General features: G+C 39.8%; 1 protein-coding gene and 1 long non-coding RNA gene across 4 annotated transcripts; one reads left to right on the top strand and one right to left on the bottom strand.

The window, feature by feature from the left end:
• Positions 1-15,833: 15,833 nt before the first annotated feature.
• Positions 15,834-57,492, top strand: LOC311608111 (resistin-like beta). Of its 3 annotated transcripts, none has more exons than XM_084800373.1 (4): positions 15,834-15,859; positions 49,863-50,013; positions 56,604-56,666; positions 57,220-57,492. In XM_084800373.1, the coding sequence occupies exons 1-4, from the start codon at positions 15,836-15,838 to the stop codon at positions 57,345-57,347; spliced, it is 366 nt and encodes a 121-aa protein (XP_084656499.1). In that variant the 5' UTR covers positions 15,834-15,835; the 3' UTR covers positions 57,348-57,492. The 3 variants fall into 3 exon arrangements, with proteins under 3 accessions (XP_084656499.1, XP_084656501.1, XP_084656500.1); XM_084800375.1 differs by lacking the exons at positions 15,834-15,859; positions 49,863-50,013 and adding exons at positions 55,059-55,108; positions 55,282-55,427; XM_084800374.1 differs by lacking the exons at positions 15,834-15,859; positions 49,863-50,013 and adding exons at positions 55,059-55,108; positions 55,282-55,433.
• On the bottom strand, positions 50,823-55,357 carry LOC311608115. Its single transcript, XR_014782838.1, has 4 exons — positions 55,259-55,357; positions 54,863-54,934; positions 52,483-52,559; positions 50,823-51,126 (listed from the first exon to the last, which is right to left on the bottom strand). It is a non-coding gene; the product is annotated as an uncharacterized lncRNA (long non-coding RNA).
• Positions 57,493-72,089: the final 14,597 nt, after the last annotated feature.

The following is a 72,089-nucleotide window of genomic DNA, read 5'->3' as shown; positions in this document are numbered from 1 at the left end:
TCCATGTGTTCCCATGTGTTCCGTCAATCTCTCTGATTCCCACCTCCCTTAACATCTCTCCCTCATAATTCCCTCTCCAGTATCACAACGTTTACACACCGTCCTCATGAGGGTTGCTGTGGCTGTGAGGAAACACCACGACCAAAGCAACTCAGGTCGGGGGAGGGTTTATTTGGCTTGCACTTCCATATCACTGTTCACTATTGAACGAAATCGAGACAGGAAGTCAAACAAGGCAGGAACCGGGAGGCAGGAGCTGTTGCAAAGAACACGGAGGGATGCTGCTTACGGGCTTGCTCACCATGTCTTGCTCAGCCTGCTTTCCTATAGAATCCAGGACCGCCAGCCCAAGGGTGGCACCACCCACAGTGTGTTGGGCCTTCCCTCATTAATCACTAATTCAGAAAATGCCTTACAGCCAGATCTTATAAAACCATTTTCTCAATTGAGGTTTCTTCCTTTCAGATAACTCTAACTTATGTCAAATCGATATAAAACTATCCAACACACACAAACACACACATTTATAAATGCACACATGTGCATGTGCATGCAGATGTGTGCGAGCACACACACCTATAAGCTTAAATATAGGTTTCATGTATAAGATATGGTCTTTCTCCATCTGTTTAAATTACTTGACATAATGATTTTCAGTTATATCCATTTTCCTGAATATGTCATAAGCTGATGGCCCCACAAATTTAAATTGCATGCATGTACCATGGTTTCTTTATTCACCCATTGATAGACATCTAGGCTGGTTGCATTTTCTGCTGTTGGGAATAACTGAAGCAGTATTTCTTTTGGTAATAGCCACTCAGACTGAGCTTAGCTAGAACAAGGTAGTTTATATGTGTGTTTTCCTGCTCTCTAAGGATGCTGAACGTTTTCCCAATTTTTCTTCTGTTGAGATTTGTCTACTTAGTTCATGAGCCCATTTTGGGTTTTATTTTTTTAATCCTTTATCCACCTTTGATGTTAGCCCTTTGATATGGAATTTACAATGATTTTTCCATCTGTCCCTTCACTCAGCTGGCGATTAGCTCTACTGTGCAAGTTTTAACTTCACGTCAGCTCATTTCTCAATTTTGCTGACTTATTTTCTGTGCTCTCGGTTTCCTTCTCAGAAAGTCCTTGCCTATTCTTATGTCAAGTATTCTTACTACTTTTCTCCAGCACTTTCAAAGCTTCAAGTCTTGACCCATGTTTAATTGGTTTCTGTGTAAGATTCAAGAAGTGAATCTAGTTTTATGCTGTTACATAGTGAAATCCAGTTTTAGAAGTAATACGCATTGAAGAAACTGTCCTAGTCCTTCAATGTATGGGTTGTTTTTTTTGTTGTTGTTGTTGTTGTTTTTTTGAAAATTTGTCAAAAATTAAGTAGTTGTAGCTTTGTGGATTTACCTCTAATTTCTGTATTTTATGACAATGGTCTATATTTCTATTTTTGTGCCAGTAGCACACTGGTTTTGTTAGTATTGCTTTTTTTTTAATATAATTTGAGATCAAGTATTTTGAATGTTTCAGCATTGCTCTTTCTGCTTAGTATTTCTGTCACCACTGGGGGATTACTTTTTTTCTAGTTCTGTGAAAAATACCATGATTTTTTAATGAAATTTTATTGAGATAAAAGAAAAAAATAGTACTGTTCAAATATTGATAAACTATAACTTCAGTGACTATAACCATTTTCATGGCATTAATTCTGCTCTTCTACGAGCATGAGATATGATTCCATCTTCCAGTGCCTTCTTCTCCAGTTTCTTTCCTCAGTGTCTTACAGTTATCATTGTAAATATTTTCTCTTCCTTGTTAAGTTTAGGTCTAGATATTTCATTTATTATTTTATTTTATTTTACTGTGCTTTCTTTGGCAGCTATTGTGAATATGATTTTAACACCCCTCTCTAGCCCCCAGTTTCTGTCTTAACAACTTTACTGGTACTTTTGCTAGTAAGGTATGTTTCTTAGAGACAAAAAAAAAGTTGCCTCTGGTTTGGTTTGGTTTGGTTTGGTTTCCCTTAAATCCAGTCAGCCAGTCTGCATCTCTTTATTGGTGAGTTGAGGTCATTTACACTAAAAGTTAATATTGATGGATATTTCTAATTCCTATAACTTTGTTGATTTTCTTGATAGTTGTTTAGTTGTGTGCTTTTTACCCCCCACTCCCCATAGTGTCAGGTATTCTCTGCTTTACTGTGATTCCTTCCTCACTTCTTTGTTCAGCCACAATTATAAAATCCACTCTTTGATGTGCTTTCAGGTGGAGCCATCACCCTTCCTCCTCTGTGTGTTCCTTTAAGTGTTTTCTGTGGTGCTAGATTGTTAATAATGAAATGTCTAGTTTGTGCTTCTGAAGAATGTCTTATGAGGTTAAAATTTATTTAGAGTAAGTGAGAAATAGTAAATAAATGAGATAAAGAAGGACATAGGTAAAGGGAGAAATAAGAATAAATGAAAAGAAAACAGCAGCAGAAATTTTTTCCAACAAAATCATAAGGAGCATCCTACTAAAGAAGAAAAACCTCTAAAACATAATTAGATAAATGTAATAGGGAATAAAAGAAAACATAGCAATATTTTTAAAATTAAGATAAAGTCAAATACCAGGAAATTAAGAGAGAAGGGGAAGAAATATAGAGAGCAAAAGGAAAAAAGAAACTAAAACCAATACAAATAGACATTGTCTCAAACTAAAAAAAAAAGCATAACAAATTTAAATGAATTTATAAAAAATAACAAATAAAGACATGTCTTAAAAAGTATACTCCAGAAAATGTCTTCCTGAATGTCTACAAGAAAGGGGCAATCACAAAATTAATTTTCTACAGAGCTTTTTTTCTGAGTCCACGAAGCCTGAAATGTGCTGATTATGTGCGCGGATGGCAGGAGGGTCAGTTGAACTTATGGACTCTTGTCTTTCTTGTAGTTTTTGCTGCTGCTGCATCTCTTGGGAACAGTGTCTCATGATATCTGCTAGTGCTGTCTTCACAGTACCAATTTTCCCTTTTGTTGTTGTTTTTGGCGGTCTCTGGTCTCTACTGGCCACACATAGTATTCTGTAAGCCATCCATAGTTTCTCAACCCCTAAAGCAGTGGTTCTCAATCTGTGGGTCTTGACCCCTGTGTGAGTTGTCTGTAAGATATTTAAATTATGATTCATGACAGTAGCAAAATACTGCTATGAAGTAGCAACAAAATAATGCTATGGTTGAGGTTTATTGTTGGGGACTATAGGCCATATGGCCAATGTTCAGCCATCTTGTCAGAGCACCTTTAAGTCTCTGTCTTTTCCAGAGCTTGCCTTTCACCAGAAACTAGCAGTTAGACTAAAGACAGATAGAGATGGAGCAACCCTGTTATGGTTTAGCAGCTAGACTAGACAAAGATGGAGCCAGATACCCTTTGTGGCAGAACATTATGACCCTGCCTGGAATTCCTTATGCTTTGAGAAAAGCCTGCAGCTGGGTTGCTATAGCAATATGCTTCCTTGCCTTCTGAATTATAAAAGCAGCTGTCTGACTAATAAAGTTTGAGAGTTTGATCAATCAGACTTGCTCTCCTTCTTTGTGTCTTGCATTCTCAACAGATGACCTCCCTCCCAAGTTTTAGTCTAACCCCGCAGGTCGGGGCAGGTTATCACATCAGGAGAAACTGTATTAAAGGGTTGCAGCATTAGGAAGGTTGAGAACCATTGCACTAAAGACTCCTCAGATTTTGCCCTCTGGGATGGTTCATATGGTAGCACAAGGATGCCTCCCAAGTCTGTTAGGAAAATGGGAAGAAGCTACCACACGGATCAATCCAGGGAGCCCTGTTTTCATACTTTCAGGATAACTGAGTCCTAATCATCCCACTACAGGGATGCCTCCGTGGGCATCATATACATACCATGCCCAGCTAGAAATTGTTTTTAAAAAGAATGCAAAACCCCAAACAAATTTTAGAACTAAAATCAAAGAGGACCGCATTTCATTTCCTAGTCTATTTTGGTAGCCAATGGGTTCTCCACAGAGAAGACCCAGACATGCTCGTGAACAAACGATTGATAAAGACGGAGAGCTCAGCATCGATGGAAGGCAAAAAAAGGACGAGTTGGGAGGCATGAGAAGCCCAACTACAGTGCCGTGTCAACAGAAGCCCCAGCTGCCCACCAGGACCGTTCAGGCGCGGCCCCTCAAAGGGCTGCCATTTTGCGTGCCAATGAGGAACGTTGAAAAAAAAAAGAGAAAGGTGAGAATGGGAATGCCAGAGAAGAGACGGAGTTATAAGGCCTTTACAGTCCTTGCTGACTTAGCTGGCCCTGGGGAGCCATCCACAAGGTAATTCTCTCTAGCAGACTGTTCTCTGCAGGGAGCTGAAGAGTCAAAGCCTGACTTCATTTAACCTCTTCAACCACTGGGTCATGAGCCCTTTATTCTCTGCAGGGTTTATGGGAAGTACATTACAGTTTCCATTACAATTGTAGGATAACGAGCGAGCCGCTCAAACCTTGTCTTTACCGAAGCTTATAGCTCACTCTCTTAGCTGCAGAGTCAAGATTGACCTTCTCTGATGGTCTGGCTTGCTGAGGCAAACAAGTGCTCAGCTGATGGATGTGAAAAAAAAATGCCAGCATCTAAGTGCTTATGGGAATATTATTTTCAGATCCCCCAAAGCCTCCCTCTGTCTTCCTCTGCTGCGCAGTAGTTGAATGCGGCCCATGTTGCCTGGTTCTAGATAATGTGGCCCAAGACAGTATTTGCCATAAGGATTCTGGAAAAGGTTTTGTTTTTCTTATTGAAGCAACAAATGAAGATGACAATCTCCTTATCCCTCCTGATTTAGCTATTCCTTTCTTGTACACAGATACGGTACTTACCAATTCAGCACCCTTTTAGCAACTAAGAGGTAAAAGGCAACCGAATTCTGATTTTTTTTTCTGATATTGTTGAGCAATTGAGTAAAGCCATAAACCTACCTGTATGTTTCTTGATTTATACGTGAAATAAGCCCTAATTGCTCAAGTGGCTAACCGTGAACGTTCCGCTGCTTACAGCAAAACATATCTAAATGGATCTTACAGTTATCCAGTGGGATGATCACTCTGCTGGAGATTTCGTTATGATAGGTATATGTTGTGTGTTGTACACATTTGTGTGTGTTTATTAAATTGTGGTGTGTTTTCGTTAAGTTTGAAAATACCCAAGCTCTACCATCTTGGGATTTCATCTGGCATCTTAGCATTATTGGTGCTACTGATAAGCCTTGAGATGTTCTGCTATCTAGTTAAAAAAAATTTCTGCTTCAGAAAAAAAGCCTTCTTATTAATTAATTTTATGAAAACGTACCTCTTGACACTTGGCCCACTGAGGTGGGATGGCCTGGGAAGCATTATGAAGCTTGTGTCCTATCCTGTAGTTCATTAACTCACTTCCTATTGCTGGGATGGATTTGGAAGCTGGGTTCTAGGAGCATCCACTTTGAGTTGTGCCAAATAAAAAGAGCAATGGCTTTCATATTTTCATGCCTAAGAGAGACTACTCCCACAAGGCAATGAGCTCTGGAAATAGTGACATTGTGTGCTGTGTTTTAGGATGTGGTCAAAACCCAGCAAGAGAAACTTGCATCGCAATGTGTTTGCAGCATTGTTTGCTGGTCACAACTGACATCCTGTTTCTTTCCACCAGTTATTTTTATCTGCCTGCAATCAGTTTCCTTGCACTGTCATGCTCACTGGAAGTCCACATGCTGATGCAGAGACACATGACAGAAATATACTGCTTCCTACGCTAAAGAGGGAGAACGTGACATTTATAATTAATATAAGCAAGTCCCAAGTTGCCTGTGAGCTTTGGTATCTATACATCATGATTTTTCAAGAACATCCCATTCAAGCTTATTCTAGTCTAAATAAATGAAGTCGTACTTCAATCTTTGCTCTGCTTTTTAAAAAATGTGCCCCATTTTCACTTGTGTTTATTTATTCAGGTAGACTCATAGGATATCTTACAGACTTGAAAAAATAAAATCTTTCAGAAAGATCCACATCTCCACCTTCCATATCTTGATAAATGTGCTATCATCTGTAGCACAAAAGAAATCTAAAACTCATCATGCTACTTTGGCAAATCTCCCAGCTCCACACCTTAACATAGAAGACCTGAGTTACCAATTCACTCATTGCCAGTCTTTCCCCTCCAGACTGAGCACCAGGATTTTTTGGCCAGCTTTACAGCAAATAACCTCCCTAGTTCTAACACCTACGAGATGGCCTTTGTGATTCTTTTCACACACAGTGTCCAACATTACACTTTCAAAACAAAATTATACTGTTACCTATTTGCTTAATGGGAGCCCACATTAGATTGACTAAGGTATGAATAAACTGCCAGTTTCCTACTTCCATTAAGGGTGGATATGGCCTGGACTTTACCCAACTCTCAATCTTAACTCTGGCATCCTTTATTTTTGTTCTGCACTCTAGGATAAGAGTTGCCAAACTGGGGCCCATAGGTCAAATGAATCCTGCCATCTGTTTATTTTGTTTTTTCACATAAGCTGTATTGAAACATAGCTACACTTGTCAATCTGCATATCATCTTTGGCAAGCTTTGTGCCTGGGACATGGATGCCCATTGGAAATGCTTACAACATATTTGTGGAGTTATCAAATTAGTTATTGTAGCCAGTTTCCTGGAGGCTATACAATCATTTAGTTTCTTTTAGAGTATAAAATTGCCCCCAGAAAACACATTGTTCTCTCTTCAAAACAGCCTATTATGGTATGTGGAAGAAGAACAAGTCTCTGGCTGTAACTCTGATGTAGAGGGAGTCACATAGCTGTTGGCTTTCATTATGCATGTATTTATTCACTTAGCAACTCTACCCTCTAGAAAACATGAAATATGATTTGCCAGGACCATTCCTTTGTCAGAAGTGTGACAGACACTATCACCTTATAACTAAGAGATCTCAGAAGTTCGAAGAATGTCATTCTGCTATTTCCTCTAGCCCACTGCTGTTGTCTCCCAGAGCCGTCGCCTCAGACATGCATGGGACTTTTGCTGCTAGACCATGGACCAAAAGTCTCAACATTGGTCTTCTTAGTAGTACAACATTGGCCTTTCCTAGTAGAAACAGTAATTAGCGCTGTTGGTTTAGATAGACTTAACAGATGTATTCTACAAGGAGAGAAAAAATAGATGATGTCTGATTAGTAACTGCGACATCTATGGGTGAAGAGATTGACAATGGAGGACCTTTTCTGAAGGTGGTGACACTGGGCTGACATGCAACCGTGTAATAGGAAACTTTGAACATGATAGATTTTATAGAATAAAAGAAAAGTCCACGGGGCACTAAAAGTTTAGGGCTCCTTACAAAGTGGTGAAAAGCTGGGTGTGGTGCTACACACACGTAATCTTAGCACTAGGGAGCCCAAGTTGGTAGGATCACTTCAGGCTAGCCTGGTATGCATAGCAAGAATTTGTTTCAATTAAACAAATATTAAAGTAGAGAAAGAATAAAGACATAATTTTTCTACCTTGCATATGTGACAGTTCTACCCACCACAGTAACCCATTTTATCAGGTCTTTTAACTCTGCAGGTTTACCTTGCAGGGTTCTAGCTTATTTGTCTTTATGGCATACTTGACCTGTCACGTGGTATTTTCTGAAACATTGTTGAAAAAACTGAAGGACAATTTTCAAGATCAATTTACCTAGTGATTTCGTCTATGGCAAATGTAACAAAGGCTGGAGGTGATTATGCTGTTAGGCACAGCAAGCTCATATATCTTGAAACAGTTTTCTGGATATACACAGTGGCTGGGTTGTTGCCTGGAAATGTTCTGGGTGCTATGACAATGAAACCACTTGGTAATCGCCATCTTGTTTGGAAATGAAGTGTGTGTGTGTGGGGGGGTGGTTCTAGATGTTAAAACAAACTGTCACCTCATTAACTTGCTCTTGAAGTCAGTTTAACTACAAGATGGATTTCCTGTAGGAAACCACCATGTTCCTGAAACACTTACCCTCACCCCACCATGGAGTGTTAACTGCTGCAGTTTCCAAGGATGCTCTGCAGTTTGCAGGTTTGTAAAGTGAAAACTTTTAAGCACCCACATTTAGCAGGGGGGAAAGTAGGGAGTGGAGAAACACACGTGTTTGGTGCTGCCTGCTTCGTTCTTCCTGAATGACTGTGCACACACTGAACAAACCCTTTCGACTTGAGTGTCCTACTCAAAAGACTGTCCTTGTTTTGATTTCCATGTTTGAGAGTCTTACACTGTATCCTGACCTAACAAGTATTATACAGGCTGCGCTTACTTTTATCAGTGATGTTTATGTCAGAAATAGCAAAGCCAATTTCTAGCAGTCCATGGGTGTTCAGAAGCTCAGGTATTAGGAAAAACAAAAACAAAAACAAAAACAGAACCAAGTAGACAAATTCACAGCACAGAGACTTTCCTCAGAAATCCAAGTTCTATTTAACACACAAAAGCCTGCCAGACTGAAGCATTTAAACCATCCAGGCAAGAGAAAAGGTAAATAAATCACCAAGAGAATTGTGATCAAGGATAAATATTAGTATTTTATAGCTTATTTAGGAAAACCTAAATGTATTGAAACGCCAAGTTGTGTCCAAAAAAAAAAAAAAAAAAAAAAAAATGGGAAACTGGTCTTACACAGGTAAGAAAATGTAGATAAGTTTTGTAAGTCCTTTAACTTTTTATGTATTTATTATTTATTTAGTGTATATGGGTGTTTTGACTGCACATACACTGGGGCACCATGTGTGTGCCTGGTGGCAACGGAAGACAGGAAAAGGAATCCATCAAATCCTGGAGACTGGAGTTATAGACAGTTGGGAACTGCCATATAGGTGCAGAGAATTGAACCTGGGTCTTCAGGCAGAGCAGCCAGTTCTCTTTACTGCTAAGTAATCACTCTAGCTTCAGTCTTATAAATCTTAAAAACACAATTATTAGCCCAATCCCAGTGAGTTATTATATGGTTGTTAAGAGACAAAGGCTGTTAATAAGCAAAATGCACAAATTTGCAGCTCAAAGAAACCACATATGGCAAAGGTCAAACTGATTCACTCACTTTATTGAGATTTTTAAAATTCTTGATTTACACGAAACTCAGAAATAGCATGTACAGGTTTTTGAACTGATATATAAGAGCAGAAACTACAGCCTATGCAGTTCGGCACTTTCCCATAATGCAGACGACATGCTCCTATGATCAGCAAAACATAGAAAACCATTTCTAGAGTTTAGCAAATTCCAAAAGCATGGATTTTTATGCATAGCAACAAATGAACTTATTTCTCATTGGCAAAAATGTGTTGATTGTAGCAGTTTTGTTTTGATTAATAAAGATCTACTTGATTCTAGTTACAACAGTTTAAATTCTGGTCTTCATGGTCTGAAACTGCAATTCCCTTTCCACCAACCTAATATTTTTCCATAAAGGAAGCTGGTGTCCCAGGTGATATGACTTCCTAATTAAAAGTAGTGTTTAGGCTCAATTTTCTTAACAACTATATTTTATTTCGAACTTATTAACCGAGCGTATGTCACTTATAACCTGACTAACCTAAACAATAGGAAAAGAAGATTAAAGAATACAATAACAAAACTGTAAGGATATCAGTTCCAAGGAACAATTCTGGTGTAGTCAGCAGGATTTCTTCTGCTGGAACCTGGAACAACCAGAACCTGGAACCTCAGCAGGAGCCACAAGCCCTGAAGCCTTCCCTCGAGCGGTTCTCTCTAGGAGCCTCTCGAAGTGGCGCTATGAACAGCCAAAACTGTCCCAAGTCCCCAAAAAGCCCCCCTCTTGTTTCTTGCTCACTTATATATCTCCTCCCAGAGTCTGTTCGTGGATCTTTTCAGCTGGCAACAATGAAGCTCCCACATGAGGTGGTTTGTCGTCTAGTGGATTAACATCACCTGTTCTCTCATAAGACCATTCCCCATCCCACACTTGGGATCATAACAAAAACAGGTTTACCTCTCCTTCACTGGTGAGATTATTTCCTGAACCATGGCTGCCCAGAGCATGGGACTCTCAACCAAGCAGCTGCTTGGACTGCTCTCACCTCAGCCCAGCTGCTCTGATCACTTCAAATTCGTTTGGGGAAAGCTACATGGCAACCAACCCTACTTATTGCAGAAGCCCAGCTCCGGCTCCAGAGCGAACAGTTCTAACCACAGTTGTTTAAAGCATCTGCCACCGGGTTTTTTGGCACCTCAAGCCTCTGTGACCTTTAACCCTGTATCATCGTCACCCCAGCTAGAATGATAAGCATTTCCTCACATGGCCCAGCAAAAGGTCTGTGTAGTCCTTAGTGGAAGGGCGGCCCTTCATTTGCACAAATAACTGATTGATTGGTGCACACACCCTTTCCACACCTCTTCCTGGCTATGTAAGCAAGCTCTTCAGATAACTTTCGGAGTCAGCTGCCCCACGGTGTCGCAACATCACTCCCATAAGAAGCTTCTCTTAGGTGGCTGTTTATTTACTTTGTTTATTTGATTTCTCTATGCTTGGACTTTATTGTGTGTAGAGTGGGTCAAGTTGGCAATGGGAAGAGGAGGGGGCAGAGGCGGCAGCAGGGTGGCAGCAGTAGCAAAGGTGGCAGCAGAATTGGGAGGGTAGCAGCTGTGTGATGGTGAGGCAATGAGAACTAGTGAGAGAAGAAAGAAAATGAGAGTGGAGAGAGGTGGCTGACTAAGACAGGAGCCTGTGTGTAAAGAGTCAAAGGAAAAAGAATGTATAAGCCTTAGCTAGTGAAAGAGCTCCTGGAAGGTGCCAGCTTCTAAGAGGAAAGGTTTACTCTAAGAGCTGTGACAGTAGCCTAAGAGATATGACAGTAGCTACTATCAAGGCTGAGGTTTCCTGCATTAGGCCCAATAGCTATGACACCAGGTGCTCAAAAGAGTTGAGGTTCTGAACATCATGACAGGCTCAGGAGCTGTGACAATAGCAGGTACTGGTTGCTGTTGCTGCTGTTCACCACTGAGAATCACAGTAACTTGGGCTGGTGGTTAAAGACCAAAGCAGTAATAGGCTTGAATTTCTGTCTTTTACAGCTTGGAGTAGAGCCCTACAGCTCACAGGGCTCTGCATCTTCCGTTTCAGCTGTGGGCACTCAGGGGCCCATGATGGCCAGCACTAGAAGAGCTGCTCCTGGCCCACCTACAGTGCTTACCTGAGCAGAGCAAAGCCCCCCACCCCCAGCCAGCTACTGGTCACCATTCTCTGTGATACTTCTCAAATGTTTATTTCTTCTATTCCTTTCCATCTGCTTCTAAAACCGTCCTTGCAATCTTTAGATGTTCTTGCCCTTTATAATTTTCCCCCTGTCTCTACATTTCAGTCTGGAAATTCCGTATTGACTTGTCTTTGAGCACATTAACTCTTTAATCATACAGGATCTTTCTAGAATTTTCTATTTAATCTTTGTTAGAAAATTAATGTTCCTTTTTTAAAATTCATGTGTTTCTGTATAGTTGATTCCATTAAATCTCTTACTGTGTTAGTCCTAATTATTTTAAATTTTCTGTTTGGAAATTCTAGCATTTATGTCCCATCTGTATTTGGCACTAGTGATTTCTCTTTTCCAGCATTTTTCTTGCCTTTTGTGATACATTGTGAAAACCAGATGTGCTGTTGAAATGTGGCCCAATGGGCCTCTAGAACGAGTATGTATGTGGTGGTAAAGTCAGGTTCATTTTAATGTTTGGTGCGTTCTCTAGTTTCATTTCTCACCTCCCGTTTTCACTTCAGGCTCATTGGCACCATTTGTCAAAAAGTATGTGTGTCCTTCAAGACTTCCAGCTGCTATGCCCTGAGAGTCTACTGGAAGCTTCTCGGTGTGGTAGAACAGCACAAAAAGAGGGGAGAGAGACTATCCGTCTTCAGTTTAAAACCTCAGTCCTTAGTGGGCTTGTGCTTCTGAGCTTTTAACTGTTCAACTAGTTTACATGGTGTGTGTGTGTGTGTGTGTGTGTGTGTGTGTGTTTGTGTTTGTGTGTGTGTGTGTGTGTGTGTGTGTGTGTGTGTGTGTGTGTGTGTGTGCTATCTCCCACCTTGGTCAGAAAAAAAGGCTATGTAGAGAGAGAATTGCCTTCCCACCACAGGTGTGGAACAAGGCTTAGAAAAAAACCTCCTCCCATAAGAACTGAATTTAGTTGTCAACAAGGCTCCAGGCATGACTAACCTTGCATGCTGCTCACCAGAATGACAGGGAAAACCTCTGAGGTCTTAAGAGCTTATTGTATTTCCTAGAGATAAAACTAATAGATGCTCATCATCTTCTTTGAGGTCAGCTGGGTGTTGTCAGGAGTTAAATTGTCTTGTTGTCAAAGAATCTTTAGAATAATAAAAACATCTTTAAATGCCATATTCTGTAGGTCTCTGAGGCTTTTGAGGACCTCATTTAACTGTTTTACCTTACATATCTATAGAATCATATCTATCTGTTAGGCATAGGGTATATATTCTTGTGCTAAATCAGACTAGTATTTGGCATGACCATCATTTGCCTCAATATACAAAATTCTATACCAATGACTTAGAGATAACCTTTGTGAGTAACATTAAGGCCTTGAGTTAAGGACTAGGTTCAATCATTTACCTTTTGTTTTATCATTCTTCTATTTTTCTATATCCCCTTTTCTTTCTTTTCAGCTCCTATCTCCTTACATATAGATGAAAGATGAAAAGAGAGACATCCCTGAGTTCAGCCTAGTGTTCTCTCTATATAAGACCAATAATAACCTATAACCACCTCCCAATGAAAATAAGCATCTGTAGACCAAGAGAGTAAACAGAAGCCTACTCAACCCCCTTAGAGGAAATGGGATGTTATTCTCTTAAGGTTTAGTTGGCTTCAAATGTGGCAAACCAGCCACAGCGGAAAATGTCCTCATTTCTGCCACAGACAGAATTCTGCCTAAAAACAGACAAGTTTAGAAGCAGGCAAAGTTGACAACCAGACTCTCTAAGACTGGGTAAGCAAGTTCTCAATAGTTCCTGCCTCGCAAATAAGTCTGGCAGAGATACCAGGCTAGAAGGCCAAAGATGAGGCTTCAGTGTTATAGAGTGTGTTGGGTGACTGCTCAGGCAGTAAACTGTCTCAGTTATTTTTTCATTTTGGAAACTGCCAACCTGCACTACCGGTTCACTCAGGCATTTAAGTTTTATTCCTTCTCAAGTCTCTGAGAAGGGGGCGGGGTTGAAGAGCAGATAGTTTAGTTTTACAATCAAGTTTAGTTGGTTAGGGGATAATATCTTTTTAGATCAGGATAAAGTATTTAGGTTATAGAGATGAGATATGGTAGATATTGGATTTCATTCAGAATTTTAGACCCTACAAGTCAAGAAAGATGTTTACTTCAAGTTTGACAAATACAAGTAGTCAAATCACTATGAATGTAGCATTTATATAACTCATGATTGTCTCATGGTTCTCCCTGCTGTATGTAGTTTGTTTTATTCATGTGCAATAAAATAAATGTATGTATTTTAAAAAATAATAAATAAAAGGAAAAAACTAACAGATGCACAAAGTAGCCTCTAAAACTAAGGCTAGAACTGAGGCGAGTAACTCTCTTGCAAGCCCACACTCAGCCCTCAGAACTCATCATGATGATGAGCTGGGAACCCCCATCAGCTCACTTGTCAGTGGCTTCAATGTTGCGTTGGCACATCTTACTGTGACTCCTTGCCTTGTCTGCCTCTCCCATTTCATGATGATGCTTGTCTTGCTCTACATGTTCTCTATCCTGTGGTGAGCCAAGAAGAAGTGTTGCATTTCCATTTGTCCAAATTTTAAGGATAAGAGCAAAGCGCAAGGGGGCTCTGGCTCCTTAAATGCCAGAGCTAAAGTCCACATTTAATTATCACTGTTTGTCACTGGGCAAATCAAAGTGTCATATTTAAATCTTAACAATGTTTGTGCCTTTCTTTCGGCAATATATCAACTGCCACCGATGTAAATTTTTATAACTAGCAATAAAAAGGCCACAGAGTATTTTATGTTTCATGCTGCTGTTTTGAACCTGTGGCACTTCTTTTGCTTGCTATGTGTGGTTTTGTATCCATCAGCCACAAATCTTAAATGTACAACTGACCATAAATTACACCAAATGGATCTTGTAAATGTATGTATGCATCTTTGTATTGTAGAGCATGTTTTACCACTTTATTATGAAACACATATTCAAAAGTATATACAACACATACACATATGATTTAGTATACAATTATAAAATCATCTCATGTGAGACCATCCACATTAAAGAGCACAATGCTCTTATTTAGAAGCATCTCATATGCCATTAGGGAGTAATGAAAATAGTGCCAATCTTTGTTTTTTGGTATGAATCCCATAAAGTAATTATGTTTAATACCAAAACATATGTATAGGTAATCTCGATTTGTATTTTATTAAATGTTATCAGGAATAGATGATCAACTTTTTCCAAGAAATTTGTACACGAATGGAAATGTACAAATTTTATATTAATATGGTAAATTAATTAATTCACTGATATTAACTAATTTTATATTCTTGGAATAAATCCCACTTGGCTTTAATATTGCATTTATTACTAGGATAATGAATGGATTTGCTAATATCTCCAGTATTTGCTTCAATATTCAGGTGTATTAGTATATAGTTTTCATTTTTGTGTGCTAACTTAATGAAACTTACGCTTTATGCTTTCAAGTACAACATCTAGATAATGGAATTGTCCTTGTCTAAGGATAAGAATATGAACATCTGCTTTTTGTTTTATTTCTTTTTTATGTTTCTGGGAACAATTTTAATATCATCCAGATTTCTTGACGTTTGGAATGTAGAATACACCCCTTGTGAAACTACTTAGCTCAGATGGGATCTTAAGAGTTAAGTCATTGATAACACTGCTCTTCTGTCTAAGAAAACTGTTCTGCTTAAATGTTTCTTTTTAGTGAATCAATAGTGGAAAATTGTGATTTCCAAGAGAGCATTATTGGTAGGAGTGTCAACTTGGGCAGCCATTATGGAAATCCTTATGGCGGTTCTTAAATATCTAGCAAGACCACCATATGAGCTAGCTCTACCCCTGTTGCCTATAAGCCCAAAGAAATCCACATGCCATGGAGAAGCATGAGTTCCAGCGCTGAAAACTGAAATGTTCAAGACAGCCGAGAAAGGGAACCAGCTCGATAACCCCTAATAGCAACGGAGGGAGAGGATGCAGTGCCTCTGCCCAGTGACATTTTCTGCAGCCATAAAGAAAGACGAAATTGTGACAAACGGATGACATCAGAAATCATTATGCTAAAAGAGTAAACTGATACAACTTCTTCACTTATGTTTATAAGCGTACTTAAGACGAGACATTCTCTGGTTTCTGGCTTAAGTGTCTTCTATTGACTGTAACACGTAGGGCTTCATTTTTTAAATAGAAATTTCTACACAATTTGTATATAGCCTCCCTTAAAATGGAGAGTTTCAAAATTTCTACTTGGAACAGAATCCCTTTTTTTTCTTTTAATTTTTATGGAGTTTGTTGTTGTTGTTGTTAGTCTTTTCAGACAGGATCTTTTGTAGTCCAAGCTGGCTTCAGATTTACTAAGTATCTGAGAATGACCTTGACAATTTGATCTTCCTGTTCCTAAATTTTAAGTGCTCGGATTATGGAAGTATGCTGTCACACCCACCCTCACTAAAATTTCCTAATTTAGTTGCACTATAATCAGAAAGTGCTGACTGGTTTAATCTTCCTCACTGAAATGGACAGTTAGGAAACTGCTATGTGGTCTGTTTTCAGTATGTGCGAAGAAGAATGTGTAATCTCTACAGTTTAAATGTAAGTCTGTTCCTCCTGGTCTCAGCTATGGAGTCCTTTTTTTTTTAAAACCTCATTTCAAGCTAAGGATATGAACTGTATTTTTTCTAATATGGACATTTCAAACTTCATTTCTTTTTTCTTTCTGAGTAACTTGATATAACTTTGCCTCTTCCTCTATTTTCAGTACTTCCTGATCACTTTGCTTTAGACATGCCTCTTAAATATGGCCTGGGTTTCTTTCTGCTGGTAGGCAACAAAGTGTGTTTTTCTTTTGAATAAGAAGCTGAAATGTTTTTATTGATATCATTTATGTGGTTCACATGCACTCATATTCTGTTTTTTAACTGTTCACTGCATACAGTGTCTTTGCAATGTTTTCCCATCCATGGTCATTTTGTCCTTTTATAAATGGCTTTTAGGTTTAAGAAGGTTTTTACTTAGTGGTGGCTTTTCTTTTTTCTTTTGTTCTTTGTTGTTGTTGTTGTTGTTGTTGTTGTTGTTGTTGTTGTTGTTGTTGTTCAAGACAGGGCTTCTTTTTGACCTGGACTCACTTTGTAGACCAGGCCACCTTCAAACTCACAGTAATCCACCTGTCTCTGCCTCCCGAATGCTGGGACTAAAGGCGTGCGCCACCATGCCCAATTTAGTAATTGCTTTTCACCTAATGCCGTCTCTAAAGTCCTTACCTTCTTTCCCCCTAGTTTGAACTTGTACCGTTTTTTGGCTTATTGCATTTAGTTTATGCCCTTTGGTTTTTTATTACATTCGGAGTAGCTGAGCCTCCAAACCCTGGCACTAACAATTCCCATTCAGGAAGACAATGGCAGTGGCTTAGGTATTGTTCTTGGCTAATCTTAAAGCTTGCCCTTTGAGGGTTTTCTAGAGAACCAAAGGCATCTCTGGATGAATACCCTTAAGACAAATACCTTGGCTGGGACATAGGTACAGAGAGTCAGTGAAACCACAAACTGACAGGTGCCTCAACTCTTATTTTGATGAGATCCTGAAAAGAGATAGAAGCAGCTTCCTTATCATCAAGGATGATGTAGGCTGAGCAATACCCTGGTCACACTTGTGCTAATAAAACAGGACTAGGTGTATGTGACAATCTACAATAATCATGGAGCAGGAAGTACCTTCACCCAGGAAAGGATTTGATCTACAGAATTTGTTGGAAGGGAATCACCCAGCTATAGAAGAGTCAACAGGCTGTTTTGAGGAGGCTCAGATCAGGGGGTTGGAATTGCTGAGAGATCCTCTGGTACAACTGGAAACTCCGCCCCTTGTTCAGGAACAGGGGAGCCAGGACAGCTCTTACCAACTCTGTTCTCAACCCTTCCAGGCATCAACTAGAACAAGGCTCCTTTCCTCCCAGTCACTTGGCAAAACATGGCCAAGTTTCATTGTAGAGGAGGGCAAGGAACGTATTCTGTGCCCTTCTTGCCAGTCTGTACACTAAGACGTGTCCTGTTCCTCATATGGAGGGCATGTTCACACTGCGTGTCGTGTCCATCTAACCTGTCCATCCCACAGCAGACAGGAAGCTGACTCCATTAGCCGTGGGCGGTATGCCTTGCTGTCCTATGAGTGGAGTAGTCCACAGTCCCTCTAACAAGCAACAGCACAATTGTAAGAGGCTTACAGGGCAGGGATGGAGAGATTGGTCAGTGTTTGGTTAAGAGCACTGGCTGATCTTTCAGAGGTTCTGAGTTCAACTCCCAGAAACCACATGGTGGCTCACAACTTGTTATGATGAAATCTGATGTCCTCTTCTGTCATGCCTATATGTACTGGCAGAGCACTCATATACATAAATAAATAAATCTTTAGAGATTCACAGGGACAAGGGATGCATTTTATAGCTACGGAAATGGTTTTCTTCTATTGGAAGCTAACTAGACCACAGAGGCACCAAACTCACAGCTTGGGCCTTAATACTGTGCTTTACTCAAAGGGATTTCTAAACCATGTCTGTAGCTTTCTCCTCTGTGTAGTCCATAGACACAAGTATATTTTACCCCAGCTGGCTAGAGACACATTTGCAAATGCTGCATAGATTTCTTTTTCCTTTCTTTACTCATACTAGTTTGTGGTTTTTCTTACAAACTCACACTGCTTTATCAAGTATAAAAAGAGTCTTGCGCAGTCTGGGCTTCCCTCCCCTGTTGTGACCCTGAGACCTGTGCCATCACAGGACATAGGACAGGTCATCACTGTTGCATGCTCACTGGACTCATACATTGCCCCCAGATGGCAGTGTTTTCTTCAGCATTTCTGGGTTGCTTCACTCATTTGTTTCTTTTCCAGAATGTGGGAAGTCTACCAGGTAGAAAGACCTTAACTTTCCAATTGATTTGAAATACTTTCCCGCCCCCAACCCCCACTCCGTGCGCGTCCTGCCAAGCTGCATTATATTCTGTACTGTGTCCAATAAGGGAGTTGGCTTTTCATTAGGAACAAGAAGAATGAATAAAGGGCCTGAATAGACATTTACTCAAAGAGGACATACAAAATGGCTAATTGATATATGAAAAGCGTCTACAACATCAATCATCACGGGGGAAATGCTAATCAGAAGCCCAATAAGTTATCCCCTCATACGGTGGCTATGATCCCAAAATAAAGATAAAAAGTGTCCATGAACACGTGGAAGAGGGAAGCCCTTGTACTGCTGGAGGAAAAATGGAGACTGCATGACCGCTGCAGGACACTAGAAATGCTGTTGCTTCATTATGTGTTAGTCCTCATAGATACAGATCCAAAGGAGTTAGAACAGTGAAGAAACAATAGTCCTGAAGGTCACTGCAGCATTATGTGTGGGAGCCAGGATATGGAAACGACTGACATGTATGGCCAGAAGTGGACAGATCAAGAAATCATAACATGTACGCAATAGAATCTTAACTAGCCTTTGAGAAGAAGGAAATGGCTCCATGTCTGCAAACATGCCTGAACCTAGAGGACTTTGTGCTAAGCGAAGTGTCGGTCCTAGGAGAACAGACACAGTACAACTCCATGCACACAGGGATCTGAAATAGATGGCTCACAGAAACAGAGTTCCTTTGGCAGGGACTTGGGGAGACAGCAGCAGGTTTCTCTCAACAGCTTTAAAGGTTCAAGCACATGTGTAAGCAAGTCCTAGAGACCTGCTCTCCACCTTGCTCACCATAGCTAACAATATTAGATTGTGCTCCCGAATTTTTGCTTAAAATGCAGATATTATGTTGAGGTCTCATCAAAACAATAAATCTTTAAAAAAAACGTAAATATAAAATAACTGTATTCCACTTTAGGCAATCCATGAACAGACTGATTAAAGTATTATGTTAAATTCTCTTTTTTTCTGTAAAAAACAGAACATGTGGGTTCTGGAATTAGAGCAGTTTCTACCTGACTGATTTTTAAATGCTGCTTCAAGAGTGGCTGCTTCACTAATTACTGTCTGGGGCTTTTCCACACCAGCACCACATACTCATTTTGTTTGCATTTCCAGGGAAGCCAAGCCATGTTTTAAGATAAGAGTGTAAGTAACCTTGCTGCCTCCAAGATGGGCTATTTCTGCTTCACTGTCTGAGTTCCGGCAGTAGGTCTGTCCTTTGCTTCCTGCTTCAGTGACTACGTGCCACGTTCATTGCGTTACTAGTGATCCCTGCTTGCCCTGCATTTATGTCATGTTATTTACGTTTGTTGGTTTTAATATTCTGCAGCAAATGTGACAGGAATATCTATCTATGCAACAAGATTAACAGCTGTCTTGCCTTGCAAGAAGACTGACTGTGAAATCCCTTGCCTCCATTGCTTGGCTTCTATTTAACACCCATAGAAGCTACAGATCCCTGAGAAAGCAGGAGCCTATGCTTCCTAATGACTGCTCTTTCCTGAAGTTTCCTGGTTAGTTTGGGATCTATGTCTTGTAGACAAAATGTGTCGTGTCTTCAGCCACAGCAACAGTAGCCATGTATAGTGGCAAGAATGAGTCTTGGTTTGGAGACCTCTGGGGCCTACCTAAGCAACAACTCTGAGGAATATTCTATGCTGTTTATTGCAGTATTCATTTACTAGCCCAGGGATCGTGGGAGCAACATTGTCCACCCACATGTGGCAATCCTGTTTGACCTGTTTTAAGAAGTATTTGGAAATCAGCTTACTAGCTAGTGAGTTTCCATAGTCTTTTTCACAGATACTTACTTAGGTTAACCTACTCACTCTATTGTCCCCAGAAGGCAGTTCTCACATGCCCAGCTCTACTTAATCCTTTCACCCTCAGCATTGCAATGTAGTGTGACCTCAACATAAGTTTGGAGATAGACAAACTTGGCTTCTGGAAGATGACCCAAATTTCAGTGCTATGCTGCATTTAGAGTGGTTTCACTGAGAGGGAAAAATACGGATACAGCTCTCATATCTCCAAGCCCCTATTTTATTGATGGCAACATCCTTTAAATAGGTCTGGTCTACAGATGAAAAGGCAAATGGGAAGAGGTTGACTACATCAGGGTTTTCTTTTCCTTAAAGGATTAACCTGTAATCCTGTGAAAACTGCAAATTGGCTCCCAACTCAGAAGACTCACTCCTGTGGCAAGTCTGCTTGAACACTCAAACTTGACATTTATTCAGAATTCAATGGGGGATAAAGTTAAGTACAGCCTAGTACTTATTAGAAACTAATAGGCAAGTTGAAGCTCTAAAATGTTGGCAGCCAGCCCTTTGAAACAAAGTGCTCCCTTCCTGGTATCTTCTCCTTACTTCTGAATAAAAGAGACTGCCACTCCAAATGCATAAAGGACTATTTCCTGTTTCTTGTCAATCACCATTCCTAGGACATAGCACCATAGCACAACCAGCAGTGGAAACCTGTGTGGACAAATCCCTGCATATTATGAAGAGGACAAGTGTGTGGGCTTCAGCCTGCCATCACTGGACTCCACAATGAGTCTCCTGTCCAGTCTGGAGTAAAGGATTCTTCTTATCCCTCCTTTGGTCCTCTAGGGGAAAGCAAGCACTTGTTTATGAAGGGAGAAATGGGAAAAATGGATAAGGGACTTCAGTTGAGGCGGGTAGGGCAATAGGAAAGGAGATGTAGGGCTGCCTAAATAAGACATGTACAAGGACATCAATAGACATGCTAGCACAGAAAGGGGAAAGTCTCACAGGGCCCCCTCCATTAGACAGAGAACTACAGAAAGCTGATGGAGGCTGAGAGCAGAAGTAGTCTTTCTCAGGGATAAGCCTCTTAATTGACTATACAATAACAAGTGGTCAACCTTAAAATCATATACATTTAAGCACTACTAAAAAGACTCAGCAGGCTGTATTTACACACTTATGGGTACACACACACACACACACACACACACACACACACACACACACGCACACACACACACAAACACATGAAATAACAATGAAAGAAAATGAAGCAATGAATTTGAGGGGGAACAGAAGAGAGGTTGGGAGAAGAGGAAGGGGATAAATGTAGTTATATTTTGATTTTAAAATATAGAAAATAAGTGTTATCTTCACCACTTTTTCAGAGGAACTGATGCCATTTCAATCTAAGACAAACGTGATAGGGTTAGCATGTAAAGACACTAGGTTCTTTGACTTTCCTTTCCTGCCTTTTTCATGCTTACAAGATTGCTTGAATCTCACTCAGAAGAGGAAATAAAGTAAACATCTGAAGTAGAGGGAGGAAGGGACCTGAGTGGGGAGGGTAACAGGGGCGGGGATAAGGTATTTGAAGGGGACACAGGGGTAGGGGTGGGGGATGCCTGGAATGAGAAAGAAAGAATGGAAATTGGTGGGAGGCATCTCTGGGATAGTGGAAGCTTCTGGGAGCCTATGGGCGTGACCCTAGCTGAGACAGACTCCTAGGAGTGGGGATTAAGGAAACTGAAGTCACTACCTCTTATAGCCAGTGGGACTTCCAGTGGAGAAAGGGGAACACCCAGCCACCCACAATTCCTTCGACCCAAAATTTGTCTTGCCTACAAGAAGTGTAGGGATTAAAACGGAGCCGACTGAAGGATTGGCAAATCAATGACTGGCCTAACTTGAGACCCACCCCACGGAAGAGAGCCAACCCCTGTCACTGTGAATGATACACTGCTGTGCTTGCAGAGAGAAGCCTAGCACAACTGGCTTCTGAGAAGCTTTATCCAACATCTGGTGGAAACAGATGCAGAGACCCACAGCCAAACAATAGGCTGAGCTCAGGGAGTCTTGTGGAAGAGTGGGAGGAAGGAGAGAGGGAGCCTGCAGAATAAAATAACCTGGGTCCGCGGGGCCTCACAGAGACTGAACTGCCAACCAAAGAGCATGCATGGGATGGACCTAGATCTCCTACACATATATAGCAGATATGCAGTTTGGTCAACATATGGATCCCCTAACAATGGGACTAGAGGCTGTCGCTGATGCTGTTGCCTGCCTCTGGATCCCTTTCCCCTAGCTGGGCTGCCGTGTTAGTCTTCGGGGGGAAAGGATGCATTTCTCCCTTCTGCAGCTTGATTTTCCAGGGTGAGTTGGTACCCTTTGAGGGCCTCCCGTTTTCTGAGAAGAAGGAGAGGAAGGAATGGGGAGAGGAGAGCCTGAGAGTGGGACTGGTAGGAGAGGAGGGTGGGGGCAGGGATCAGGCTGTAAAGTGATTAACAACAACAACAACAACATTGTTTGCTATCCAAAATAATAGAATTTTTGTTTTCTTGACCAGATCTTACTAAATAAAATGTAACACCATGTAAGCCTGTCAAGTTATGTAGTGGACCCTTTCTTCTTTAATCTAGAAACCAGCTCTTCATTATAAATCTCAACATTCCTGTCATCCATCCCCTGCTCCCTTTCCTCATTTTATAACAGCTGCTTCATGTCAATTCTCATCCACCACACGGTGAACCATGGCTTAAGTGGAGGTATCCACTTCTAGGCAGTAACTTGGGCAGGGAGCAACTTGAAAGATTATCTTCCCTCTCACTCACAGTACAAACTTTGCATCTCAGAAAACCTTTCACAGCCAGGATGATAATGAGGACTAGTGAGTCTTTGGGAAATTTCTTTCCACCCACACTCCATTTTCTTTTAAAACAGATTTTATTAACATACCTCACCCTGGTACTCTAGTGAAAGGGTAGAAATTAAGCCCAGTATACCACTAGCCACCCTGTTCCATATCCATGTGGTTAGAAATGAGCTGAGCCCAGCTTACTCTTAGCCACACCACTGGGAAGTGGTTGTGGGAGCGCACACCTCAGACCACATTGGTATATGATGCCAACGTTGTCTATGACTCTGCCTATGAGACTGCATGCTTCATTTCATCAAAAAAACAAACAAACAATTTGCATTATTGTTGGCTTTCTCTGTAGCTTTTCTAAGTTAACTCAGTCTTTTAATACCCTGAACCTGTTATAGTCGTCACTCGATTTCTTTTGACTTTGCTTCTGATGCTACTGCTCCTGCCTTTGATGGGATATGATAGACAACTTACAGACTGAGGGGAAAAGAACTCCACAAGAAGACCAATAGAGTCAACTAACCTAGGCCTATGGAGGCTTGTGGAGACTGAACAACCAACCAAAGAGCATGCATTAACTGGACCTAGGCCCCCAACACATATGTAACTAATGAGCAGCTTGGTCTTTATGTTAGCACCCTACATAAAGAGTGGAGCAGGGGCCATCTCTGACACAGACTCTGTTGCCTGCTTTTGGATTACTTTCCCCTAGCTGAGCGGCCTTCTTTGGCCTCAGTGGAAGAAGATGCTTTATTCTTGATGCAACATGATGTGCTAGGTTAGGTCCATATGTCGGGGCAGGGTCTCCCCTTTTCTAAGGAGAAGGGAAGGGGGAAATGGGTAAGAGGGTGAGACTGGAAGGAGAGGAGGGAGGGAGATTTGATCAGGATGCAAAGTGAGTAAATAAATTTAATTTTAAAAAGAAACTGTCATTTGTAGAGGACAAATGTATATATAGTAGGAAGAAAATACTTTCTTTTTCAGTGTTTAAATTAACACATATCAATTATATCTAATGAGATTCATTAGGACATTTTCATGCACTTACATTTTGATTCAATATACACACATATCATCTTGCTACCTTCTCTTACCATCTTTCTGCTTCTGCTGGTGTTGTCTGCTTCCCAGCTAGCCCTTACTAGGACTTTCTAAACTAAAAGAACAGGGTAGCCAACAGAGAGGCATGACACCTAGATTTTATCTTTACGGCTGTTAAGTCATTCAAAATTAATTGTTTTCACAATATATCATATAATAACATTTTTTTATCATTTTAAATGTCAAACTATAATATGTATAGCTTTAGCCTGTATTTTCTTTGCATTTATCCTTTTAATTGTATCCATCACTAATTTTGTTATTTCTGCTGTGTTGGATGGGTATCTAAATGTTTTATCACTGCTTCATCTTCATGATGAATTGTGTATTTTAGGAATACAAGGTAGTTGTCTTTGGCTTCTTGTTTTTGGTTTACATTCCACAGTTTTCTTTCTAAATATTAGTTTAATTCAAGAAATAGTTGGATCTGTAACAATTATGTGCTCCTTAGAGTCACATGCCACATCTGGCTCTTAAAATCTTTCTGCCTCCTCTTCCAATTAGATCACTGAGCCTTGAGTGGAATGGTTTGGTAAAGAGATCCCATTTAAGGCTCCAAAGTTTCTTCATTTCTATACATTGTCCAGTTGTGAACCTCTGTGTTAATTACCACGTAGTACAAGAAGCTTCTGCGATGAAGACTGAGCAATGGGTATAGCAATATGTCATTAAAAGCTATTTTATTGCTATATTCACTTAACAGAAGAGGTTTTTAGGTTTTCCCTTAGGGCTCATCTAATGCAGACCTATTCAACCTTAAGTTCATGTCCACTTTAACATATCAGGTATATTTGGGTTTATGGAGTGGGCCTTAAGTCCAATTAAAAAGTGATTGATTTCCACCATAACATTTGCACTTCTATTACATTATTATATCTTGCAGGTAGGTTGCTGTTGTAGGTTGTAGGTACACATCTAGGCAATATTGATTATTTTTCTTCTCTGGAAGCATGCATAATACCTTCCAGAAGCATGAATGTACAGCTTATAGCTGAAGGCAAACTCAATTTCTTCATGTCCAGTGACATAATTAAGCAGTATCTTCATCAGTAGGTTACTGTTAGGTCGTGGAGGGTAACCAATAGCCTTTGCAATAGCCTGTGCTCTTTGAAGGCAACTGCTTATAAAACTCCTTTGGCCAACAACACATCAAGGTATAATCCATTCCTGATATTGGGAGTTTTACTAGGTGGAATAAAGTGTCTAGTTGGAGCATTGACCCCCCTCAATATATGGTAACTCCACGTAAATTTCTTTCATATGTGTATATATTTTAGGAAGCTTCTACTGTTTGTGGTAGCTTTCAGACAAAATCCCAGGACAGAGACGGGCAGTTGATACAATGTTCCATGCTTAACCAGGAGGCTATTTGCAAATGTTATCTACTCTAAATTTCACTAGTGAAGAGATGGTGGATATATCAACTATACAACCAGGGCAGGCCCCATGCCCAGTAGTAGTTGGCCAACAGACTATCTTTACCAGTCTAATGGACCTGGAAGAGTGGGCCTAAAAACAAGGTAGACTAAAGTCTCATGCAATAGCAAACTTTATTCAGAGCATCAAACAACTTATATTCTGAGGGTTAAGATGAGTCCCCTTGATAAAATATGCAGTCACAAGGACAAGCTGCATGTGACAAAACCATGTTTTTTCATAGAGGTATGTAAACAAATAACAATATCCAGCTGTAATGAAAAATCTGAAATAGACTCACTCCTATCCACTACACCTGGGAGTGGCACAAGAGCACATTCCAAGAACAATTCTGTGTTTTTGAAGAAGCTGAATTTCAAGACTTCTATCTTGTTTTCTTGGAGTTTTCTCCCAAGCGCTCAGTGATTCTTGTCCCTCGATTCCATCCCTGGATGGTGTTCTGACAAAATTCCACGTCTTAATTTGCGTGAGCTTTTGTTCTGTTTTGGTTTGGCAGTTTTTGTCTTATGAGGTTTTGCTTCTTTGTTTTGATGTTTTGTTATTTTTGTTTTTGAGAAAGTGAGAGAGAGAGAGAGAGAGAGAGAGAGAGAGAGAGAGAGAGAGAGAGAGAGAGAGAGGATGAAGTTGAGTTGGTAGAGAGATTGCGAGGATCTGGGAGGTATTGGGGAAGGGAAAAGATTATGATTAAATATATTATATAATTTTTTTTAAAAAAACTATTAAAAGAAAACAAACAAAATGACAAAAATTCAAAAGAATACTTGTTCCTACGGGGAGCCTTTTGTAAAATCTAGCCACCATGCTGATAGGTGTTCACACTCATGAAAACATGGCACGCAAAGCTCAGCCATAATCCATGTCCTAGTCTCCAGCTCCCTGCCAGCAATGTGCATCTTGAAAACTCTGACCCGCTGAGCTTTTAGATGCCCACATTTCACTGAATCTACATGAGAAACTCAAGAGAAGCTTCTAATGGAGCCCACGCATGCCATGTGTTGAACCACAAGAAGCAGTAGTACTAGGTAGCATTCCTACATAACCCAAATATGTTACTGTTTGTAACCTCACAGATAAGGAAGCAGCTAGCTACAAGCTTAAATCTTTCTCTTCCTTCCTGACATTAGAGGTGCCAAAAATATACACATGTTTGTTCTTTTTCTGTCTTTGTTCATCATATCTTTGTTTTCTAGAAACTTAATTTCTACAATTGAGAGATTGCTTTTACTATCTGTGCTTTGTGTTTGCTTTTTATTCTTGCCCGCATTTTCTATTTTTAACAAACCACTGGAGAAAAATATTTCTATTTCAGTACACTTTTGCATCATAGAATTTTGCAAAACTCAAGGATTGAGCCCCAAACTTGCTTGCTTCTTAAAGCAACAAGTACTAATGGAAAGCTGTAAGGTGGAATAAAGGTGAATTTGTCCTTAAATTCTATGTTCTCAATATCAAGAAGAGAAAAAAGTCGTAAACATATACGAGTACATTTGTACAAGTCTTATATGTCTTAATGAGGGCAATTTCTTTCAGTATGTGTTCATGAAAGCATCTTCCATTCTGCATTAGGTTTCCAAATGCATACTCACACATAGATATTTGGTGAGAATTCAGTTCATTTATATAATTTGGGTAACATGTTATACACACACACACATACACACACACACACACACACACACACACACACACACACACACAGAGAGACAGCAAGATCAAGGAAGAAGAAGAAGAAGAAGAAGAAGAAGAAGAAGAAGAAGAAGAAGAAGAAGAAGAAGAAGAAGAAGGGAAGAAAGAAAGAAAGAAAGAAGAACCTTCCTGAGCAAACATGTCAATAAAATGAGCACTTCTCTCATTTCTCCAAAAGGAGCACTCTTGACTGCTGAGTTGCATGATGCATGAGTAGAATGTCTAGACAGGTGACAGGAAAACTGGAAAGATGACCTGAAGTAGACACCATGACTAGAGACTGAAGGTACTATGACAAGAGTAAATGTCTCCTCAAGGAAAGCCAGGAAAAAGTTCAGACTTTTTGCTTTCTAGGAAGTGTCTTGTAATAATAAATCCTATAAATTGAAGCAATGCTCCATATCTGAGCCTATAATATTTATTTTATATTATTTTGATAGAACAATGACAACCATAGGAAGTGAGGAAAGTCATGGCACAAGGGGCCTTCATGTACACACTAAGAAGCAACAACACACTTGTGGGTGTATTGAAGTGTGATGTAAGATGCCTCATTGTTCTTATCATGCAGGAAAATCCCTTGTTTTTATAGTAACAAAGAAAAGTACAGCAACTCTGAGACACTTCCTTTTGTTTTGGTTTGGTTTTTGGTTTTTGTTTTCTGTTTTTGAGGCAGGGTCACAATGTTTAACCCTGGCTGGCCTGGAACTTACTACTTAGACCTGGCCTTGAACTCACAGAAGCCTGCCTGCCTTTGCCACCTGAGTCCTGTGATCAAAACTGTACAACCCGCATCGGGAACCCAAGACATGTCTTAAAGAATTGTTGGCTGGCACTTTGGGCTGGCGGTACAGCACACAGAGCACACACCTTTTGCAGTATCCACAATCTGTTTGTTTTGATTTCACAGGGCTCTGGATACTCTTCTTTATTTGAAAAAAAAAGTAAGGATATGCCTACCACAAACATTAATTGAACTACATAGTATATCACAAGCCTGTCTCTAGACCTCTGCCACACATCTGGGTTCATTAGCTCTCTAAAACTCACAAATCATGCCCTGGTATTCCAATTGCTGAGCCACATATTTCAACCTTAAGGGAAAGGGATACACTTTATTTGTCATTTTCTTTCCAATGTCCAGGACATTAAATATGCTAAATGAGGCTCTATGCAACTGTTTGATGAATGTGTAGTACATCTAGATAGTATAGGTCTCATAGAAATTTCAGAAAGGTTCTATCGGGCAGTACTATTAAATGGATCACTGCAGCAACTGCATGTTCTGTTTGTTTGAAACATGTGATAGTATTTCAGACAAGCAAAAGAGATACAAAAATATTTTTCTAAGTTGGGGAATATGAATTGGCCTTCGTATTCAAATGTCTTGTTAATATTGATTACATCTAAGCCAACAGAAAAACATGCACCACAGGCAAATATATAGGTGCTGTGGAACCGTCTCTAATTCCTAGAGCCTCCACTACCACATCTTTGTTGGAACCTGTATTTCTCATAAACCCTCCCCTTAGCAGACTCACTACTTATTCAGTAAACACCACATTATTCCATTTTCTCAGAATTGAGATAACAGGGAAAAGATGCTTACCTCAGCAAATAAAGTGTGCTTCTTTTTCATTTTCCCCTCCCGAGAGATGATGATCCATGTGACACCCAAATTGCCTGTTATTTTTTTATTTTTATTTTATATTTTTGCTCTCTTGCAGCAAACCTTTATACCTATATATTTTATTGAAGTATCTCATTAAACTTTCATCATAATACATTGTAAAAACTATTTTCTACTCAAATACATGCTTCGGACTGCTGGTCTGGCTGTTTTGTCTGATAGACAGCCACTCTTTGTTTTAACATAAGTAGATTCCCTTTAGTCCCCCACAGTGATGTGCCTCCTCTCCACTAACGTGTTGCAAAGCCAACTTCTGGTACGCAGACTGTGACTGTAGTGCAGCAGACAGGGAGGTTGAAAGATGATTACTATAATTCAGGGTAATCAAATTAGGTTCTATGTTGCTGTTGCAGATGTCTTCATTGGAAGGCTATCTTAGAACCTTGACAAAAAAAAATATTTTTCACACTTACAATGAGGCAATTTAATTTCAATGGCCAGTTAGTCAATGCCAAGCTTATTGACAAGCTTATTGGAAGAGGATAATAATATGACAATGTAATTTTCAAAAAAATAATGATAACTGGAAGAAAAATGTGAAAAACATGGAAAAGGTAGCTAGCTATAATGCAAGGAAGAAGTCTCATATATGAGGTATTATATTATATATAATATATTATATATATGAGATATTACTCATTCCATTTAAAATATCAGCCAAAACAAACATTCCTAATGATATAATATTCTCTAGATATACTCCATTTATTTTCTCTGCACAAGTCACCTCCCATGATTTCTTATTATTATTTTTTAATACATTTTAATTAATTTATACATATTACATCTCTGTTGCTAGCCCATCCCATGTATCCTCCCATTCCTCCCTTCCTCCCACTTCCCCCCTACTCCCCTCCCCTCCCCTAAGTCTGTGTCTGAGGGGGACCTCCTCCCCCTGAATATGCTCATACGGTATCAAGTCTCTCCTTGGTGACCTATTATCTTTCCTCTGAGTGCCACCAGGCATCTCCGTCCAAGGGACATGTTCAAATATGGGGCACCAGAGTTTGTGTGAAAGTTAGATCTCCTTCTCCACTCAACAGTGGAGAATGTCCATCGGCTAGTCTGGGTAGGGGTTCAAGGTTTTTACTGCCTATTTTTTCCTTGGCTGTTGCCACAGTTTGCGGAGGACCCCAGGGCCCAGACTCGCCTGTAGTTTTCCAGGACCCACTGGATCCTTCCATTTCCTCTTTCTCCCAGGCTTCTCACACCTAAAGTTTCAATAGGATGTCCTCCCCTCTTACCCACTATTCTGGTAGGTACAGTTTTTCATGGGGACGTACACCTTGGACTAGTGTCTCGATATAAGTGAGTATATACCATTTAGCTCTTTTTGCTTCTGTGTGAACTCACTCATTATGACAATTTCTAGTTCAATCCATTTGTCCACAAGTTTTGGAAATTCCTTGTTTTTAATAGCTGAGTAGTATTCCATAGTGTAAATGTACCACAGTTTCTTTATCCATTCTTCTATTGAGGAACACGTAGGTTGTTTCCAAGTTCTGGCTATTATGAATAAGGCAGCTATGAACATGGTTGAGCATATGTCCCTGTTGTGTAGTAGTACATCCTCTGGGTATATTCCAAGGAGTGGAATAGCTGGGTCTTGAGGAAGCCCTATTCCCATTTTTCTGAGAAAGCACCAGATAGCTTTCCAAAGTGGTTGTACTAGTTTGCATTCCCACCAGCAATGCAGGAGTGTTCCTCTTTCTCCACACCCTCGCCAGCATGAGGTGTCAGTTGAGTTATTGATCTTAGCCATTCTGATGGGTGTAAGATGGAATCTCAGTGTCGTTTTGATTTGCATTTCTCTGATGACTAAGGAGGTCGAGCATTTCTTTAAGTGTTTCTCAGCCATTTGATATTCCTCTGTTGAGAATTCTCTGTTTAGCTCTGCGCCCCATTTCTCTACTGGGTTATTTGGTTTGGTGGTGTTTAATTTCTTAAGTTCTTTATATATTTTGGATATTAGACCTTTGTCAGATGAAGAGTCGGTGAAGATCTTTTCCCAGTCTGTAGGCTGTCGCTTTGTTCTCTTGACAGTGTCACCTGCCTTACAGAAGCTTCTCAGCCTCATGAGGTCCCATTTATTAATTGTTGATGTTAAGGCCTGGGCTGTTGGTGTTCTGTTCAGGAAGTTGTCTCCTGTGCCTATGAGTTCCAGACTCTTCCCCACTTTTTCCTCTAACTGGGTTAATGTCTGTGGTTTTAGGTTGAGGTCTTTAATCCACTTGGACTTGAGTTTTGTGCATGGTGACAAATATGGGTCTAATTTCATTTTTCTACATGTAGACATCCAGTTAGACCAGCACCATTTGTTGAAGATGCTGTCGTTTTTCCATTGAATGGATTTGGCTTCTTTGTCGAAAATCAGGTGAGCAAATGTGTGTGGATTCATCTCTGGGTCTTCAGTTCGATTCCATTGATCCACTAGCCTATTGCTGTGCCAGTACCATGCTGTTTTAATTACTGTTGCTCTATAGTACAACTTGAGATCAGGTATGGAGATTCCTCCAGCGGATCTTTTATTGTATAGGATTGTTTTTGCTATTCTGGGCTTTTTGTTTCTCCATATGAAGTTGAGAATTGTTCTTTCAATATCTTCAAAATATTTAGTAGGTATTCTGATAGGGATTGCATTGAATCTATAAATTGCTTTTGGTAAGATGGCCATTTTTACTATGTTGATTCTTCCAATCCACGAACAAGGTAGATCCCGCCATCTTCTGATGTCATTTTCAATCTCTTTCTTCAGAGGTTTAAAGTTTTTTTCAAATAAATCCTTCACTTGCTTGGTTAGAGTTATTCCTAGATATTTTATATTGCTTGTGGCTATCGTGAAGGGAGTAATTTTTCTAATTTCTTCCTCTGCCTGTTTGTCATTTGTATATAGGAAAGCTACTGACTTTTTTGAGTTTATTTTGTATCCTGCCAATTTGCTGAATTTGTTTATCAGCTGTAGGAGTTCTCTGGTGGAATTTTGGGGGTCACTTATATACACTATCATATCATCTGCAAATAGGGACAATTTTACTTCTTCCTTTCCCATTTGGATCCCCTTGATCTCCTTTTGATGTCTTATTGCTCTGGCTAGAACTTCAAGAACTATATTAAAGAGATATGGGGAAAGTGGGCAGCCTTGTCTGGTCCCTGATTTTAGAGGGATTTCCTTTAACCAATGTCATGAATCAAATGGATCTAACAGATATCTACAGAACTTTCCACCCAAACGCAAAGGAGTATACCTTTTTCTCAGCACCCCATGGAACGTTCTCTAAAATTGATCACATAGTTGGTCACGAAGCAAACCTCAACAGATACAAGAAGATTGAAATAATACCTTGTATCTTATCAGATCACCATGGTCTAAGGCTGGACTTCAACAACAATAGAAATAACAAAAAGCATACCAACACGTGGAAACTAAACAACTTTCTACTTAATGACACATGGGTCACGGAAGAAATAAGGGAAGAAATAAAAGACTTCCTGAAATTCAATGAAAATGATGGAACAACATACCCAAATTTGTGGGACACATTGAAAGCAGTGCTAAGAGGAAAATTCATAGCACTAAGTGCCTTTAAAAAGAAAATGGAATCATCCCACATAAACAACCTAACAACACATCTGGAAGCCCTAGAAAAAAAAGAAGCAGAAACACCCAAGAGGAGTAGATGCCTGGAAATAATCAAACTCAGGGCTGAAATCAATAAATTAGAAACAAAGAGAACAATCCAAAGAATCAACAAAACCAAGAGCTGGTTCTTTGAGAAAATTAACAAGATAGACAAACCGTTAGCCAATCTAACTAAAAGACAAAGAAACGCTATCCAAATTAACAAAATCAGAAATGAAAAGGGAGACATAACAACAGACACCGAAGAAATACAAAGAATCGTAAGGACCTACTTCAAAGACATTTATGCCACAAAATTTGAAAATTTAAGGGAAATGGACAAATTTCTCGACCGATTCCATTTACCAAAATTGAACCAAGACCAGATAAAAAAAAATTAAATAGCCCTATTTCGCCTATAGAAATAGAAGCAACCATTGATAGTCTTCCAAACAAAAAAAGCCCAGGGCCAGATGGTTTCAGCGCAGAATTCTACCAGTCCTTCAAAGAGGAGCTAATACCGATACTATTCAAGCTATTCCGAAAGATAGAAATGGACGGAATATTACCAAACTCCTTCTATAAGGCCACAGTCACATTGATACCTAAACCCCACAAAGACCCAACAAAAAAAGAGAATTTCAGACCAATTTCTCTTATGAACATTGATGCAAAAATACTCAACAAAATACTCGCAAAGCGAATACAACAGCATATCAAAGACATCATTCACCATGACCAGGTAGGCTTCATTCCAGGAATGCAGGGATGGTTTAACATACGGAAATCCATCAATGTAATCCATCATATAAACAAACTGAAAGAGAAAAACCATATGATCATCTCTTTAGATGCAGAAAAAGCATTTGACAAAATCCAACACCCATTTATGTTTAAAGTTCTGGAGAGATCGGGAATACAAGGCACTTTTCTAAACACAATAAAGGCTATATACAGCAAACCAATAGCCAATATTAAATTAAATGGAGAGATACTCAAGGATTTCTTATTATTTATGTGTGTTTTCTCCAGTTGCAAGAGGAAGTTCTTATAATCCCACAGTCTCCATGCCTTGGTCTCAGTCTTCCAACTCTAGATGTGTGAGTTGCTAAATTCTGTTGCTTAAGTTTCTCAGTCTATGGAAACTAATACAACTGTGCAGAATAAAGATTTCATAGACTGTAGCAGATGGCATTTGCAAATCAAAGTCAAGACCTATAACAGAGCCGAACACATGAGGCCATCTTTAAGTGCCAGTTCAAAGCCTGGAAGCAGACTGAAGACACAAACAGATTCATCTACATTTTCCCTTCTCTTGTGTGTGTTTGCTGTTTTTCCCTTTGACAGTTTTAAGTCTCTAGTGATTAGAAAACCTACGTGAGATAAGTAAAAAGGCAAACCACTGAATGACGGAAGCCTGGTTTTAACAAGTTTGGCACCGGTTCACGCAGTGTAACTCTTGACCCCATTTGGGAAAGTGACAGAATCTTTAGAGGGTGGAGCCTTGCTCAGGGAAGCATGTCACCAAAAGCAGACTCTGAGAGTTTATCATGGAGCAATGCAGCAAACAGAAATTTAGCATCTCACAGGGTTGCAGGCAGCAGATTGAGACCAAGGTGGAGAAGGACTAATGGTCCCTCTTCCAGAACACTCTTTTGGCTTCTTGCATGATGAAACGTGATCAGACACCTTCCTGCAGTGGCCACCAACTGCCATGTTTCCCCCACCATTATGGACTTCCCATCTCTCGACCCATAAGCCAAAACATGCTCTTTCTTATACAAGTTCCTTCTCATTATTCTTTTTATTTATTTTATCACAGCCACAGATGTAATCAATAGCACAGGGACATTCCAATACACCATATACAGCATTAACTTTCATAGAACAAGAGCAGCACTGAAAATATTCAAATCACAATCAGCTTAATGCTGATTTCCAACACTGAGAAGGGAAATTTACTTTCAGTCTTTAGAGTAAGCACTGTGCAAGCACAGAGATATAAACAGAGTTAAACTCAGAGTCTGCATGTCTAGAATCTCTTCTTCACAATACACTAATGTTAATCATATTTTTCAGTGAGTTCCAGAAAGAATACATTTGACTGTGAAATTATATGTATTGTGCATTTATTAACTGTCTCTAACCTAGAAACATAGCAAATTAAGGTAACAATTTGAGACTTCATCTTTGAAACAAACCAACCTCATTGTCAAAGCAAAAAATGTTTCTTCACACTTACAGCGAGGCACTTTAACCTCAGTGTCCAGGTGGGCTATGCCAAGCTTATTGACATTGACTTGGAAGAGGATAACAATATAATTTTCATCAAAATAATGCTAACTAACTGCTATTAATGCTGGTTGAAGCTTTTGCTATAATTTTATACACAGCACCATTGCCGTGGGAGTGTTGTTTGTCCATTCTCAAGGTAAAGAAATTGCTTTCCTGAGATAAGTAGCCTTTTCTTCACAGCTAGAATATGAGGAAACAGCGCCACCTTCTGATATGCACTCAGATGTTATACAAATTAAAATATGAGGAAATTTAGGGCTTGTTTGTTGACCTAAATTAAAATTTTTCCATAAGAAATAATGGACTAATCCCAAGAATTCCAGGGAATAAAACAGGAAAAATACTTTCTTTTTCATACACAGAATTTTGTGAATTTTCCTCTCTGTCACTGAGAAGATTCATAAAATAATAATAATAAAAAATGTATAAGTGTCAGACACATAGAAACCTAAGAGAGAATATGAAAAGCAATGAGATGAATATACTATTACATGTTTGTGAGACCCTCAGCTACAACAAACCTACAATCCCTGCAGGAGACTCTCAGGGCTGATCAGAACCCTGAACAGCTACAATGCATGTTCTTAAAGTCCTGGTGGCCCTGAGACTGTACGAACTCCAACTAAAGCAATGGGATGCACCTAGTACTCCAGGTTCTGTTCTTAAATTTATCATTCCATGTGACATGGTGAAGCACCATCTGGGTAAAGTCCCAGCATTGTTATGGCTGGGTCTTAAGGTAGAACTTTTCCCAATTTTCTGAGGAACCTCCAGATTCATTGCCACGGTGTTGGCACAAGTGTGCAGTCTTATCAGCAGTGGAGGAGTGCTCTCCTTACTCCATATCCTCACAGCATGAGCTGTCACTTGAGGTTTTAATCTTAGCTACTCTGACAGGTATAAGATGGGATCTCAGAGTCATTTTCATTTTTATTTCCCTGATAACTAAGGACATTGAGCATTTCTTTAAGAGGTTCTTGGTCATTCAAGATTCCTTTGTTGAGAATTCTCAGTTCAGTGCTGTACCCATTTTTAGTTGGGTCATTTGTTTTGTTGTTGTTTAATTTCTTAAGTTCTTTATATAGTTTAGACATTAGCCCTTTTTCAGATGAAGAGTTGGTGAATATCTTTTCCCAATTTGTAGGCTGTCATTTTGTCCTACTGATAGTGTCCTTTGCTTTGCAGAAGTTTTCTGGTTTCATGAGGTCTCTGTATTAATTGTTGATCTTAGGGCCTGAGCTATTGTTATTTTGTTCAGGAAGTTGTCTCCTGTCTGGTGGCAGTGTATGGGAGAGACCCAACCCCTGACACTGTTAATGATATTTTGCTATACTTGTAGACAGGAGCCTGGCATAACTGTTTTCTGAGAGGCTTCATCCAGCAACTGGTGAAAACAGATTTAGAGACCCAAGGCCAAACAGCAGGCCAAGCTCGGGGAGTTTTGTGGAAGAGTGGGAGGAAGTGCTGAGGGAGTCTGAATGGTCAAGGACACCACAAGAAGACCTACAGAGTAAATTAACTGGGCCCATTGGGTCCCACAGAGACTGAACCACCAACCAAAGAGCAAGTAAGGCCTGGAGCTAGACCTTCTACAGATATGTAGTAGATGTGCAGCTTGGTCAATATTGTGGGTCCCCTAACAATGGGAGTAGAGAGGCTGTCTCTGGCTCTGCTGCCTGCTTTGGATCCCTTTTCCCTAGTTGGATGCCTTATCTGGTCTCAGTGGGTGAAGATGTGCTTAGTACTTCTGTGACTTGAGGTGCCAGGTTGGCTTGTTACCCCTTTGGGGCCTCTCCTTCTCTGAGAAGAAGTAGAAGGGAGAATGAGAGGAGGGGTATGATGATGGGAGTGAGAGGAGAAGAGAAAGGGGGCTGGAATTAGGCTGTAAAGTGATTTAATAAATGGGAAACCTATTAATCCTCTAGACTGGCTGTGGATGGGACACTGAGCAAAGAAATCCAGGGAGATAGGACATGACACATGGATCCTTCAAAGGTTCTTCTACAGAATGGATCATTCATCTTCTTCTTTCTTCTTGCATCCAGGCCAGACCTGCAGATTACATTAGTACTCACGCAGCCTCCTGTGCCTTTTCTCTCTTTCCTTTCCTCAGATGTGCTTACTAGTCAAACCTCTGTGTGACTAATCCCATGTGCCACCTGCAGCTTGGAGGATCTGCATCGAGTGTACTGAAAAGTGACAAATGTGTTGGCAGCTTATATGATAAACAGCACATTAGCAGCATTGCTGAAGTCATAGGCATCTTTCATTTATTTCTATTTTTTATCTCAAGGATTGGGTCTTCTCTAAACTGGCTGCAATCACTTGTTCCATATGTCCAGAACCTTTCATGGAGATCACTGATCATGCCTAGCCTCTCCCCAAATGTGCTCTTCTTCCTGTCTTATGAGTTACTCTCCTACCAAGTCAGTCTGACTCCCTTCTGGAAGTTGTCTCTGGTAGGGTTTCATTCTGCTCTGGCTCTTTGCACCAGGCTGTTCTACAGATCCTCAAGTCTCACTACTATGTCTTCCACTAGGGAGACTCCCTTCTACTTTTCACTCTGACTTTTATCAAATAATAACTCTGAAGACATTGGTTTAAATTGCTATGGCTAATTCAATGTTTTCTTCTTGTGTGCTATAATCTCCATGGGAGCTTTGCCTTTGTATTGGTCTAATAATGCCTGAATCACTAATAGCGACTCAATAAACACCTGTTTTGATAAAGGAATGCATTGAATATTGTAAGGGATATAAAAGATGAAGACTATCATGGAAGTGTAAGAGAAGTTAAAAATGAGTCTGGGATTGCAAATGTTACCTCTCATCTAGGAGCAAAGATTTGGAAGAAGGACTTGGCAAAAACCAAACCAAACCAAACAAACAAACAAAAAAAACCCTGAATCATTATAGAGACAGAGCAGAAGCAGAAATGTAAAAGGACTTCTACATTGGTAAAGAACCAGTAATAAATAAATAATTTCAGTATAAACTGTCATTTCAGAAGAAAACACAAAAGAAAGGATAACATGTGTCTAAGTACTCTTTTAGGGTAGATGGAAAGATAATGTGGTAGTGGAAATTAAAGTCTGGGAGACAGCTCAATTGGTAAATACTTGCAGAACAAATAGAGGTGTTGACTTCAATGACCAATGTTCACATAGAAACTCAGTTGAGGTGGTGACTGCTTCTATCAAAGTGTTTGGGAGACAGACTTAGCTAGGTTCTTGGTATTTGCTGGCCAGCCATCGTAACTGAATTGGCACACTTCAGGCCAACTAAGAAAATGTGTTCCAAAAAAGAAGACAGACAGATCCTTAGGACTACCCCAGATTTTGATCTTGGACCTCCACACAAATAGACCTCCAATGTATCCATATGGAAAAGAATACGAGGGGGGAGGTTCCAAGATGGCCGCACCTATCATGCACTGTATCTGATCTACTGCATGGAGACCAGGGACCGGATTCGGTGCCAGACTGCAAGAACTGGAAAACACTAGGTGAGTCGTGTCCTGCACAATGCAGACCACAGGCGGGCTTGGCACCCGGTTAAACATCAGCCCATGGAGGACCTGAACCCACTCTCCAGGCTTTAAAACAGAACCCACCTGCACTCTGCAGCCAGACTCTATAGCCCAGGTGCAATGCGTGCGGAGGTGGAACACCTAAGCTCCTGTCCTGGGAAACTCTCAGGGAAACAAGTAAATCTGTCATCAGACAACCCCACCTGCCCCACCACAGTTCACAGGCAGCCCCAGAAGCTGGTGACGCCCACAGTGCCCAGCAACAGCCTGCACAATCTAGGCGGGTCTGATCAGAGCCAGGCAGCAGTCCTCAGTGACCGAGCCTGCAAAATTGGACTGATAGAACCCAGCCAGGACAGTCCCCATAGCCCAACAGCAACTCCCACACTCATGGGAGAAGCTGGACTGCCCTGAGGGTCTAGAAGGGAGTCTGAATTGTGGCCATAGCTCAGTGGGACTGAATTGTGAAAGGTGTGCAAAATAGATTGGACCACTATCTAGACTGATCCCAGCAGGAATCAGTGTGTGGGCCATAGTGGTCCGGGTTTGGCCAGATAAAGCCACAGTCTCTACAGCACAGCAGGGATTCCCATGCTCATGGGAGAAGCTGGATTGCCCTGAGGGGTCTGGAAGGGTATCTAAATTGTGGCCACAATTCAGTGGGACGGAAATGCTAAAGGTACTCAACCTAGACTGGTCTGCTATCTAGACTGGTCAAGGAAGGAACCGGACTGTGAGCCACAGTGGTCTGGGCCTGGACAATTTGGGCAGTTAAAACCTGGCCTGGCCAGTCCCCAAGACCCGGAGGGGTCTCGCACACACATCAAAGAGGCTGGAATGTCCCAAGGGGTCAGGAGAGAAAATTAAACACCAACCCCTAACACAACTAGTCTGAATCCCCTCAGTAGTATGAACAGGATCAGTCAGAAGCCTACCTCTGCTAATCCAGTCAGGTGCTTAAGGTGTAGAGCAAAGTCTCCTGGAGCAGAAACCAGGTCACCTGCCAGTTCCAGGAAAGAACTCCCTGATCCCCAAAGGCAAGGGCACGTGACCTATAGTCATTCACTAACTATCCATTCTCAATGACCAGTGAAGGACACCAAAAGCTACCATCCAAAATTATAGATAGCAAGATGACTAAAGGACAGCATAAGAACAAAAACCAAAACCAAAACAATGTGGCATCTCCAGATCCCAGCTGTCCCAAAGAAAGTAATCCTGAGGACTCAAATACAATTGAAATACAAGAAAATGACATCAAATCCTTAGTAATGAAGATGGTAATGGAGGAAATGAATAAAATCTGTAATCAAATGCTGGAAGGCATCACCCAACAGGTGGAAGACATAAAAGAGGCCTATAGAGAGGCACTGGAAGAATTTCAGGAAAATACAAACAACCAGATGAAGGAAATCAATAAAACAGTTCAAGATCTGAAGATGAAAATGGAAACAGTGATAAAAGCACAGACAGAAGAAAAACAGGAATGGGAGAACTTAGAGAAGAAAGTAAGCAACACAGAGGTAAGCTCATCTAACAGAATCCAAGAAATGGAGGAACAAATCTCAGGTCTAGAAGATACAATTGTAGAACTTGAAGCAACCATCAAAGAAAACGCTAAATTTGAAAAATTCTTGACACAAAATATCCACGAAATCAAGGACACCATGAAAAGATGAAACCTGAGAATAACAGGCATTGAGGAAAGAGAAGACACCTGGCTCCACGGCCCAGAAAATATCTTCAATAAAATCATAGAAGAAAATTTCCATAATTAAAAGAAGGAGATGCATATAAACATACAAGAGGCCTACAGAACACCAAATAGAATAGACCAGAAAAGAATATCTTCACAATACATAATAATAAAAACACAAAATATACAAAACAAAGAAAAAATATTAAAAGTGGCAAGATAAAAGGGCCAAGAAACATACAATGGCAAACCTATCAGAATTACACCTGACTTCTCAGCAGAGACCATAAAAGCCAGAAGTTTCTGGACAGAGGTCCTACAAACACTAAGAGACCACAGATGCCAGGACAGACTATTATGCCCAGTGAAACTATCAATAACCATTGAAGGAGAAAACAAAATATTCCATGACAAAAACAAATTCAAACACTTCACCCCAAAGAGACTAGCCACAACCAAAACTATACAGGAAATAGATAACTACACCATCACAATAACACAACCACACAAACTCTCTACTGTACCCAACATCAAAAATTAAGGGACTTAACAGTGACTGGTCATTAATATCTTTCAACATCAATAGTCTCAACTCTCCAATAAAAAGACACAGACTAACTGAATGGATGTATAAACAAGATCTAACATTCTTCTGCATTCAAGAAACACATCTCGCACACAAGGACAGCTATTACCTCAGGGTAAAAGGCTGGAAAATATTCTAAACAAATGGCCACAAGAAGCAAGCAGGCACAGCCATTTTAATATCTAATAAAATAGACTTTCAACCAAAATTAATCAAAAGGGATGAGGAAGGACACTTCATACTCATTAAAGGTAAAATCAACCAAGATGACATCATAATTCTGAACATCTATGCTCCAAATACAAGGGTACACAGATTTGTAAAAGAACCATTAACAAAGCTTAAACCACACATCAATCCACAGACATTAATAGTGGGAGACTTCAATACACTACTTTCACTGAAGGATAGGTCACGGAAACAGAAACTAAGCAGAGAAATAACAACATTTACCAATGCCATTAAGTAAAAGGATCTAACAAATATCTACATAACTTTTCACCCAAACACAAAGAATTATACCTTTTTCTCACCACCCCATGAAACCTTCTCCAAAATTGATCACATAGTAGGTCAAAAAGTAAGTCTCAATAGATACAAGAAGATTGAAATAATACCTTATATCCTATCAGATCACCATGGTCTAAGGCTGGACTTCAACAACAACAGAAATGACAAAAAGCCTACACACACATGGAAACAAAACAACTCTCTACTTAATGACACCTGGGTCAGGGAGGAAATAAAGAAAGAAATTAAGGACTTCCTGAAATTCAAGAAAGTGAAGGAACGACATACTCAAATTTGTGGGACACATTAAAGTCAGTGCTAAGAGGAAAATTCATAGCCCTAAGTGCCTTTATAAAGAAATTGGAAACATCCCACATAAGCAACTTAACGACACATCTGGAAACCCTAGGAAAAAAGAAGCAGAAACACCCAAGAGGAGTAGACGTCTGGAAAAAAATCTCAAGGCTGAAATCAATAAATTAAAAACAAAGAGAACAATTCAAAGAATCAACAAAGTGAGGAGCTGGCTCTTTGAAAAAATCAACAAGATAGTCAAATCATTAGCCAAACTAACTAAAAGACAAAGAGACACTATCCAAATTAACAAAATCAGAAATGAAAAGGGAGACATAACAACAGACACTGAAAAAATACAAAGAATCATTGGATCCTACTTTAAGGCATATGTGCCACAAAATTTGAAAATATAAGGGAAATAGACAATTTTCTTGATCGATTCCACTTGCCAAAATTGAAGCAAGATCAGATAAACAAATTAAATAGTCTTATTTGTCTTATAGAAATAGAAGCAATCATTGATAGTCTTCCAACCAAAAAAAGCCCAGGGCCAGATGGTTTCAGCACAGAATTCTACCAGACCTTAAAAGAAGAGCTAATACTGATACTCTTTAAGCCACTCCAAAAGATAGAAATGAATGGAACATTACCAAATTCATTTTTATTAGGCTACAGTCACATTGGTACATAAACCCCACAAAGACCCAACAAAAGAGAGAGAGAAAGAGAGAGAGAGAGAGAGAGAGAGAGAGAGAGAGAGAGAGAGAGAGAGAGAGAGAATTTCAGACCAATTTCTCTTGTGAACATTGATGAAAAAAATACTCAATAAAATACTCACAAAATGAATACAAGAACATATCAAAAATATCATTCACCATGACCAGGTAGGCTTCATTCTAGGCATACAAGGATGATGGTTTAACATACAGAAATCCATCAATGTAATCCACCATATAAACAAACTGAAAGGAAAAAGCCACATGATCATCTCCTTCGATGCAGAAAAAGCATTTGACAAAAATCCAACATCCTTTAATGTTTAAAGTTTTGGAGAGATCTGGAATACAAGGCACATACCTAAACATAATAAAGGCTATATACAGCAAGCCAATAGCCAACATCAAAGAAAATGGAGAGATACTTGAGAAAATTCCTCTAAAATCAGGGCCCAGACAAGGCTGCATACTTTCTCCCTATCTCTTCAATATAGTTCTTGAAGTTCTAGCTAGAGCAATAAGACAATAAAAGGAGATCAAGGGGATCCAAATAGGAAAGGAGGAAATCAAATTATCCCTATTCTCAGATGATATGATAGTGTATATAAGTGACCTCCAAAATTGCACCAGGGAATTCCTACAGCTGAAAAACACCTTCAGCAAATTGGCTGGATACATAATTAACTCAAAAAAGTCAATAGCCTTCCTATATACAAATGACAATCATGCAGAGGAGGAAATTAGGAAAACTACATCCTTTATGATAGCCACAAGCAATATAAAATATTTAGGAGTAACTCTAAGCAAGCAAGTGAAGGAAGGTTTTGTTTGAAAAAAAACCTTAAATCTCTGAAGAAAGAGATTGAAGATGACATCAGAAGGGGGAATGATCTCCCTTGTTCAGGGATGGAGAGAATTAACATAGTAAAAATGGCCATCTTACCAAAAGCAATTTACAGATTCAATGCAATCCCTATCAAAATACCTACAGAATTATTTAAAGACATTGAAAGATCAATTCTCAAGTTTATATGAAAAAAAAAAAAAAACAAAACAGAATAGCTATAACAATCTTATACAATAAAACATCCTCAGGAGGAATCTTCATACCTGATCTCAAGCTGTACTATAAAGCAACAGTAAATAAAACATCATAGTACTGGCACAGCAATAAGATGGTTGATCAATGGAATAGAATCAAAGACCCAGAAATGAATCCATACACATATGATCACTTGATTTTTGGAATCTGTTCACTGGAAAAAGGATAGCATCTTCAACAAATGGTCTTGGTCTAACTGGGTGTCAACATGTAGAAAAATGCAATTAGACCCATATTTGTCACCATGTACAAAACTCAAGTCCAAGTGGATTAAAGACCTCAACATGAAACCAGAGACACTAAATCAGTTAGAAGAAAAAGTGAGGAAGAGCCTGGAACACATTGACACAGGAGACAACTTCCTGAACAGAACACCAACAGCCCGGGGCTTAAGGTCAACAATTAATAAATGGGACCTCATGAGGCTGAGAATCTTCTGTAAGGCAGGAGACACTGTCAACAGAACAAAGCGATAGCCTATAGGTTGGGAAAAGATCTTCACCAATCCTACACCAGACAAAGCTCTAATACCCAAAATATATAAAGAATTCATGAAATTAAACACCACCAAACCAAATAACCCAACTGAGAAATGGGGTTCAGAACTAAACAGAAAATTCTCAACAAAGGAATAATGAATTGCTGAGAAACACTTTAAAAATCTCAATGTCTTTAGTCATCAGAGAAATGCAAATCACAATGACTCTGTGATTCCATCTTATACCCATTAGAATGGCTAAGATTAAAAACTCAAGTGACACAACATCCTGGCAAGGATGTAGAGAAAGAGGAGCACTCCTTCATTGCTGGTGGGAATGCAAACTTGTACAACCATGTTGGAATTCTATCTGGTGCTTTCTTAGAAAACTGAGATATACCCAGAAAACTGAGAATATACCCAGCTGGCTTCCTCAAAACCCAGCTACTTCACTCCTTGGAATATACCCAGACAATGCTCCACCACACAACATGGACATATGGTCAATCATTCTCATAACATCCTTACTCATTATAGCCAGAAGCTGGAAACAACCTTAATGTCTCTCAGTTGAAGAATGGATAAAGAATCTGTGGTACATTTACACTATGGAATGCTATTCAGCTATTAGAAACAAGGAAATCCCAAAATTTATGGACCAATGAATGGAACTATAAATCATCATACTGAGTGAGTTAACCCAGAGGCAGAAAGGTTCACATGGGCACTTTGGGTACTAGCCCAAAAGGCATGACCCATGAAAGTTTTCACTTACAAGGAGATTGATATAGATGTGAGGACATCCCACTAGGACTCTAGGTAAGACAAATACAGAATAGGAGAACTAGAAAGACCCAGAGGGTGCTAGAAACCTACAAGAAGAACATCGTGACTGATAGATCAGGGCCCAGGGGTTATGTTCAAACTATTACACTAACCTAGGACAATACAAGTAGTAAACATCAAACCCCTATTCTTTTTTTTTTTAACACATTTTTATTGAAAATTAAAAATAATTCCTATTACATCTCATTTTCTATCCCATCCCATGCATCCTCCCATTCCTCCCTCCCTCCCACTTTCACCCCAATCCCCCTTCCCTATGACTGTGGCTGTGGGGGACCTCCTCCCCCTGAATATGGTGCTAGGGTATCAAGTCTTTTCTTGGTAGTCCTCTATCCTTCTTCCGAGTGCCATTGGGCCTCCCCCACAAAGGGACATGGCCAAATATGGGGCACCAGAGACCCTGTGAAAGTCAGTCCCCAGTCTCCACTTAGCTGTGGAGAATGTTCTGTCCCTTGGCTAGATCTGGGTAGGGCAAACCCCTATTCTGATCTAGCCAATGGATAGGACATTCTTCACAGTTATGTGGAGACCAGGGACTGACTCTGACATGAAATCCAGTGCCCCATATTTGACCACCTCCTTTGGGTGGGGAGGCCTGGTGGAACTCAAAGAAAGAATAAGCAGGCTACCAAGATGAGATTTGAAAGCCTATGACCATATAGTGGGGAGGAGGTAATCGTTGGTCATAGACCTAGGGGAGGGGAATAGGGTGAAAGCGGGAAGAAGGGAGGAGTGGGAGGATACAAGTAATGGATAACAATTAAGTTGTAATCTGAATAAATGAATTTAGAAAAAAAGAAAAGAAAAGGATACCTGCATACACACACACACACACACACACAACGTTATGGTTAAATGTCATGTGAATTTTCTTCAGATACTATGGATCCCTGGCTCTGCAGCCAAAATTTGCAACTTTTAAATTGTTAGATGTTGTTCCTTGGTTCCCAGCATTGCTCTTACACTTACATTGTCCCAGGGTCTCTCTAGGTCCAATTAGCATGATTTGGAACTTGATCTCGATTAAAAATCAAATAAAAATGTTTTTAAAAATCCAAGGTTGTCATCCTCCTCCCATCTTCTATCTCCTGAACCACTTATTACTCAGCCCTCCAATCCAGCACCAGACTTAAGGACGGGTCAGGCTCCACGCCAGAACACAGTGACATCTCTCCAAATGAAACAGGTCACTGCCAGATGTGTAAATACAACCTACTATTTTACTGGCAAAAGAAAATCAACAAAAATTGGAGCTGTCAGGAACTTAGTACTGAGAACCTATGGAGCCTTGTGCCAAGATGGATGCCAACAGGGAGTGCTGAGGTCATAACCCAGTTAACTCAGTTGGCATCAGCCACTTTCAATAAGAACCAGTACTTTAAATTGTTCCTTAATTCTATACTGGAACTATTAAACCCCAGAGAGGAAGTGCAGCAGGGAACAGCAGAAGTCTTCAGAGCAGAGCTAGCCCCTAGATGCCCATCTATGGCACGATGCCCAGGTTTGCACAAGTGACAGTAGACAATGGCCACTCTGTGTGGTAGCACAGCTGTAAAGTGTCATGCCCAGCTCAGGGCTGTCTATTAGGACTTGACATGGAAAAGCGCTGATGATGATGATGATGGTGATGATCATGATGATGGTGATAATGAAAAGACTGATCACAAAGGCATGTTAGTTAACATAACATCCATGAACACCAAGCTTTGAAGAAGAAGTCCACAAAACACTGTGTTGAAACTAGTGTGCGATTCTTTAGTTTGTAAATAAATATCAACTACCCAGTGGTAGAGAATAGAGTCAACATTCCTAACCAGACATCTGGAATATAGTCTGCAAAAGTGAATGCCAACATCTCCATTCTCCTGTGGTCTCAAACAGTATCCAGAAAAAGAAATAAATTTGCTGTTTTATTTTATATTTATGATGCATAAAAATTTTGCTATATACTTTATATGACTTTGCTCTTTGACAGGCAGAGTTTCACTAAAATAGAAAATGTACCTAAAGTTAAGCCAAGACAGTATTTCATGCCATCCTTTAGATTTCATTAAGTCCTCAGAAATGAGACACCATCATACCAAGGATTATGCGTAAGAACAGAGAGACCTGGGTTCTAGTCCCAAGTCAGCATCTGCAAACACTGCTTGCTCATTTGTGACCTTCAGTAACCAAATGATCAGGTCCCTCTTCAGTTGCTTGTCTTCTGAGTGACAAAATCAAGTTTGTTCCATTCCAAGGGCCATCCAAGCTCTAATACTTGATGACAATTCAGTTTGATATGTGCTGCATAGAGACCTAGGCTGCTCTATAGAAGTTAATGGGTCATTAATTGATGGGAGTGTGGAAGACCACAATGCCAGTGGAAATGTGAACAGGGACAGATACAATCCTAAGGCTTCTCAGAAGAGAACCAGGACTCTATTGAGAGTTTTACTATCGGTCATTCAAGTTACATTCTGCCAACAAATTGGTCTACAATATGCCCACACCTTGAAATGTTTAAATACTTTGAATTGAAATGCTATGTATTAAGTTATTCAGGAAAGAAAATTTCACTCGGACATAACATTAAGGCTTTAGCATGGTTATCACTCATCGTTCTTAGTCATATTACACTGAGCAAAAGAAGAAATATGTAATATAACTGTTATAACAGCCGGTGCAATGGTTGAAGAGGTAAAGGTACCTGCAATTAAGCCTAATTGCCTGTTTTGGATTCCTGGGGTCCTGGATGTAAAAAGGAAAACTGACCTATGACCTCCACATGCATGTCCTGGTGTGGACATTTGTACACACACACACACACACACACACACACACACACACACACACACACACAGATACTTAGTTATGTACTAAATATTTCAAATATGTTATAAAATTTCTATTTCATTTATTATAGACTATAAAAATATATCATATTCAATGAAGGTAGCCTCATTCCGAACATCTCAAAATATATTTGCTCTGATTTTATGACCAGTATCAAAAAGCATTCTAAACTCAGATACATTCCTTACTAGAATCAGTAATCAATTAAGGGCACACACACACACACACACACACACACACACATATTTACAATGTAAAAGAATTAAAGGACACAGGCCACCTACATTTTCTGATTTATAGTGAGTGGTATCTATTCCTCTCCCAAGCATACTGGAAGCTCCATCAAAGGGAATTGATTAAAAAGATCAATGGCTCACAAGGACACATGCTCAACCATGTTCGTAGCATTCTTATTCATAATAGTCAGAACCTGGAAACAGCCTAAATGTCCCCCAGTTGAAGAATGGATAAAGAGACTGTGGTACATTTATACTATGCAATACTACTCAGCTATTAAAACAAGGAAATCCGAAAATTTGTAGACAAATGGATGGAATTAGAAATGATCATGAGTGAGTTAATCCAGAAGCAGAAAGACTCACATGGTATATACCCATTTGTAATTGGGCCCAAAAGGCATGTCCCACGAAAGTCTTCACTTACTAGGAAATTGAGATAGATGTGAGGACATCCTACTGAGATTATAGATAAGAGAAATATAGGAGATGGGAAAATAGAAGGACCCAGATGGTCCTAGAAACCTACAAGAAGAACATTGTGATGGGTGGACCAGGGCCCAGGCGGGTCTGCTCAAACTATTGTACTAACCAAGGACAATACAAGTAGTAAACCCCTACTCTGATCTAGCCAATGGACAGGACATTCTCCACAGTTATGTGAAGAGTGGGGATTGAATCTGACATGAACTCTCGTGCCCCATATTTTACCACCGCCCCTTGGTGGGGAGTCCTGATGGCAGTCAAAGAAAGAATAAGCAGGCTACCAAGATAAAACTTGATAGCCTATGTCCATGTAGTGGGGGAGGAGGTCCCCCTTGCTCTTAGACCTAGGGGAGGAGAATACGGTGAAAGCGGCAGGGAGGGAGGAACAGGGGGATACAAGTGATGGGATAACAATTGAGTAGTAATCTGAATGAATTAATAAAATTCAAATTTTTTTTAAAAAAGAAAAGGGGAAAAAAAACTCCCAGTGGCTGAGTTACTACCATAAGAATACATCAGAAATGACAATATTTCTGCTTGGCCATGACCAACTTGCAATTTTTTTTTTTTTTTTTTTTTTTTGCCACATGGGTCATTCTCATTCTCAGTCAAAATCCTACACTCTCTCCAATAATCTATCTGCAGACCAGTTCCAAAGGCTGACAAATCACATGGTCATAAGCACTTAAGGAAGGAAAGCTTTATTTGGCTTACAAATCAAAGGTGTGGTCCCTCATGACACCTGATATATGGTGGCAAGAGTATGAGGCATCTGGTTTTATTGTACATGCACATTGGGAGTTTGAAGACATGAATGCTGGTGCTCAGTGCCACTTCTCACTTTTACTCAGTCTGAGACCCAAGGTCACAGAGTGGTGACATCCACATAGAGACTGTGTCCATTCACCTAGCTAACATAATTTAAAAACTTCCTCACACATGTACAGAGGTGTGTTCCTATGGAAGTATATAATCCCACCATTAATTATCACGTATGTGGTAGGAAGGGTAAGCTGTATGACCCAGAACTTAAGAATGAGATGTGACATTTTCAAAACTGAGAAGAAACAGACAAGCCTCCAAAGATAACGGGGTTGTCTCAACCCTTTCTTTTGGCTCAGAGTCTGGCCAGAATGTGCTACTTTCCACTTGTGACTATGAGAAGACAGCATCAAAAAATAAACAGAGAATTGTGGAAAGAAATGGAAAAAGCATCAATCTGATGATAATTTTGCTGGGCCTCCGAAAATGCTCTGGAATCATGCAGCATGCTTTCCCTTACATCTATGTGAGGGGTAAACAGACTACATAGATGGAATCAGCCTGCAACAATAACAAAAGCTGTCTGACCATGTGGTAAGTAGAACTGCCACTAGGAAGGCCATAAAGCAATTACCTCCTGGTGAAGGACTAAGCAGGAGGGCTCATATGGGTCAGGCAAATGAAGACCCAGGTGTTCTCCTCACCAGGTGTCCAAGAACAGAGTGGGTAGAACAGGTCAGCAGGATGACTCCCCTTGGCAGTCGTCCACAGCTAAGGCAGCTGTTGCTTGTCAAGGATATACTACATTTATTGTGGTTATACTTCACACCTCATTAACAAGACACAGGCAGTATTTAAATGCGTGTGCACTTAAATGGTGTGCAGGTCTGCAATCTCAAAGCAGTAAGAACCCTTCCCAGCCAGACTGCAGAAACCCTTGCTGAGCTTTCTGGTGAGTGAATCTTCTCTTTGGGGACCCTCTCTCCTTCTTCAAAAAACAAGAACTACAGTATAGATACCAATGTTTCTCCTTACTTTCTTCTCACTTCCTTAATGGCCACCTCAGAGCCCTGAGACTCACTTTCACTCCCTTTTACTTCCAGCTCCAGACACCGATATTCTACAGCATGAAGTCTACAATGTGTTTCCTTCTCATCTCCATCTTCCTTCTGCAGTTGATGATCCCAGTGAAAGCGCAGCATTCCTTAGACACTGTGGTGAAGGAAATGATCAAGGAAGAGATAAATAGTGCAGGTAACAGATGGGGCAAGGAAAATCTGAGCTCAACCCTTTACTTACGCCTCCTATTCCTAAACCTTTACTTCATCGTTACCCCACTCCAAGACCGCAGCTTCTAGTTAGCCCACTGTAGCCCTACTTCCTGTTCAAGAGTTCATTTGGTATCCCACTCTTTTTTGAGCTCTTGATCAAAAACCAAATGTTCTTGATTAGGAGGACCAAGGAGGGTGGTAGGCATAATGTATGGATCCATTATGAATCAAGTGTAAATCAAAGACTTTAGTTTCTTTAATTTTTACAGCCAATTTACGAACTAAGAATAACTTACTGTCACTTCATAAAGTAAGCAATTAAATTTGGAGTCTGGAGAGATGACTAGGTAGTACAGAGTTCTGGCTGCTCTTCCAGAGGACCTGGCCCCCACATCATGATGTCTCACAAACACGTATAACTCCTGTCCCAGAGGATCAGATGGCCTATTCTAGACATTATAAGTACAAGGCATACATGTGATTCTCACACACACACACACACACACACACACACACACACACACACACACACACACTTAGGCAAAATACACAGGCAAATAAAAAAATTTTAAAGAAATTAAAACTTAAATGTTAATGAGTACCCCGATTATGAAAAAAATGATAACTCTAGACACAAGAGGACTTTGAAGAAAGTTGTGAAAAAAGAACATGTAAGCACATTTTAATATTTTGTTTTATTTTGTTGTGGTTTCTAATATTTCTTTCTCCCTTCTCAACCAAAGTCCCTCCCAACACTCCAACACCAGGTAGCAAGAATGAAGGTTAGTGAGGAAGAGGGCACTGTTATCTTTTCACTACTTCCTGGTGCTTAGGGTCATTGGTCAAGTACAATTTTCATTTCAGATTATCTATAACTTCTCATCAAACTGCATCAACAACAACCAGGAGGAGCATGAGGGTACACAGGCATTCTTTGTCCTTGGTGTCCCCCTCTCCAGGCTCTGGCATTTGTTTCCTCTCAGACTCTCCTGCATTAAATTATCTGTAGCTGCCAAAGATTATAGCCATCTCAAAGCCTGCACGAGGCAAATATTCTGCTGCTGTGGGCAATCTGGAGCAGCCCCATATCCTACACCTGGGAATGGAAGAAAAACACATTTTTAAAGACACCAAAATTTCCACTACAAGAACACAAGCAAAACCACCAGGTACTACTTAGAGTATTCTCTCTTGACAGGGGCTAAGAAGCTCTCCTGCACTAGTGTCACAGCAAAAGGCAGACTGGCCACTTGTCCTGCTGGTAAGTAACTCTACACAAAGAATTTGAGCAAGATGTCCTATGTTCTTCCCTATAAAGAATGTGTCAATATATAATAGTGAATTGTTTTCCTAGATCAATTTGTACTACCTTGGAAGTGAGCCATAGTCTCAGGTACCCAGACATCCCTTATTCATTTTCAGTTCCTTTAAGGATGATACTGAGAGGACTTGAGTTTCTGTTCTTCCTTTCATTTCTTTCTATTGCACACTCTCTCATATGCCAGTCATTTGTGTCTTCAATAGTCTGGTCATGGATATGGCCTTCATTTCTGCCTCAATTTTTTCATTTGCTTAGCTGAGCAGGTAGCCAACACAGAAGTAATTTGCCATCAACTTGATGACATTGAAACTCCAAGTCCTTGTGTTTAAGTGATTCTTGTTTAAGAAGTTTAGGTGACTTTTCCCTTGAAGATAATTCCCAAATTTAGATTATTTTTTTTTACCTATGCCTAGAGGTCCCATGAGCTTCCTGGGGAGCTAGGGACTCTCCAACTCTTACAGTCCAAGGTCTCTAATGTCTGTGTCTCACATGACCATGCAGGTATGGCTGTCACTGGTTGTGCTTGTGGTTATGGCTGTGGATCTTGGGATATCAGGAACGAGAATACTTGCCACTGCCAGTGCTTAGTCATAGACTGGACCACCGCCCACTGCTGTCAAATGGCCTAAGAATGAGGAGGCTGAGAATCCAATTTTTTAATGATCATCATAATGAAACCATGGTGTCAACCAGGAAACCTGACTCATTGTCTTCATAATGAATCCATATTACCCAATAATTCTTCTTGAGTAATAAAGATTGATTTGTACCTTTGCATTTTGTCCTTAATGCTATTACTCCTAGCTTTTGTTGCCAGAAAATATTTTCAGTATCTCAGTGATTATCTCAGTACAGAATGTAAGAAGGGTGGTGATGAAAGATATGGGAAGAATGGGAAAAGGGACTGACTCTCTCATTCTCCTACTTCCTCAGGATCTATCAAAAATATTGAATGTGTTGTTGGCATGAGATATAGTAAAGCAAAATGCCATGCTTGAATGGAGCTCACCAATTAGAACAGTGAATTCCAAGCCATGTGCAGAAAGACTTTGCAAGGTTCAGGTGGAAAGGGAAATTTAAAACAATTTCTAACTTCTCACTATGTATGTGTACTCTCTCCAACTTACACACCTGAGATGGCTTTCCTGAAGGCAGCCTCTTTCCTATTGTCCTTCTTCCAGATAACCATAGGCCACCACAGCGCCCACCTATCAAGAAGGTCATGTTACAGTATATCTTTCTTTGTATAAAAATTTACAGAATTCCAAACAAAGAAATACTTTTAAATGTTTCTACTAATGTTAAGTAAATGAGGGACTCAGTGGCTTAGCAGTAAGTGCATTGTAAGTTGAGGAACTGCCAGTTTTGGGGCTTCATAGTTTTAAAGGAGGATATAAATCAGTTCTCAACTCTTAGACCATCAAAAAACTTTTTCCAAAAAATGGTCTGACTATCGGCAAGTATATAGTAATTCAGGTACATTAAATATCACTACAATGAAAAGTTTTCTATTTTCCTACCTATTTCGTGAGGCGATTACTTAAGCTAGCAACCATGAATTAAAGATAAACATGCAATGAGATATAGGTATTATCTGTAGATACATAAGCTATTTATGGAAACTCTTCATATTTCTCATTCAACCAGCACATTTCTAAGATATGGAATGGAACAATTGCTCAGTGTTTAATAACTCATGAGCTTGCAGAGGACCCTGATTTGGTTGCCAGCATCTACATGGTAGTATATAACAATCTGTAATTCCAGTTTGTAAGAATTTGAGCCCTTCTTCTGACCTCCGTAGGCACCAGGCACACATGTGCTGCACATGTGTGCATGCAGACAAGACACTCCTGTACATTAAATAGAATAAATAAATCTAATAAAAGTTAGAACAATTTTCTAAACAAATTGTTTGTATTTACTAATTACTCATCAAAATGCTTTATAAATGTTCTCCTCCCTTGTACACTGTTGATCACTGGAAGCATGTTTGTGATAGCTGTTGTTCTGTTAATTGATAAAACAAGAGTCATTTTGAAGGAGACAACAGAAATTGAGAAAATGCCCCCAGCATATTGTCTTTTGGGTGAGTGTGTGGGGCATATTCTGGATTGATATGGGTAAGCCCAGATCACTGTTGGTAAGACCACCCCTGGGCAAGTGACTCTGGATATATATAATGTTACAATGTTAAAGATTTAAAGGACACAGGGCACCTACATTTCATGAGCTATAGTGAATGGCATCTATTCCTCTCCCAAGCATTGTGGAAGTCCTTTCAAAAGGAATTGATTAAAAAATCCAGCCGAGAGTAATGGCACACATCTTTAATCCCAGCAGTCAGGAGACAGATCCAGGCAAATCTCTGTGAGTTTGAGGCCAACCTCATCTACAAATTTAGTCCAGGGCAGCCAAGTCTACACAGAGAAACCATGCCTCAAACAACAACAACAGCAACAACAACACAAGAAAGACAATATTTCTGCTTGGCAGTGAGCAAGTGGCAAATGTTTCTTCTCCACATGGGTTATTCCATTCTCAGTCAGAAGCCTGGCTCTCTGCAATAATTCTTCAGCAAACTAGTTCCAAAGGCTGACAAACCACATGGTCAGGTTTCTCACAGCTACAAACCCACTTCAGGACCCAAGGTCCTGTGTTAGTCACTTTTCTCATGGGCACTTAAGGAAGGAAAGGCTTATTTGGCTTACAAATCAAAAGTGTGGTCCCTCATGGCACCTGACATGCAGTGGCAAGAGTATGAAGCAGCTGGTCTTACTGTCTACACAGACTAGGAGCGGGAAGGTATGAATGCTGGTGCTCAGTGCCACTTCCTACTTTTACTCAGCCTGAGACCCGAGCCCACAGAGTGCTGACACCCACATAGAGAGTGTGTCCATTCACCTTGGCTAACCTAGTGTAAGAACTTCCTCACACACATGTACAGAGGTGTGTTCCTATGGAAGTACATAGTACAACCAAGTTGAGAACATTAATCATGACATATATGGAAGAAAGGGTAAGCAATATACCCTGAACTATAGAATGAGAAGAGATGAGACATTTCCAAATTGAGAAGAAACAGACATGCCTCCAAAGATACCGGATTTGTCTCAATCTTTTCTTTTGGCTCAGACTCTGGCCAGTATGTGCTACTTTCCCCTTGTGGCTATGAGAGGACAGAATAAAAAACAAACAAACAAACAAATAAATAAATAAACAAGCAAACAGAGAATAGTGGAAAGAAATGCAAAAAAGATAAATCTAATGATAATTTTGCTGGGCCTCTGAAAGTGCTCTGGAATCATGCAGCATGCTTTCCCTTACGTCTATGTGAGGTAAACAGACTACATAGATGGAATCAGCCTGCAACAATAACAAAAGCTGTCTGACCATGTGGTAAGTTTAGAGCTGCCACTAGGAAGGCCATAAAGCAATTACCTCCTGGTGAAGGACTAAGCAGGAGGGCTCATATGGGTCAGGCAAATGAAGACCCAGGTGTTCTCCTCACCAGGTGTCCAAGAACAGAGTGGGTAGAACAGGTCAGCAGGATGACTTCCATTGGCAGTCATCCACAGCAAAGCTGAAGATACAATAAGATTTATCATGGTAATATTCCACACCTCACTAGCAAGTCACAGCAAGTATTTAGATGTGTGTACACTTATATATATATTAAGGGTGCGCAGGTCTGCAATCTCAAAGCAGTAGAGCACCCTTCCCAGCCAGACTACAGAAACCTTTGCTGAGCTTTCTGGTGAGTGAATCTGCTCTTTGGGAACCCTCTCCTACTCCAAAAAAAAAAAAAAAAAAAAAAAAAGCTAGAAGAACTGCAGTATAGATACCGATGTTTCTCCTCACATTCTTCTCCCTTCCTTAATCACCACCTCAGAGCCCAGAGACTCACGTTCATTCCCTTTATTCTTCCAGCTCCAGAAGGGTGACTTTCTACAGCATGAAGTCTACAATGTGTTTCCTTCTCATCTCCATCTTCCTTCTGCAGTTGATGATCCCAGTGAACACGCAGTGTTCCTTAGACACCGTGGTGAAGGAAATGATCAAGGAAGCGCTCAATGGTACAGGTAACAGATGGGGAAAGGAAAATCTGAGCTCAACCCTCTACTTATGCCACCTATATCAAAACTTTTACTTCATCTTTACCCCACTCCAAGATCCCCGTCTCTAGTTAGTCCACTGTAGCCCTACTTCCGGTTCAAGGATTCATTTGGTATTCCATGCTTTTTGAGCTTTGATAAAATGCAAAATCTTCTTGATGAGGAGGAACAGGGAGGGAGGGAGGTGTAATGTATGGGTCCATTATGAGTCAAGTGTAAATCAAAGACTTTTGTTAGTTTCTTTAGTTTTTACAGTCAATGTATGAACTAAGAATAACTTGTGGTCTCTTCATAAATTAATCAATTAAATGTGAAGTCTGGAGAGATGACTAGGTACTTAAGAGCACTGGCTGCTCTTCCAGAGGACCTGGCACCCACACGATGTCTCACAAACGTTGCTACTCCTGTCCCAGAGGATCATCCGCCCTCTTCTTCCCACCACAAGTACATGGCGGACATGTTATGCACAGGCAAACACTTAGGCAAACACAAAAAATTTTAAAGATATTAAAATGTAAATGTTAGTGAGTACCCTGATTATGAAAAAATAATAACGGTAGACACAAGAGGACTTAGAAGGAAGTTGTGAAAACAGGAGAACACGTAGGTACTTTTAAATTATTTTATTTCATTATGGTTTCTTATTTTTCTTTTTCTACTCTCTACATGAATCCCTTCCAGAACCCCAACACCAGGTAGGCAAGAATGAAGATTAGTGGGGAAGAGGGCGCTGTTATCTTTTCACTCCTTCCTGGTGCTTAGGCTCATTGGGTTTCTAGAGGCAAGTACAATTTTCATTTCAGATTATCTATAACTTCTCATCAAATTGCATCAACAACAACCAGGAACAGCATGGGGATGTACAAGCATTCTTTTTCCTTCATGCCCCCCTCTCCAGGCTCTGGCATTTATTTCCTCTCAGACTCACCTGCATTAAATTATCTGTAGCTGCCAAAGATTATAGCCATCTCAAAGCCTGCACGAGGCAAATATTCTGCTGCTGTGGGCAATCTGGAGCAGCCCCATATCCTACACCTGGGAATGGAAGAAAAACACATTTTTAAAGACACAAAAATTTCCACTACAAGAACACAAGCAAAACCACCAGGTACTACTTAGAGTATCCTCTCTTGACAGGGGCTAAGAAGCTCTCCTGCACTAGTGTTACAGCAAAAGACAGACTGGCCACCTGTCCTGCTGGTAAGTAACTCTACACAAAGAAATTGAGCAAGATGTCCTATGTTCTTCCCTATAAAGAATATGTCAATATATAATAGTGAATTGTTTTCCTAGATCAATTTGTACTACCTTGGAAGTGAGCCATAGTCTCAAGTGCCCAGACATCCCTTATTCATTTTCAGTTCCTTAAAGGATGATACTGAGAGGACTTGAGTTTCTGTTCTTCCTTTCATTTCTTTCTCTCATATGCCAGTCATTTGTGTCTTCAATAGTCTGGTCATGGATATGGCCTTCATTTCTGCCTCAATTTTTTCATTTGCTTAGCTGAGCAGGTAGCCAACACAGAAGTAATTTGCCATCAACTTGATGACATTGAAACTCCAAGTCCTTGTGTTTAAGTGATTCTTGTTTAAGAAGTTTAGGTGACTTTTCCCTTGATGATAATTCCCAAATTTAGATTATTTTTTTTTTTTTACCTATGCCTAGATGTCCCATGAGCTTCCTGGGGAGTTAGGGACTCTCCAACTCTTACAGTCCAAGGTCTCTAATGTCTGTGTCTCACATGACCATGCAGGTATGGCTGTCACTGGTTGTGCTTGTGGCTATGGCTGTGGATCTTGGGATATCAGGAACGGGAATACTTGCCACTGCCAGTGCTCAGTCATAGACTGGACCACCGCCCGCTGCTGTCAAATGGCCTAAGAATGAGGAGGCTGAGAATCCAGTTTTTTAATGATCATCATAATGAAACCATGGTGTCAACCAGGAAACCTGACTCATTGTCTTCATAATGAATCCATATTACCCAATAATTCTTCTTGAGTAATAAAGATTGATCTGTACCTGTGCATTTTGTCCTTAATGCTATTACTCCTAGCTTTGGTTGCCAGAAAATATTTTCAGTATCTCAGGGATTACCTCAGTACAGAATATAAGAAGGGTGGTGATGAAAGATATGGGAGGAATGGGAAAAGGGACTGACTCTCTCATTCTCCTACTTCCTCAGGATCTATCAAAAATATTGAATGTATTGTTGACATGAGATATAGTAAAGCAAAATGCCATGCTTGAATGGAGCTCACCAATTAGAACAGTGAATTCCAAGCCATGTGCTGGAAGACTTTGCTGGGTGCAGGCAGAAAGGGAAATTTAAGAAATTTCTATTTTTTAACTGAAATTTTTTAATAAATTTATTCACATTAAATCTCAATTGTTATTCCATCTCTTCTATCCTCCCATTTCTCCCTCCCTCTAGCTTTCACCCTATTCTCCGCCCCTATGTCTATGACTGATATCACTATGTGTGCTCACTCCAACTTACACACCTGAGATGGCTTTCCTGATGGCAACCTCTTTCCCATGGCTTTTCGTCCAGAAAGCCATAGGTCACCACAGCCCACACCTATCATGAAGGTCATGAGACAGTGTATCTTTCTTTCTATAATAATTTACAGAATTCCAAGTAAATACTTTTAAATGTTGCTACTAATGTTAAGCAAATGAGAGACTAAGTGGCTTGGTAGCAAGTACATTATAAATTGAGGAACTGCCAGTTTGGAGGCTTCGTAGTTCTAAAGGAGGTTATGAATCAGTTTTCAACACTTAGACCATCAAAAATACTTAAAAAAAAAACCCTGGTGTTTCTATTGGCAGCTAAATAGGAATTCAGGTATATTGATCATCACTACAATTAAAAGTTCTCTACTTTCCTACCTTATTAGTGAGGCAATTTCTCAAAGCTAACAGCTATGAATTAAAGATAAAAATGCAATGAGATAGAGCTATTTATCTGTAGATGCATAATCTGTTTAGGGAAAATCCTCATATTTCTCATTCAAAAAACACATTTCTAGGAGATGGAGTGATTACTTAGTTTTTAATAAAACATGAGCTTGCAGAGTACCCTGGTTTGGTTTCCACCACATACAGGGCAGTATATACCAATCTGTAACTCTAGTTTGCAAGGATTTGATCCCCTTTTCTGACCTCCGTGGGCACAAGGCACACACGTTCTGCACATGTGTGCATGCAGACAAGACACATTAAATAGAATAAATAAATATAATAAAATTTACAACAATTGTAAACAAATTATATTTACTAATTACACATCGAAGTGCTTTATAAAGGTTCTCCTCCCTTGTACACTGTTGATCACTGGAAGCATGTGTGTGCTAGCTGTTGCTCTGTTAACTGGTAAAACAAGAGTCATTTTGGAAGGGACAACTGAAATTGAGAAAATGCCCCCAGCACATCGTCCTTTGGGTAAGTGTGTAGGGCATTTTCTGGATTGATATGGGTGAGCCCAGATCACTGTGGGTAGGACGACTCCTGGGCAAGTGACTCTGAATGGTTTAAGAAAGCAGGCTGAGCAAACCATAAGGAGCACACAGTCTTTCATGACCTTTACATCAAATCCTGTTTCCAGGTTCTTGCCTTGAATTCCTGCCCTGACTTCAACAGTTGATGGACTAGAAGCTGTAAGATGAAATAAACCTATTTCCCCATAGTTGTTTTTGGTCATAGTGTTTTTTAATCCAGGAAAAAAATCTTAAGTAAGATATAGTTCAAGATATATATGACCTTGAGTGATCACTTTAAAATATAAAGCAGACCATGGCATTTTGGTGTTGCAGTCATACTAACTAAAATGACCTCGATTAAATGAGGGATGAAATTCCACGTAGTTTATTAAGAATGACAAGCTCCTGCAGTTTCTACCTACTGGTTATTACTCCAGCTTTGTTTCTGGTCTTTGCTCACTTCACTCTGGCCACATCTGCACTCCTGTACACTACTACATCCACCCTCCTACTTCCTACCCAGAATGAACAAATTAACTTGTGTACAAGTCCAACTCTGAGTCCAGATCAGCTTCTTCTCTTTCTGTGATTCTTCTTCTTCTACCTCAGTCATGGCTAAACAGCCACAGACATTATTTTGATGGGTGCCTGTGACCCAAGGTGTCTATAAAAGAAAATACATGTTCGTCAGACAGTGCCTCTGAAAAAGAAAATACAGAGGTTGTAGACGCAGGCCAGAGATCAGCAATGGTAGAAATAGAAGTTGAATTTTGTAGATCAGGTTAATAGTTAGCTGCCAACTTTGTGGCCAGTTTCCTTTCCTGTGAAAATGGAATCCTGATTTCATTTCTGGGTTGTAATGTCTTCTGCTTCCGCCTTACTTTTTCAACCAAATCCCACAATGTTTTTGCCTCATCAGAAAGGAAAACAGCTGATACTGGAGAAGAAACCAGAGAAAATTGGATACAGGGATTTTCTTAAAATCTAAGAGCTCTGGGTTTTTTTTTTTCTGTTCACTTTACTTTTGCCCCCCATGCTATGCAGGGTACACTGTCACTGACCTCCTGTGACTATGTCTATGAATTATGGAACATTCAGTGACAAGATGGAAGGGCAGATCCCTCTCCTTAGAGTTATGCACTGTGAAAATGGTTATTCTTTCTCTCCCACCAATAAACACTCTTGCAGTAGCTGGGATCTAAGATAGTTTAGAAGAGGCAGAGTTTCAGACAACATGCCATTGTAACCTGATAGGGTGGATCACTGTGCACCACTTTGGCTAATCTAAATAAAACTGGCTAGAAACTCAGAGTTCCTAGACAGTCACAGAGCTATGGTGTTAAACAGGAAACTTCCAATAGTGTTCATGCAAATCACGCTGTTCAACATTTGGCCATTTTGCCTGTGACACCGTACTTTCCAAATATTAAAGACATCTCTCTGAGCTTGTGTCTTCAGGGTTACTACCCCTTGACCTGAGTCTTCTCTTATCTACTTGGTATTTTCCCTTTCCACATGTCGCAGCTAGTACTGAGAAGGGGAGGCTATGTTGAGATACAGAGGAACAGAAATCAGCATCTTGCTCACAAGACTATCTTGTCGCTTCCACAATCATTGAGGTACACTATTGTTGGCAATGGACATTCAGGGAATTAAAATTCTAAGAGTACTCACTGTTTAGAAAACTCCTTAGGGCTGGCCTTGTGGTGAATGCTTTTATTCCCAGCACTCAGGAGGCAGAAGCAGGCAGATTGCTGTGAGTTCTAGGCCAGCCTGGTCTACAAAGTGAGTCTAGGACAGTCAATGCTACACAGAGAAATCCTTTCTCCAAAAAACAAAACAAAACAAAAGATAGAAAGAAAGAATAAAAACTCCTTAGATGCCAATGCATTGAAGAATAGCTTCAACTCACAGGACAAACTGAGGTGGGGCATAGATTCAGCAGCTGGCTTATGACCCTGCCAACTTTCTCTGAGGGCAACTTTCCAGGAGGCAGGAACTGATTTTTACTGGCAATGGATTCCACTGATAGTCGTGAACTGTGAGGCCAGAATCAAATTGCTGATGGTCAGCCAGTGCTGATAGCTTCCTGGTGGGGCTTTACAGCTATCACATTAGCTGGGGAGTGGGGAAGAGTTATGGTTGATGGCTCCTATCAGGGGGTTCTACTGGTTATAGCAAAGCATCTAAAAATGAAAGGAAAGAAAAGAACCACACACATACACTTACACTTGATGCTGAAGTAAGACAAGTTCCAGGTAGATTCAAACAAGCTTCTTCTTTCAAACTCTTCGTACTTCACACATTCACATACATACATACACACATATTCTCTCTCTCTCTCTCTCTCTCTCTCTCTCTCTCTCTCTCTCTCTCTCTCTCTCTCTCTTTCTCTTTCTCTCTGTCTGTCTGACTCTCTGTCTTTGTCTCTCTGTCTCTGTCTCCATCTCTGTCTCTGTCTCTCTCTCTCTCTCTTTCTCTCTCTCTCACTCACACACACACACACACACACACTCACATATTGAATGATGGAACCTCACACATATACATATACATGATCATATATTGTTTGGATGGAAACAAAGTCCAACAACCTCACACACATAGACACATCTTGGTGGATGGCACAGACTCTGAAGAGTGTGTTCCAACAACCTGCTAATGCACATAAACACATATATGCATCTATACATATATACATTTGATGGATAGAACAAACTCAGAGGAGCAAGTTCCAACAACTTTACTATTTCTCCCACAGCTTATATATCCAAGCACAATCTTTCAAGCAGTAAAAAAATCATATTGTGTTTACATTCTGTTTTTTCTTTAAGTGAATGATTACAATGAGTATATGTAAGAAAAACATGTTCCTCCATACTTTCACGTGTTTTAATGTTTTATGGATGAAAACAAATATGGAAAACAAGTTCTTTCCAAGAACCCATATGCATTTGTAACCAAGCAACTTGTCATATATTAACAGAGGAAGATCAATCAAGGTACTATCTCAGGCATCTTTTCTTTACCAGCAGGCTGCAATTTGCAGTTACAGAGAAGAAATCACTATCTTAAAAGGTAATCTTATAAAAATCTTAAAAGAATCATAAATCTAAACCCCTATATAAAAATGATCAGCCTTATCTACTTTAAATCTTTAAGGTGTACATCTACTCATTAATACTTTTATTAAATAATATTAGGAAGCTGAGGGCAAAAAATAGGTATAAGGAATTGGTCATCTTGAAGTCCAGCTTTAGTGAGGGAGTCATTTCAGCTAGTGCTAATTGGGGTATTGTCTTTGCTCACAAACCTCAAAATGTCCCTTATTTTACTGTTGAGTTTACTTTTTCTTTTTCTTTTCTTTTATTTTTTTACATAAACATTTATATTATTATACATATATACAATAGATTACCTATGGCAAGAAGAATCATAATAAAATCAGGAATTATATAAATGTTACATTCTTAGTGTTTTGGCTATTTGTATTTGACAACCTTGAAGAAGACATGTTTCCTAACTTAGTATGTCTAGATTTCTGAATGTAAATCAATCTCCATCACATATTGTCATTATCAACTTAAAATACCTATCTAGAGCTAAAGACATCTTAACCCCTAAATAGCCAAGCTTCATTGTAAAACTAAGCTACCTGGTCTTCAACTCCTTCAGAGACTTGAGAAGGAATAAACTTGATACCTGAGTCTGCCAGGAGTTCAGGTAGTAACTTTCCAAATGAGAAGATGACAGAGACAGTTTTCTACCTGAATAGTCATCCAAACTCTCTATAACATTGGAGTATCTTCTTCAGCCTTCTGGCTCAATATATCTGACAGACATAATTGTGAGGAATGAACTATTGAGGACTAGCTTACCCTGATTTGGCAGAGTTTGGCTGTCAATTCTGCCTGCATCCAAGCTTGCCCTTTTAGGCATAATTCTGTCTGTGGTAAAAATTAGGACCTTTTGTCCATTTGCTAGTTTGCCACATTTGAAGCTATCTCCATAAGGAGGTTCTTTGATGCTCATAGTCCTCTTTGAGGTAGGCTGGGTGTTGCCAGGAGTTAACCTGTCTCATTGCCAATGAATCTTTAAAGTAATAAAAACATTTTTGAATGCCATATTCTGTATGTCTCTGGGGTTTTTGAAGACCTTGTCTACCTATCCTTCCTTATCTTTCTATAGAGTCATATTTACCCTCTGCACCTAAGATGTATATTCTTGTGATAAAAGTAGACTAGCAATTGACATGACCATGAGTTAATCTACTAACATTTAATTTGTATAACTTATTTCTCCTAAACAGCTTGCTATAGCACTTTCAAAGCATTGGAAATAAACCTTGTATTATAATTGAGTTATGTGGGTACAATAACTTATATTAGAGTAGAAATACATATAGTGTGAGGATAATCTTACATTTGAATTCTATACCACTCTACCTAGAATTAAACTTATTTTATGTCTATATATAAAATTCTATACCAGTGAATTAAAAATAACTTGTAAGTGGCAATTGAGGCACTAAGTTGAAGAGTAGATGCACTCATCTACTTTTTGTTCTGTCTCCCCTATATATTTCTATACCCCCTTCTTTCTTTTTAACCCCTTTCTTCAAACAGGATGTCAATGTCCAGTATACTGCGAGGAAGGCATACTATCAGGTCTGATCCAATGTCAGTGCCTGGTTCTTTTGTTCTGAAAGCATATAATTTCTCACAAACATGATACAGTCCTAAAATTATAAATGTATAAGGTATGCATGATGTACAGTATAGTTAAGGCTGTATTTATGCTCTTTGTATGAGCAGGAAAAGAAGACATCTATAAATCTTCATTTATGTCGTATGAAGAATGGCTTGTAATAGTAATTCATAGGGGTTCTGTAGTCAACAAGGAGCATTGTCTATGCCTAGACATTCACGTTTCAGACAATCTCAGAGCTATTCTCATATGATGGGATTAGGAATATAAATTACCTGCTTGTTCTGTAGTTTAAATTCTTCACATCCTGATTGTAACCCTCTCCTTCATTCCCTCCTGATCCCTCCTTCCTCCCTCATCCCCTCTCCCTCCCTCCCTTAGTACTCAGAAAGGGGAGCCCTCTTCCCCTAATATACTACCTCAGTTTATCAAATCTCATCTGTATTAGCTGGAACCTCTTCCTCTGTAGCCTGGCAAGGCCATCTTTCCAGAGGGAAGTGATCTAAGTTTGGTAGCTAGAGCGCTTGTCTGAGGTAGTACCTACTCTCCACATGAAGGATCCACAAGGAGACTGTGCTACTATATCTAAGCAGTGGGTCTAGGTCCACATCGCACATGGTCCTTGGTTGATGTTTCTGACTCTGTTTTCTAGTGTAGTCATCTTGTATTATGTGGCTAATGTCTGACTATGAGTGAGGATATACCATGTGTGTTGTTCTGGGTCTGGGTTACCTCACTCAGGATGATCTTTTCCAGTTCCATCCATTTGCCTGAAAATTTCAAGATCCTTGTTTTTAATAGACCAATAGTATTCCATTGTGTAGATGTACCACAGTTTCTTTAGCCATTCTTCAGTTGAGGGACATCTAAGTTGTTTCCAGATTCTGGCTATTACAAATAAAGCTGCTATGAACATTGTTGAGAAAACATCCTAGTTGTATGGTGGAGCACCATTTGGGTGTATTCCCAGGAGTGGTATTGCTGGGTCTTGAGGTAGAGTTATTCCCAATTTCCTGAGAAAGCACCAGATGGATTTCCAAAGTGGTTGAACAAGTTTTCATTCCCACCAGCAATGGAGGAGTGTTTCTCTTTCTCTACATCCTTGCCAGCATGTGTTCTCACCTGAATTATTGATCCTAGCCATTCGGATAGTTGTAAGATGGAATCTCATAGTCATTTCCAGTTGTATTTCCCTGATAACTAAGGATGTTGAACATTTATTTAAGTGTTTCTTGGCTGTTTGACATTCCTCTGTTGAGAATTCTCTGTTTAGTTCTGAACCCCATTTTTAAATTGGATTATTTGGTTTGGTGGTGTTTAATTTCTTGAGATCTTTATATATTTTGAATATTAGCCCTTTGTCTAATGTAGGGTTGGTGAAGTTCTTTTCCCAGTCTGTAGGCTGTCATTTTGTTCTGTTGACAGTGTCCTTCACCTTACAGAAGCTTTTCAGTTTCATAAAGCCCCATTTATTGATGGTTGATCTTAGGGCCTGAGCTGTTGGTGTTGTCTGGGAAGTTGTCTCTTGTGCTGATTAGCTCAAGACTCTTTCTCACTTTTTCTTCTAACAGTTTTAGTGTGTCTGGTTTTGACATCTTTAATCCATTTGGACTTCAGTTTTGTGCTTGGTGACAGATATGGATCTATTTCCATTTTTCTACATGTAGCCATCCAGTTAAACAACCACCATTTGTTGAAGATGCTATCTTTTTTCCATTGTATCGATTTGGCTTCTTAGTAAGAAATCAACTGCCCATAGGTATGTGGGTTTGTTTCTGGGTCTTCTATTTGGTTCCTATTTCTATGCCAGTATCATGCTGTTTTATTACTGTTGTTCTATAGCACAGCTTGAGGTCCATAACGGAGATTCCTCCAGAAGGTTTTTTATTGTACAGAATCATTTTAGCTATTCTCAGTTTTCTGTTTTTACATATGGAGTTGAGAATTGATCTTTCAAAGTCAGTAAAGAATTGTGTGGGTGTTTTGATGGGAATTGCATTGAATCTGTAGATTGCTTTTGGTAAGATGGCCATTTTTACTATGTTGATTATCCCGATCCATGAGCATGGGAGATCTTTCCATCTTTTGAAATCTTATTCAATTCTTTCTTCAGAGATTTGAAGTTTTTTTTTTCATCCAAATCTTTCACTTTTTTGGTTATAGGTACACCAAGATACTTTATATTATTTGTGGCTATTGTGAAGGGTGTTATTTCCCTATCTTCTTTCTCAGCCTGTTTGTCACTTGTATATTGGAGGGCTTCAGATTTTTTTTTAGTTGATTTTATATCCAACCATTTTGATGAAGGTGTTTATCAGCTGTACAAGTTCTTTGATAGAATTTTTGGGGTCACTTATGTAAACTATCATATCATCTGCAAATAGTGATAATTTGACTTTTTCTTTTCTGGTTGGTATCCCCTTGATTCTTTAATTGTCTTATTGCTCTAGCTAGGACTTCAAGTACTGTATTGAAGAGATATGGAGAGAGTGGACAGCGTTGTCTTGGCTCTGATTTCAGTGGACTTGATTTAAGTTTCTCTCTGTTTAGTTTTGTGTTGGCTATAGGCTTGCTGTATATTGTCTTTATGTTTAGGTATGTGCCTTGTATCCCTGCTCCCTCCAGGACTTTTAACATGAATGGGTGTTGGATTTTGTCAAATGCTTTTTTGGCATCTAAGAAGATGATAATGTGGTTTTTTTCTTTCAGTTTGCTTATATGAGGAATTACATGGATGGATTTCCATATATTGAGCCACCCCTGCATGCCTGGGATGAAGTGTACTTGGTCATGGTGAATGATAGTTTTGATGTGTTTTTGAATTCGGTTTGTGAGTATTTTATTGAGTATTTTTGCATCAATGTTCATCAGAGAAATTGGTCTGAAATTCTCTTTCTTTGTTGAGTCTTTCTGTGGTTTAGGTATCATAGTGACTGTGGCCTTATAGAATGAGCTTGGTAATATTCCTTCTGTTTCTATTATGTGCAATAGTTTCAAGAGAATTGGTATTAGCTCTTCTCTGAAGGTCTGGCAGAATTCTGTGCTGAATCCATCTGGTCCTGGGCTTTTTTGGGGGTGCAGGGGCGAGACTTTTGACCTCTTATTTCCTTAGGTGTGATAGGACTATTCAATTTATTTACTTGATCTTGATTCACTTTTGGTAGTTGGTAGCTATCAAGAAAATTGTCCATTTCATTTAAGTTTTCAAATTTTGTGGAATATAGGCTTTTGAAGTAAGACCTGATGACTCTTTGGATTTCCTCAGTGTCTGTCATTATGTCTCCCTTTTCATTCCTGATTTTGTTGATTTAAATACTCTTCCTCTGCCTTTTAGTTAGCTTGGCTAAAGGTTTATTAATCATGTTGATTTTCTCAAAGAACCAACTCTTGGTTTCATTGATTTTTGAATTGTTTTCTTTGTTTCCAATTTATTGGTTTAGCCCTGAGTTTGATGATATCTAGCTGTCTACTGCTCTTGGGCATGTCTACTTACTTTTGTTCTAGAACTTTGAGGTGTGCTATTAAGTTGCTAGTATGGGATGTCTCCATTTTCTTTATAAAGGCATATAGTGCTCTGAGCTTTCCTCTTAGCACTGCCTTTCTTGTGTCTCATAGGTTTGGGTATGTTGTGCCTTCTGTTTCATTGAATTCTAGGAAGTGTTTAATTTCTCTTTTTATTTTGTCCCTTACACAGATGTCATTGAGTAGGGAGTTGTTCAGTTTCCATGAGTTTGTAGGCTTTCAGTTGTTTCTTTTATTGTTGAGTTCCATCTTTAATTGATGGCGGTCTGATAAGATGCAAGGGATGATTTATATTTTCTTGTATCTGTTCAGGTTTGCTTTGTGGCCAAGTGTGTGATCAATTTTGGAGAATTCATGATGTGCTGAAAAGAAGGTATAGTCTTTTGTGTTTGGGTGAAATGTTCTGTAGATATCAGTTAGGCCCATTTGTTTCATGATGTTTATTAGTTTCCTTGTTTCTCTGTTTGGTTTCTGTCTTGATGATCTGTCTATTGTGGAGAGAGCGGTGTTGAAGTCTCCCACAATTAATGTGTGGGGTTCGATGTGTGGCTTAAGGTTTAGTAATGCTTCTTTTACAAATGTGGGTGCTCCTGTGTTTGGGGCATAGATGTTCAGAATTAAGAAATCATCTTGGCATATTTTTCGTTTGATGAGGATGAGGTGACCTTCCCATCTCTTTTGATTAGTTTTGGTTGAAAGTCTATTTTTTCAGATACTAGAATGGCAACTCCAGCTTGTTACTTAGGTTTGTTTACTTTGAATACAGTTTCCCAACCCTTTACTCTTAAGTAATGTTTAACTTTATTCCTGAGGTGTGTTTCTTGTATGCAGTAGAATGATGAATCCTGTTTTTGCATCTATTCTGTCAGCTTGTGTCTTTTTATTGGGGAGTTGAGGCCATTGATGTTAAAAGATATTAATGACCAGTGTTTGTTAGTTCCTTTTGTTTTGATGTTGGTGGTGGTAGAGTATGTGTTTTCTATGTTTGTGATTTGTGGATGTGGAATTATTTATTTCCTCTGTTTTCCTTGGTGTAGTTAGCCTTCTTGGGTTGGATTTTTTCTTCTAGTACCTTCTGTAGGGCTGGATTTGTGGTTAGGTACTGATTAAACTTGGTTTTGTCATGGAAAATCTTGTTTTCACCATCTATGGTGTTTAAAAGTTTTGCTGGTATAGTGGTCTGGGTTGGCGTCTGCTGTCTCTTAATGTTTGCATGACTTCTGTCCAGGCCCTTCTAGCTTTCATAGTCTCTGTTAAAAGTCAGATGTAATTCTGATGGGTTTTCTTTTATATGTGACTTGACCTTTTTCTCTTGTAGCTTTTAATATTCTTTCTTTGTTCTGTACATTTAATGTTTTTATTATTATATGACAGGATGATTTTCTTTTTTTATTGAAAAATAAAATCATTCATATTACATCTCAATTGCTATCCCATTCCGTGCATCCTCCCATTCCTGCCTCTCTCCCACTTTCACTCCATTCCCCTTCCCTATGACTGTGACTGATGGGGACCTACTCCCCTTGAATATGATGCTAGGGTATCAAGTCTCTTATTGGTAGTCTGCTATCCTTCCTCTGAGTGCCATCGGGCCTCCCCATCAAGGGGACATGGCCAAATATGGGGCACCAGAGTTCATGTAAAAGCCATTCCCCAGTCTCCACTTAAATGTGGAGAATGTCCTGTCCCTTGGCTAGGTCTGGGTAGGGGTTTGATGATGACTGCACATATTGTCCTTGGTTGGTGCCATAGACCAAGCAGAACCCCTGGGCCCAGATCTGCCCATCATAGTGTTCTTCTGGTAGTTTTCTAGGACCCTCTGGATCCATCTATTTCCCTATTTCCTATATTTCTCTGACCTTAGGATGTCCTCACCTCTATCCCACTTTGGCAGGAGGATTTTCTTTTCTGGTCAAATCTATTTGGAGTTCTGTAGGCTTCTTGTATGTTAATGGGCATTTCTTTCTTTAGGTTGGGAAGTTTTCTTCTATGATTTTATTGAAAATGTTTTCTGGGACTTGGAGCTTGGAGTCTTCTCCTTTTTCTATTCCTATTATTCTTAGATTTAGCTCTTTTATAGTGTTCCATATTTCTTGGGTGTTTTGTATCAAGAACTTTTTAGTTTTAACATTTTTTTTTTTACTGGTGTGTCAATAACTTTGATCGTATCTTCCACACTTGAGATTCTCTCTTCCATCTCTTGTATTCAGATGGCATGGCTTGTGTACATAGTTCTTGTTCTCTCCCTATGTTTTCCAACTCTAAGATTGCTTCAGCTTGTGTTTTCTTTGTTGCCTCTAATTCCCTTTTTAGGTCTTGAATAGTTTTATTCATTTCTCCAGTTTGATTGAATTTTCCTGTAATTTTTTACAGGATTTATTCAATTCCTTGATCTCTTTGACCTCTTTGGATCTATTTTTCTGTAGTTCTTTATCATATTTATTCAATTCCTTCATCTGATTGAGTGTATTTTTCAGTGTTTCTTTGAGTGATTTATTTTCCTCTTTCAAAGCTTCTACCATTTTCATCACTTCAGATTTAAAGTCTTCTCCTTGCGTTCTGTTGGTGTACATATCTCCAGGGCTTGCTGCAGTGGGATCATTGGTTTCCTGTGTTGTTATACAATTCTTAGTTTTGTTGCTGGTCTTCTTGGACTGTCCCCTAGTCATCTGGTTGTCTCTTGTGTTAGCAGGCCTAGAGGTTCCTCCAATGAGGTCACTGTCTGTGTTCCAGGTTGGCCAGGCAGATTGGGAGCAAGTAAAGTGAACTCCAAGTCAAATGTTGTATTTTAGGGCTCCCCAGAGGCCTGCTTAGGATGTTGGACAGTGAGTGTTAGAGCCTATATCCAGCTCAACTCAGCTGGGTTCCCTGACTCTATTCCAGTTGGGTCAAGCAGGGGAGGAGTAAACTGATATATTTCTAAGTCCAAAGTTGCTCAGGTACACTACAGTCCTTTTCAAGATGACAGAACTCTGTCTAGCAACTGTGTTCCAAATGATTCTCTGTGCCTTCTTTGGGGTAAAGCCATCTGAGAGAGATTAGAGCTCCAAACTTCTCATGAAACAGCAGCTAATGTGGAGTGTGGCCTGCACAAGTCTCTGCTTTGTGACCTAGGTGGATCTGGCCAATAGACTATAGGGGGCAGGGTGAGATCAGGCTTAGAAGTTGCTAACAGGATTGCAGCTAATGAGTGATATGGCCCAGGCAGGTCTCTACTCAGTGGGCTTCCCTTGTGTCTTAGCTGTATCTGAGTGGCATGCTACAGGCATGTGTGCATATACAGACCAAGGCCTGAAGTTGCTCGTAGGAAGGTGGCTAATGTGGACCATGGCCAGAGCCTGGGTTCAGTTCTGCTGGCCACAAGATATGTTCCAAGCTTGTAAGAAGTTGGGGGTGTGCAAGCTGCTCAGAAGTTCCACAGTCTCTCTTAGGATAGCAGGGGTATATTTATCTGCTCTGTGACCCATCCAGTCTAGGCCAACAAGCAGCTGGGGGGCTGAGATAGTTCAGGGCTCAAAGGTACCTGCGTGTGTTGTACGGGGATTACTCAGTGTAATACTCACTCAGATCATGAGATGCCCCCAAAAGACAACCAGAACTCGATACCAGTGCAACATACACAGGGTCCTGTATTACAGGCTCAGAGATTCAGATCATAATATTTCTTGATGCAGCAGGACAGGAGAGTAACCCCGAGCTTCAAGGGCAGTGGGCTTATAAAGGGAAGCAGGGGTTGTGGGTCATAGGAACGCCAACCCTTAGGCAGGTTGGGTGGAAGCTGGATCTTCAGGGAAGTGGTAGATAACAGGAATGTTGACCTTCAGGCAGTCTGGGTGGAGGCTGAGTCTGCAGGGGAGTCTTTTTATCTCAGAGGAACATTGGGAGCTAATTGTATGTAATCGCTCAGTGGAGTTTCTGGGAACTGCTGGCAGGTGTTATTTCCAGAACACAGGGAGATGAGTTCTCATACAGAACATCATTAATTGCAGAATATACATTACATATAGAATATGGCATTAATTTTGCCCTTATGTTCCCCCCTCTGACAGGTTCATTGAGGACCCAATCATGAGTCTTCCTGAAACTTATTCCTCTGTTCGGCCTGCTACAGGGCCAGGTACTGCACCCTCATGACTATTAGCTGGATGGCACCCAGTCTCTGCTCCATATAAGGGAGAACACAAAGCATGACTGGTTTAAACAGAACTAAGAGTCTATTTTCTTATAACCATTTGTCCGTCATGCCAGAGAGTTGCCCTTGACTTAGCATTTCAGCCTATAAAGTGGGAAAAAGGGTGAAGTCATTCTGTTCTGTAACTTTTTCTTGCTGATATTAGGGGCACTGTTATCAAGGTCTAGAAAGGCAGAAAAGCTAGTCAAAGGCTAATGGGCTACTTATCAAAAACATCTGTTTAGCTGATCCATTTAAAGAGACAGGGAGTAGTCATATCTGCGGGACTGGTTTACATCAGCTTCCAGCAGGTACAGATCTCAGCAGCTCTGAATGGAGTCTGTGAGCCAGGTAAAAATCTGCTGAGACAAATACAGACTAAGGACAGAAGTTAAAATTGTGTCCATAAGACAGCTGCAACAGGCTTATTCCTTTGAAACCCAGTAACAGCATGTTTCTCAGTCCAGAAGACTTGATATACAAATTGGACAAACTCATTTTTAGCTTGATGAGACGCACCCTTTGGTTGTATTCAGAATACAACCAAAGAGAAATTAAAATCTTGAGTTTGGCAAAATAACTCAATTGAGAAATGGGGCATGGAACTAAACAGAGAATTCTCAACAGAAGAATATCAAATGGCTGAGAAACACTTAAAGAAATGCTCAACCTCCTTAATCATCAGGGAAATGCAAATCAAAACAACTCTGAGATTCCATCTTACACCCATCAGGATGGCTA

Source organism: Acomys minous (genome assembly GCF_964271855.1).
Source record: "Acomys minous genome assembly, chromosome: 11".
NCBI lineage: Eukaryota > Metazoa > Chordata > Mammalia > Rodentia > Muridae > Acomys > Acomys minous.
This window is presented reverse-complemented; position numbering and strand designations above follow the sequence as displayed.

Coding starts and splice junctions, on each gene's coding strand:
- LOC311608111 (XM_084800373.1), top strand. CDS start 15,836: ATGTGTAATCTCTACAGTTTAAAT. Junction 15,860..49,862: donor GTAATCTCTACAGTTTAAAT/GTAAGTCTGTTC, acceptor TTTTACTTCCAG/CTCCAGACACCGATATTCTA. Junction 50,014..56,603: donor GGAAGAGATAAATAGTGCAG/GTAACAGATGGG, acceptor CTCTCTTGACAG/GGGCTAAGAAGCTCTCCTGC.